The sequence below is a fragment of the Bombyx mandarina genome, chromosome 12 (genome assembly GCF_030267445.1).
Source record: "Bombyx mandarina strain Sakado chromosome 12, ASM3026744v2".
Classification (NCBI taxonomy): Eukaryota; Metazoa; Arthropoda; class Insecta; order Lepidoptera; family Bombycidae; genus Bombyx; species Bombyx mandarina.
In genome coordinates, this window is record NC_143219.1 from 10,515,896 (window position 1) to 10,576,843 (window position 60,948).

The 60,948-nt window shown below is 37.2% G+C and overlaps 2 protein-coding genes and 1 long non-coding RNA gene across 6 annotated transcripts in view; 1 reads left to right on the forward strand and 2 right to left on the reverse strand.

Moving 5' to 3' along the window:
- Positions 1-5,351, reverse strand: part of BmorPDSN (acyl-CoA Delta(11) desaturase-like) — a 7,050-nt gene extending 1,699 nt beyond the window's left edge. The window contains exons 1-4 of one of the 2 annotated variants that reach the window (XM_089731698.1): positions 5,333-5,351; positions 3,465-3,642; positions 2,446-2,576; positions 754-959 (exon numbers count right to left, since the gene is read on the reverse strand). In XM_089731698.1, the coding sequence (XP_089587824.1) occupies positions 754-959; positions 2,446-2,576; positions 3,465-3,642; positions 5,333-5,335 (518 nt within the window). In that variant the 5' untranslated portion in view covers positions 5,336-5,351. Of the gene's footprint in view, positions 1-753; positions 960-2,445; positions 2,577-3,464; positions 3,643-4,583; positions 4,822-5,332 lie in introns of those variants that run through there. The other variant, XM_028176581.2, reaches the window with a different exon arrangement.
- A 487-nt stretch (positions 5,352-5,838) lies between these two features.
- On the forward strand, positions 5,839-10,605 carry LOC149501814 (uncharacterized). Its single transcript, XR_016323953.1, has 2 exons — positions 5,839-6,598; positions 8,798-10,605. It is a non-coding gene; the product is annotated as an uncharacterized LOC149501814 (long non-coding RNA).
- Positions 10,606-18,941: 8,336 nt separating this feature from the next.
- Positions 18,942-53,531, reverse strand: Dhr-1 (diapause hormone receptor-1). Of its 3 annotated transcripts, XM_089731696.1 has the most exons (6): positions 53,392-53,531; positions 47,545-47,630; positions 26,657-27,535; positions 26,086-26,306; positions 25,270-25,378; positions 18,942-21,297 (listed from the first exon to the last, which is right to left on the reverse strand). In XM_089731696.1, exons 3-6 carry the CDS (start codon positions 27,438-27,440, stop codon positions 21,095-21,097), a joined length of 1,317 nt encoding a protein of 438 aa, XP_089587822.1. In that variant the 5' UTR covers positions 27,441-27,535; positions 47,545-47,630; positions 53,392-53,531; the 3' UTR covers positions 18,942-21,094. The 3 variants fall into 3 exon arrangements, with proteins under 3 accessions (XP_089587822.1, XP_028032473.2, XP_089587823.1); XM_028176672.2 differs by lacking the exon at positions 47,545-47,630; XM_089731697.1 differs by lacking the exons at positions 26,086-26,306; positions 47,545-47,630 and having other exon boundaries at positions 25,270-25,392.
- Between the last annotated feature and the right edge of the window lie 7,417 nt (positions 53,532-60,948).

Sequence of the window (60,948 nt, forward strand, 5' to 3'; positions counted from 1 at the left end):
CGAATGATAAATAATAATACAAATATATTACTGAAAAGTACAAGTACAAGTTTATTAAAAATATTACCGAAATAACTCTATCATAATTTTACTTGCTAGGACTGCGGATAAATTAATGAACTGTTTTCATGTAAATAGTAAATTTGTCAACGTTCACGGTCAGAATTCATTAGTAAGGAAATTATTACGACAGTTCATTAATTCTTTATTTTATGGCACTTTTACTTCGCCTCAGATACTAATGTCTTTTTGCCGGCCGCTCTACAATGTAATTATGGCTGCGACCTCATGTCTCAAGGTGCATAGCAGCTTTAAAGCTGTATTGTCTGTGGTTTCCCTTAACCTCTTAACAGTGGATGGCTTATCTGTTAATCTAGAGCAATAAAAAGTGTAGTAGTCTTAATATAATTTGTTCAATGTTTTTTTTTTTCGATGTAATTAAGTTTGGGATGGTATGGATAAGCGATTAGACGGAATGATAATGAGGTTGTTAAGAGAGTTTTAACTATGAATGTGGAAGGTTTAAAAAGAAGAGGTAGATCTAAGAAAAACATTATGGATTGCGTGAAAGACGATATGTGTGAAAAAGGAGTGAGCGAAGAAATGGTATATGGATAGAAGACTATGAAAAGAGAAAACATGTTACGCTGACCCCAGGTGACTGGGAGAAGGGCAGGAGAATTATGATGATGATGTCAAAGATTTTTGGTGTTAAGGATAATTTAAAAAATATTTAGGTAAATATATACTTACGTCTTTTGAAACATAACAACAGAATCATTTTCTAGATCCGACATGTCGATGGACTCTTTTAATTTTTCCTGATACGGACTGAGTTTCCTCATTCGCGTGAAGATGTGGGCGTATGCGAAACCTTGATTGTAGTCAAATGGATCATTCTCTGTAGCAAAGTGTGCGTGATGTAGTCTGTGATGTCTAACCCAGTTGTAAATAGGACCCTAAATGAAATAAACCATTTAAAAAATCTTATAATTTTAGTGCGGTATGTTCTGGGAAATCAAATCACACTTAACAATCCAAGTTTCAGTAACTCAATGCTTCAATACTGGATTAAGACTTTTATTCGATTTTAAATAGGGAACAGTTGTTCGGAATATCGAACATCTCTATATGACACGTTGTTTGGAACTTTTGGGACCTACTTAAAGATTTTTGTTTTTTTTTTACTTAGATAGTGGAAGAACTAACAGCCCACTTGGTGTTCAGTGGTTACCGAAGTCCAACAACAACAACGTAAATTCCGTCACTCACATAGAGACATGAGTTTGAAATTTCGGTTTTATAGTTTTATAGTGTTTCCTATGAAGCGTTCAAGACTAAATCCCTACTCAGTATCCGCTATAGCGAATGCAGCCCGAGCAGGTCCCTTCCTAAGCTTCCTATTAATTGTTGTTTTCACAATATAATCACTCTTCCCCTACATATCACTGCTGTCTTTACAGCGCAGGGAATTCAAATCCAATCCAGGGGACTTACCTTTCGGCGAGTGCGTGTAGTGCCCGGGGACGCCCTCCCGGGCACAATGTACGCAAACGCATCCTTTATCAATTTCCTTTGGGACAAATACCCGACCCTCGCGGCCGAATTCATGACCTATAGGGCCGAACGTGGCGATTATTCTCCCTCCGCATCTCTCGCCGCCGCCGCGCCGTCGCAAACCGTGCCTCTCAGGCACGCCCCGCGCATCCAGCTTACCGAGCTGTCGTCAGGCGCACGCGCACGCACCGCTGCCGTGGGGCCTATCGCCCCCACTGCCCCCGTACCCTTGTCAATCGCATCGTCTGTCGCAACCTCGAGTTCAGGCTCCGATAACGAATCGGAGATGGACTCTGCCATCGAGATCGAGTCCGCCGCCAGCGTACAACCCGGTACCTCGGATAGGTTCACGACCGTCGCGCTCGGCAAAAAACGCGCCCGCTCCGTGAAGTCCCGGAACTCCACGACGAAACAAGGTATACAAGGTAGGTTATCATACTTATGCTCTTCAGGAGGAGCGAGAACTCCGAGTAATAATACGGAGTCTCATGTCTCTGCATATCTTAATAGGACTGAATAGGCGGAAAAACATCCCGACTGGAGCCCTCTTCTTCGAAATCGTGATGGCGTTCGACAAAGGCTGGCACAACAGTTTGATCTACAAAGCGCTCTCCCCGTTATTGTTTAGTTTGTATATCAACCATATATCCCGATCACCAGAGACTCATCTAGCGTTTTTCGCTGATGATATGGCTACCTTCTACTTTTCGTTGTTTTCTAAGCTCTTGTCCTTCTTCAAATGAAATTTAAAAAGAGTACTCAAGGATGAGCAGCAGCTTGCCTGTACTCCTGATATTGCTTCTTGCATCCCCGCGAGTGACGGTGAACATAAGTAAATTAACGTAACTGATCGCACCGCCGGGTTTTGATTTTTTAAGACATACTTACAACACCAGCTAAAGTCTGAAGCAGCATTAGAACAATGCGCAATTCTGTGCTTGCTTTGTAAGTACGGTGCGCCCAAAGTCGATGAGCTCCGGTCGTCATTGCGAGTATGGCGGGAAAAGTCAATGTTATTACTGAAAAATATTTTAATCATATTTAACAACACTATATCTTAGCCGTTAGAGTTTAAGGTAGATAATTTCTTTGAGATAAAATTTGAGGACAGTTATTCTCAGATAAATTTATTAGGTACTACTATTGACCGTGCGTGTGACCCTCTGACCAGCTCGAGTTGGTTCACTCGTCCAGTCACAATGGTAGCATTGCAGCTATGCCAATAACGTTGTTAGTGTCATGGTTTTAAACCATGCTTCTGGCTTCAGTAATTACTTAACACCGGGTGGGACGAATGCATCTTTAAAAATAATATAATCTTAATACCATCGATTTCTATACTTAATGAACTTCATATAGCCGTAAAAATTACTAAAATATTATTTTTGTAGCACGTGTTGACAGATGAGCAAAGAGCTGAAGTTAATCGTAAGTAAAATACCGTGCTACCTCTAAAATATTTTATTAACAAATGCGTACGTGTTACTGTATTAATATTCCCGATCTTGCGGACAGAATGGAAAACAGTCGACGTCGCCCAAAACACGTCATTTCGGATCCTCCCCATCCATTAACGGTGCTTTTAGATACCTCAAGCATCGGTCATCGTTCTCGTCAAACCTATCGCTTGCGACGAAGGACTCGAAGATTAAATTAACCCACAGACACAGCCCACTGAGTTTCTCGCCGGATCTTCTCAGTGGGTCACGTTTCCGACCCGGTGGTAGATTCTGCGAAGCCCGCCTCTTGCTAGGGTTCGTGTTAGCAACGTCGTCAGGTTTGAGCCGCGTGAGCTCACCTAGTAGTTAAGGTTACGCTGATATAGCGTCTCAAAGCTCTCAGCTTAGGTAGGAAAAAAATAAAACTGTATTAAAAATGGATTGTATTAAAAAGTGGAGAAAACTTACAAAATATGACCGTCATCCATTTAACTTCATATATCAGAAGGTAAATTCCATAAAGAGAGAGCAGATGTATGTGAATGAAGAAAAGTACAGCGGGCCAGTTTGCTTCCCTCTTCTTACTGAGATTTATTTCCTCTCCAGGAGTCGCCGGTTGCTTTCCGTCTGCCATTTTGGTTTCTACCTAGATGCCACAAACAAAAAACAACTAAGTAAAGCATAATCATATTTATTACACAATTGTAAATGTACCAAAACATATGTACATAGTATTTTTTACCTGTTTCTTTTTAAAACATTCACTTAATATTTATTGATCGTAATTGAATTGAAACGAGAATACAGAAACATGACTAAATAAAAAGTAAATGAAATTGAAGACTGAATATTTATTTGTTGTCGATTCTGATTACAATTGCAAAACGCTTTCAAAAGGTGATTTGACCTGAGGCCTCATTTTAACGTAGTGTGTTTGTTACTCAGCATTTTTAGGCAGACAATATTAAGTATTTTTGTCATATTTTATAATGTTTGTGATTTAAATTAAAACAACTGTGATTGCAGAGCCTAAAATTGAGCAAAATTATGCGAAAAAAACACATTTAATGATCCCAAAAGTTTTTTATTTCCTTAGATGGCAGACAAGCATACGGCTCACTTGATGGTAAGCATTTATCGTCGCCCATGGATGTCAGTACTGCCAGAGGCATAGCCAAGCCGCCACTTACTAAACTCTCCAGAAGCCTAGTTTGAAAAAGGACAAAGATAAGGACATGTCATAGCGCTCGGGAAACACAGTGGCGGTGAGTTCATTCTAGATTGGGATGTTATGTGGCCAAAAATATTTCTGAAAACGCACTGTGAATGAACACACCGATTCCAGATAGTAAGTACAAAACAGAGAAAGCTAACGACCTTCTGTAGACACAATAATCGGCCAGAACAGGATTATCAACAATCCGTAGGGCCCTCTTCCGAGGTGGTATCCGAGAACACAGATCTCGAAGCGGGAGTAATCACCCACGTCAGGCCGGACAAAAGCATTGTGTAAAACTTTGTTGAGGCGTGGAGTACCGTTTCGTTCTGTTGAGGACTCCCAATATTTAAAAGTTAAATTGGCTTTACCTTCCATATGACTCCGACACTGAATAGAGCTCGAAATATCGATCCTAAGCCTGCTAATACTCTAGGAAGGTTGCAGGGATACTTCTTGGAATTGCGACACTATGATAAGGGGGTCCTTCTTCGCAATGAACGTGCAAAATGTTTTCAAAGTGTTGAATTTAACTGGTATTTAGAACCAATATGGTTGCAATAGATTATGTGGTCATTAAGTTAAGATTCTAATACTGAGCAAGATTAAGAGTCTGTGTCAAGGAAATGGTTCAATAAAAGCAGTGTCATTCTTAACAAGTAATCATATCTTACTATCTATTTGGTTGGCTTTTTATGGGTTCTGCACATTAAGAGCTGTAATATTGTTTTTATGTTATTTTATTCAAATGTTTATATTGAATAAAACTGACGCTTGTTTTTTAGCTAGTTACGTTAGAAAGTTCACACGGTACTCTGATGCATAAATAAACATTGTTGTATAAACACGCATACGAATATTCGCTCTATTATTAATTTAGAAAACTGTTATACGAATTTGGTCATAGCTAATAAATCTTTTTCAAATCGAAAATAAAAGGATAGTTATTTTAAAATATTGGTAACACTACAGACGAGAAAGGGCAATCCTGTGTGTTCGAAATTTAATTATTGATAACGGAATTTCAAAGATGCGGTTGCCCAGTGTCCTTTATAATTAAATATGTAACAAGAAAGAAGTAGTGCTATTCACCGGTTTATAAGACATAAAAACGACTTACCATTCCGACGACTGATCCTTCGTAGCGGTCATAGAACAATGACAGTTTGGAATAATTTCCCACCAAATAATTGTGGATTCATGACCTAAGACTTATGTTTGTTATAAATATTTATCAGATTCATTCGCAGACTTCAAACTATTCCCCTTAAACTTTAAATAGCTGTACAATAACAATGTGTTACTACGGACCTAGTATGATTGAACGGTTTTTGAATGGTTACTCATGAAACTATCGAGTTTGAGCATAACATTTTTGTAAATAACTATCATTTAGAAAACCTGTTTTTTTGATAAATGTTTTTTTAATCCTTTAGCCCATTGTTTGAGATATTGCGTGAAGCCATGAATTGTATTATAATAAATGGTCATAAAAACAATTTTTTTAATGAAACAACCATGTTTATTTTAATATTCTTTTACACTTTATAGTTTTAGAATTGCATATTATGATTTGGTTAACAGCTGTTGAATAAAATATTTTTATAGCTGATCTCTTTAATCTTATACCTTTAAACGAGCAATTCTTGTATATATATAATCTGAATCTAGGAAACGGCTCCAACGATGTTCATAAAATTTAGTATACAGAGGATTTCGGGGGCGATAAATCGATCTAGCTACAATTTATTTTCAGAAAATGTTGTTTTATTCGTGTTTTCAATAATCAACTGACTCTTCCCGACCAACATCTATTTGCGAATAATAATACTATTTTTCTTAATTGAGAGAAACTAACTGCTTTAAAGACACAACAAGATGGCGTTATAAAAATAAAGAAAAAAAAACAAGCAAAGCTCGGTCATCATCTAGTTGTAATATAAATTCAATAACTTTTTTAAAGTATCGCTGTACTGAGGATCCATAACAGAAAATTACGTAGACGTACGTCGTAATTACACGATAGGATTAGAAGATTATCAGTTGTCAAACAAATTACAACGTATTAGCTTCTAAGAGAAAACGCAGGTTGCGTTTAGCTCATACAAACGTACTCGTCTGTTTCCTCCGTGACATTACACTAAATATTGTTATACAATACGATCTACATCTATCGCTGCCGTATCCCGTATTGTTATTAATACAGTAATTATGATGAGAATTAGGATCCTTACAAAATTGCGAAAATTGATGATTTTTTTCACATTTTTCACAAACATTTAATATGAACTAATAACATAAAACAAAATCGGAGACCTAGTGACCGCGAATAAAAAAGTCCACTTTAGACAAAATCTTCGACGTGATTCTGCATTGGAATAAATCGGTACGTATGATGACTTTGTACCTGAAATTGGCTGGACGGGTGGTACTCGTACTCCGGTCACGTTTGAGCTTACAACATTCTCCTTTGATAAAATATTATCATCTTTTTTTATGATTGAGGGTTTTACTGGTAGCCCGGAGGCCTTTTCAGTTTTACAAGAACAGGTGGGCGAGCAAGAGCTCAGCCAGGAGTGGTGGGATTTACTAACAGCTTCCCGAGCACTTCCAAGAGTGACCTAACAACTCAAGACGAGATGCTTCGCGAATGAATCTACTACCGGATCGGAATCGCAACCCGCTGAGAAGATCCGGCGAGAACTCAATGGGCTGATGTTTAGGTTAGGTTACACCTCGAACTCTTTGCCGAGTTGGACGAGAGAGCTAAACGGTGACGACCATGACTGGTACCTGCGTGTTCGGGATTCGAAGAGTATTCAGCGGAGGCAACGATAAGGCGGTTATCATGAAGCATAGTTTTACCGAAGTACCGCTCCGACACTGAATTCATGTATTTTCGGATTGATGCTAGACCCAGGTCGTCGTGTAGGTCAACGTTCCTCACGAACCACGAAGTTCCGACGGCTAACCTGCAAAAGCGGGATTATAGAGATTGGAGGGTGTCAATGTGTGTGCGGGCCGTGTGAGCGAACACCACACTCCCGTAAGTCATGACGGGCCTTATGCAAGTTTTGTATAGCATCACCTTGTTTCGAAGGGACATTTTACTCCGCTTACAGATCATGGAGTAGAGTCTACCGAGAATAAACTTGGCACGGTCGCGGACTGATTTTATATGCGGGCGGAATGTCAAATTATCATTCGCAACTTCGAACTTTTTTGGCCTTATTTCACTATCGTGGAAGTTGTCCATTAACAGTATTATTTGATGATTTGACGTGTTAACGAGCTCACGGCCCACCTGGTCTTAAGTGATTAGGAGCTCATTAAAACACAAATGCGAATACCACCATCCACCCTGAAACACAACGTTCAAGTTTCAATTGAACTGTGTAACGGAAGTGTCCCACATTTGAAATAGAGGCGAGTTTAATTATTTCTTTGACTCCGTTTCCTCATTATTTAAAAAAAAGGTCTAATTTAATTAGATAAGGAGTATTTTAGGAAACAACAAAATTCTAAAAAAGACATAACGATGAATAGTAATAATTATACATATATTTATTCAAATAATAAGCAAACAGAGCTCAAGAAAAAACATAAAGTGTTTGATAATAATGGACAACATAATTGTTAATTTAATATCTCTGAGAAAAAATTTTTTTTAGTAAGTTAATTAAATTCTTCAAATTAATATTGTGACCACGTTTAGGCCTTTAATTTACCCTCCTAATACTATGGTAGGCTAATTATACTTTTTTGTATTGTACAATCGTGACAAGAAACCCTTCCCGATGTTTGAAACAGTATTAACAAAACATTAAAAAAAAAGAGTAAATCAAAATTAATTTACTAGAATTAGACGAACTCTTGGCATTTTAGTAAGTGACCTTACTACTTCATGAATAACCATATCCGATCATGCGACCAAACGAAAAAAGTAGCCGTCGCCCAAAACACGTCACTTCGGATCCTCCCGATCCACTATCGATGCTTTTAGGAATTTTCGGTATCGTTCTGGCCGAACCCATCGAATGCGATAAAGTGCTCGGCGATTAAATTAACCCCCAGACACATCCCCAGACTTTTATTCCGGATCTTCTCAGTGGATCGCGATTCCGATCTGGTGGCAGATTCTGCGAAGCACTGCTCTTGCTAGGGCTAGTGTTAGCAAATTCACCAGGCTAAGCACCTTCATGTTATCTGAAGCTAGCATAACCCCTCGAGGTTACCGTCATAGGTAGGCAATAAAAAAAAAGAATATACACTAATGAAGCGATGGTGGCTCGCGGACGCTCGCCGGTTTCGGTATAATCGCTTCTGTTGCTATTAATTGTATTACATTGCGTACTATGCGAAAAATATAATTAAATAAAACTTAGTTCACGGTTTTTTAAAATTATGGAATTCATAAAAAAATCAAATTATAAAATTATTAAAAATGTGAATGTCAATCTGTCACCAGTTCTACCGAAATAGCCATGAGGATATTTTTAATACATCTAATATAGTCATGTTATGGATTTGTAAATAAATTACCTATCGAAAAATATTAATATATAATAAATATATAATAACGCAGGTCGCAGCCGCCGACGCGTTGTCTCATTTTCCTGGTGCCTAGGGTGACGGTAGCGCGGGACGCAGCCTCAAACCCCTGAGGTCGCCCCGTGACCTCCTTCCACGAGGTGGTGAACTCGTAGAAGTCGAGCATCGCCTGCCAGGACTCGTCGCTGCCGAGAAGGACTTACGAGCAATATTGGTTGAAGAAAAAATTCCGGCTGCTTTTGGGTTATGTGTGTTTTCACATGGAATACGAGGGCGGCACTGAAAATTTCGGGAATTAACGAAGTGACACAACATTACTATTTAAAAATGTATTTACTGCTTTTCTAAGTATTCTCCGCGAAATTTGACACATTTTTCCATACGATGGAACCAATCATTGAAGCAACCATTCCATTCGGAAGTTGGGGTCTCCAAAATGGCCGTTTTGTAGGCGTCCACAGCTTCTTCAGGTGATGAAAATCTCTGTCCACGCAATTTATTCTTTATTTTAGGGAAAGTATAGAAATCATTAGGGCTTAGGTCAGGGCTGTACGGCGGATGGTCTAATAATTCTATGTTTTCTTGCTCTAAAAACCCTTTTGTTCTGTGCGCGGTGTGAGAACTCGCATTGTCGTGATGGAGGATGATGCGGCGGTTGCAGTTCTCTTTACGGAGTTCAGAAACGACCTGTGGCAAACAAATGCTAGCATACCATTCTGCATTAAACGTTCTTTGTCCCTCAAGAGGAATAGTCGTAACATGGCCGGTTTTGGAGACAAACGTGGCCACCATTTTTTTTGCAACACTCCGTGAACGAACAATTTTTGTTGGCTTTAACTTATTTTCGAACACCCAAACTCGTGACTGGTTTTTTGCTTCGGGTTCGTACGCATATATCCAGGATTCGTCACCTGATACAATGTTGTATACAGCATTTGAGGATCCTGCGTGGAATCTTTCGAGAGTTCTAAATATTTGAAATATTTGACTCATCTCCGCTTTGCAGACGACTTAGTAGTGCTGGCAGAATCAAGTTCAGAACTTCAATACATGGTTGAGTCTCTCCACAGAGCCAGCATTAAAGTAGGCTTAGAAATGAATACAACAAAAACTATGGTAATGACAAATAGTGCTAGAAAGAAAATAGCAGTCGGAAACGAACAATTGAAATACACAGACCACTATATTTACTTAGGAAAACAGATCAGCTTTGAAAGAAAAAGCAATGAGATGGAGATTGGAAGAAGAATCCAACACACCTGGAACAAGTACTGGAATTTACGTGAAGTATTTAAAAGTACGTTGCCAATATACTTAAAAACCAAGGTTCTAAATTCCTGCATTCTACCATGCTTGACTTATGGCTGCCAAACTTGGAAGTTTACATCAAAGGCCAATAATCTAATAGTAAGCTGCCAACGAGGAATGGAGCGAAGTCTGCTGAATATAAGAAAGATTCAAAAAATCAGACACACAAAAATCAGAGAAAAAACAAAATCTATAGATGCTCTTGAATATGCCAGAAACTTAAAGTGGAATTGGGCTGGTCATGTAGCCAGACTTAAGGACCAGAGATGGACTGCAAGAATAACTGCATGGGAAGGTCCACAAGGGAAAAGAAAAAAGGGTCGCCCGATATCAAAATGGGAGGATGATATAAAAGCTATCGCTGGCCCTCGATGGATACAGGCAGCCCAAAATAGAACCAAATGGAAGGACTTGGAGGAGGCCTTCACCATGTTTAATGGGTTCCTGCCAAACATAAGTGAAGAAAATTAAAATTATTATATGTATACCTATTTACTTTGTATTTTAGCAGGAAATAAAAGGCTTTTTATTTTATTTTATTTTTATTTATTATATTAAAAATATTTTTAAATAAATATTCAATTTAAGAAGATACTTACGGCTGACAGAGCGTAGTGGTAAATGTCATTATATTTTTATACTCTTGCTGTAATGTTAATGCCACTTAATGCTGAAATTGAGGCTAAATAAATGTAGCCTAAGAAAATTGATCTAAAACATGAATGAAATATAAAAAGAATGAGTAATGAGTGTACTTTTGTTGGTTGATACTTTAGGCCATTTAGGCCTAATAATGGGTGTTCCTTTTTTGAAGTAAACAAATAAATTGAATAGGAATAGCCAATATATTTGAAGACGGTTTCAATTTTTTAAGTTTACTCCGCTATAGGACAGGAACGTGTACACTAAACACTAACATACACTCGTATACACTCAAGTGAAGAGAAAACATAATTTCTGGAATCCCTTTACTTTCAAAAATATTGCATGGACGGGTGAACGAGCTTATAGTCCATCTAGTGATAAGTAGTTACATCACCTCATAGACATCGTCAGGTAAATGGCGCTATGCATCATGATACATCCAGACATCCAACTTAAATGTTTGGTATAAACGGTGTCAAGCCCCTCAAATCTGAACAGAATATTGTTTCGCGGTAGGTGTTGAAACAAGCGCGATATACCTTGCATCAGTAGAACTACAACGCTACTGCTCTTACGCATAAAACTACATCAGCTTACCGTCTGGACATAACTGGAATAGCCTCTTAGGCTACTAGCGAATAGGTAGGGAGAGCAAGACACCAGCAACTATAATAAACATAGCGTTTTCAAGCTAATAGTAACGCGCTTGTTTCAACAAAGACGAAAATTCTCATCCTCAGCGTCTCCTAATAATTTTGTTGTCTGATGCTTCCTTGAGTATACAATATATTATTTTAGCGTATGCGGAATGGCGCACAGTGGGTCGATACTATGATTTTAGTGACTTAGGGACCAACTTTGTTTTTTAAGATTTTTCTTCACGTAGATAGATAGAGCTCGTTAATCTCAATAATAATTGTTTTGGGCAAACATTAAAAAAACTTTATAGTTTGGTCAGAAAAATGTGTTTTATGATTTTTTTGTATGGAGCGGGTCACATTAAATTAAATTCCTGCTAAGTACCGTGAGGTCCCGCTTTGAAACTTTATTTTTCTTACACCTTGTCTAGTCTATTATCATTTGGTGCTATGAACATGTGCATAAAGTTGCAACTCTGCCAAATAAATGGATCGAAAAAAATGAATAAATACATAGAATAAAAACCTTTATTTTTATTTTCGTAAGTGCTTTTAAGTTAAATTTGATATGGATTAGTAAGTACAAGCACGCAACAATACCCATAATTACATAATACCTAACAAAAATACATTTAGTAGGTCTCTAATTAATCAATCTCTGTAATTATTAGGATAGTTAACATTAGTTACTGAGGATAATTAGTTAAGCAGCCATTACTGGGTAGTAGAAAATATAGTACACATTTGTGTCTCTCTGGAAGTATAAAGTGACCATATTTATTATATACTAACTAGTGTTCGTTTATTCGTACTACTACTAACATCTTGTGATTGTCGTCGTGATCTTCCTTTTTCCGTTATAATGGATAATTTTATTAACAATTTAGGATTATTTATGATTTTAAGAGAGCAACTACAGTCGCTGTCTGATAATAAAAAACTTTCAATTCCTACAAAATCAAATGAACGTGACCGAAGAGAAAAGTGTTGAGCCCCAAAAATTCTGTACGCACTTTTGTTCAAATATAAGTGCAATATGGAAACGAAGTAGTCGCATGTTAGCACAGTTTATAAGAAAAAAATGTGATTAGTTCGAATGTGCAATAAACTGGCCCGAAGGCATGATACCTGAAGATATCAACACTGTACACGAAAGGCTCGAGATTTCTAATACTGAAGATGTTGAAAATGTACCACGCTCTAATGTACTACAGAAGCCTCGACATCTACTTTTACACCTCGAAAACCTTTTGAAGAATTGGGATCCAGGCACATTGAACAAATTTACCAATCGCTTTCGTTAACCCCGGATTAAATGAAAGCTACTACAGTTGCTAGTTTGAGAAACACTGGAAATGAAGATGTAGGAGAAATAATGAACCATTTGTCAAATCACCCCGAAAGTCTAGAAAAAGTTAAGGAGTGTTTAAGTACAAGTAAAGTGAAAAGTAGTACATATTCTCCCGATAAGGCACTATTAGTTTCACTTAAATTAAGTAAGTGGCAGTATATAAATCTAAGAGAAGCAGCAAATGAAAATGGGTCCGATTTATACCCTTCTTAATATAAAATTAAGCAAGAAAAGACCAAATGTTATCCAGGGAAAGACGAGGTAGTTATTAATGAAGAAAGAGCTGCTATTAAAATGCAAGCATTACTAAGCTTGGCGGTATATAGGCTTTTAGATGTGATTACTTCGGATTTCGACTCGGCAAGAGAGCTACTGCTTATAAGCAAATAGGCTTTGATAGAGCCCCAGGTCAAAGTAATTATAAACAAAAGACTGAAACAGAGTTTGATGATTCATCTATTTTCTTGACCAGTCTAGTTCCTATAAGGCTTCAGAAATTTGATGGAACAATTGTTTGGGAAAACGACCTACCCTCATCAACTTTTTGTTGCCGTCCAATAATGTTTAAATTTATAAAAGAAACGCAGTCAACAGTGGCAATTATAAAAGCTAGCATAACAGAAGAAATAGAAAGACTTCAGCCATCAAAAATCAAACAAGTTGAAGTTAAGCATCAATTGCACATGACGATGATAGACGGCAAAATAACCTCATATTTGTCAGAAACATTTTCTGCTGTCTGTGATATTTGCAAAGCAAAACCGTCAGACTTTTTTGGAGTCACTTGCTTATCAAAGAGAAAATAATGAAGGAATATTCCAGTATGGAATGCCATCTTTACATGCCTGGATAAGACGCATGGAGTGCTCACTTCAAATCGGTAAATATAATTTTATTACTTCACAATTTTTTCATCCTATGTAGTTTCCTGTGAGATTATTTTTTAAATGACATTTTTTTGTTTGCATCTTTTCGTTTGGACTTCAAGAAATGGAGTTGCAAGGGGAGATGACTAAGAAAAAATATCAATCAGAAAGAGCGCTATACCTTAAGCGTTTAAAAAGGAATACGGTTTACTTATAGATGTTGTCAAGCAAGAAGCAGGAACAACCAATGATGGCAATACTGCCAGAAGATTTTTCAGGAATACAGATGGAACAGCCCGCATAACAGGAATACGTAAAGATTTAATAGAGAGGTTTCACGTGATTCTTCAGACTGTTGCATCTGGAGAGCGCGTGGACCTTTCCAATTTTTCCGAGTTTTGTAGATATACTGCAGAATTATATATTAATTTATATCCCTAGTATTATATGCCTTCCAGTATCCATAAATTGTTGGCACATGGTAGTGATATACAATAATAAAAAGCTTTGCCTTTCGTGCCATTCCTATAGGTAAACTGTCGGAAGAGGCAGCGGAAGCTCGCAATAAAGATTTTCGGAAATATACAGAGAGTTGTTATTTTAGAAAGATAAGTAGACTGCCGACTAATGAGGATATTTTACACAATCTTCTTTTGTCTTCTGATCTAAAGATCGAATGGTGAAACAAAATATATAATACTTAGAGAGATTGATTAATTAAGACCTACTAAATGTATTTTTGTTAGATATTATGTAATTATGGGTATTGTTGCGTGCTTGTACTTACTAATCCATATCAAATTTAACTTAAAAGGACTTACGAAAATAAAAATAAAGGTTTTTACTCTATGTATTTTTTCATTTTTTTCGATCCATTTATTTGGCAGAGTTGCAACTTTATGCACATGTTCATAGCATCAAATGATAGTAGACTAGACAAGGTGTAAGAAAAATAAAGTTTCAAAGCGGGACCTCACGGTACTTAGCAGGAATTTAATTTAATGTGACCCGCTCCATACAAAAAAAACACAAAACACATTTTTCTGACCAAACTATAAAGTTTTTGTAATTTTTGCCCAAAACAATTATTATTGAGATTAACGAGCTCTATCTATCTACGTAAATTTTTTTGTTAAAAAACAAAGTTGGTCCCTAAGTCACTCAAATCATAGTATCGACCCACTGTGTGGCGTAAGCGGGAGTTAGGTAATTTTCTCTTAATGCAAAAAAGCGAGGAATAGTTTGTATTGTTATTGTGATCCTACAGTTGATCTCGAAACCCGTGTTCTCTCGAAACCAGATTGCTAATCGTATGCGAGCGACATTGTGTGAAATGTGAATTGCAGTAAATTGTTTGGAATGTTTTTCTTTTTAACCTTATAATATATATATGAGATTGAAATGTTAAAATATATTTGTTTTCGTTTCCGTTTCCGTTTCCAATAGTGTATGCTGTCTGCTTGTCTTCGAACGGCAAATAGTTTTGACGTGAATACGTCTTTAAAATTACTTCCATAGGGACACAATCCAAAAAAACGAATGATAACAAAATCGGGGGATACAGTTTAGTGTTGTAGCTACATATCTGTCATCTCCATCCAAATTTCAGTTACACCACTGGATAGCTAAAGAATCAAAGAATTTATTAGGTATGCTAAGTAAGGACTGTAACACATCGTGCGCGGGGGAGGGGCAGCCCCGCCATTTTGAAGGTCATTTTGCTGCGTATCGAGATTGCCATTTAGTATAGCTTTCGACTCGGTGAAGCTTCGACGTTCATTCAAGTTTCAATCGTCAGCTCTCGTCAAAATCTATCGTTTATATATATAACATTAGTGTAAAATTGTAACTGTGAATATAATAAGGTGTTAAAATAAAAAAATAATATAAAAAAAAATATAATGTCGGCCTATACGCGTCGAAAAGCCAAATCGAAATACAGAAATCGTATACGGTTGGAAAGGGCTTCTCAACAGCAATCGAATGGTACCAATAAAACACCATATGATGGAGTCAAGCAGTGCCGGCAACGTAAAGTAATGAATGCGGCCGAGCGGATCAACGACGGTGCCAGTACATCTGCAGCTGGGACGGTTGAAATTACGCAGATGGATGATGAAATTTCTTCTGTATCGACATCGGGCTGTATTACCCGTTACGAGACGTATTCACGTACAACAAACGGCCGTGTCCATAACACAGCCACACCCCTTTTTTTTTCATAATAGTCAAAGAAAAAAAAAACCGTTTTATTGAGTGTTTTGAGCTTATTCGTTACTATAATCCCATTGCAATTTTTATAATTACTTAAATTTTTTTAACGCTATGTAACTTGTCCTTTACCCTGATTGCCTTGTCATTTAAACTCTGTAAGCATAAATACGATTTTAAGTACGTTTTACGAATGCATGCGGTAATCCATTAACGTTGATGAACAACAAAACTTGCAATCATTCATAACTGACTAACAAACAATTTTATGATAACTAACAAATAGAAGAACGGATAATATTTAATGGAATTGAATCTCCTTACGTGTTGAAGACTTAACTAATACAATTGTGTTTTTCATAAATATTAAACATGTAAATAATAGAAAATAATTTTATTTATAATAATAAAAGTTGTGTCGTATTGTTGTGTATTTTATTATGTTTCCTATTTATTCTGTTTCCTTCCTAGTCCTACCACACTTCGATGTGACAATAACTTTTTAATAATCATTATGATCTAAGTTAAAACTAATTATACTATTAAATCTTGTATTTTTAGTTGTCATTACATTACTTCTGACGTTTCAAATACTCTACAGTTTTCGTTTTCATGGGCCACTGATTCGTCACCAATAATAAACGTAATATTAAACCGTAAAAGTAGTGATAATAATGTCTACGACTGGCGGAAACGGGAAAAATGATATTATGGTCTTATTAAACCTATGATAAGAAGACTGTCGCCTAGTGTTATTTATATAATAAAAATTATTATGGCTACTAGAAAGACACTTTAACAGCCTCCTTATAACGGACTTATAAAGCTCCGCTACCTGATTTTAAATAAGACCGTCAAAGGGAACCGGACAACACTTAAAGTTACGCGTTAATAGAGTAAGATCCCAGGGCCCCCAGACGTCACGTATTTTCTGACGAACGAGATGTGGCCGATTGCGTAGTGTTAGTATGCACTAAGAACGCATGCCTACTTGCTACCTTGCTTAGACGGATGCCTACTTGCTACCTTGCTTAGACGGCCAATTTTCAGGTATCAGGTACTCAAGGTACATAAAATCATCATCTACTTCACGTATTTTCTGAAAGCTGATTTTTACGTATATTTTAGGCAATATCCTTAAGAGCTCCGAAAATAATGACCTAAGTTCACGTGAATTCTGAAAACTGATATTTATATATGTCCACCAGACAACTATTTTAAAACCTCTTACAAAAAGACAGACCGATCCAAGGGGCCATCATCCCCTAAATTCAAGTTAATACCTCTATGGGTAAGAGCACGAGGGCATTATCCACGCACATGAGACTAGTGAGACATGTATTAGGATATATTGACTTCTCTGTCTCTTTGTCTCTCTATCTTTTAAAATAGTTTTAAAATAGGTTTTAAAATAGTTGTCTGGTGGACATATATAAAAATCAGCTTTCAGAATTTACGTGAAGTTAGATCATTATTTTGGGAGCTTTAAAGCGTCTGCAAAGCAATTCGGCCGACGAAAAGTGTCTGGGAGTATTGGCGACTTATTCTTAAGGATATTGCCTAAAATACACGTAAAAATCAGCTTTCAGAAAATACGTGAAGTAGGTCATGATTTTATGTACCTTGAGTACCTGATACCTGAATATTGGCCGTCTAAGTAAGGTAGCAGGTAGGCATGCGTTCTTAGTACATACTAACACTACGCAATCGGCCACATTTTGTTCGTCAGAAAATACGTGACGTCTGGGGGCCCTGGGATCTTGGACTATAACTACAAAACGTGCGACTGCTATGGCGCATACACATGTTTGTGTATTCATCCAATAATTATCCACATACGAGACCATGCGCTGTGATTTGTGTTTAGCTTGGCATGAAAAAATGCTTAAATTATAATATTTTATTCAGTTGTATGAATGAAACTGATAATTTTACAAAATAAATTATCGAGTGAGTGTTCGTTTTAGCTTAATTAAAATCTCTGAAGACCACTATTCAGATAATGTTATTATTGTTGACCGGTTGCCTATTCATTAAAGATATTTTGCGCTTTGGAAGCAGGAATTTCATGCAAGCTACAATCAGAATAATACAACTTTCAATTAATCAAATCAATCAATATTTTCAATGAATTTATTTGTTTTAACGATAAGTGCTCGTTTTAAGGAGAACAAATGTACATATGTATGAGCTTATTTATGTTTTAATAGCATAAGTTACGGTTGTAACTTACAACCTGATTGAACATGGTATAATACGCTTTCACGTAATACTTAAAAAAAAAACAATTATGCCCGAACCGGATCTTAACTAAAAATCTTTAATAATCAGCTTTATTTACACTTAGGTCTACTATTTTAAGTACAATTTCCTAATAATTTATCGCTAAACTAAACCGAAGGGAAAAATCAAACAATAAAATAGAACAGTCTTACAAATTATACCGATTCTCCAAGACACAAGCAAGCTCCGCATGTTACCGAGTTGCCAAATGTAAGAGTCCCGAACTTTTTCAGCACTGCATGTTGTTTCTATGCAGCGACAATCTACCCGCACATAAAAATATTAAATATCCAACAAGTATGGTCATATTGTTTCAAAATAAAATAACATTTTAAGTTGGAATCTGTCATTATCATATTACTATGAATAGTCACAGTGCCTTCTCATTGTTACGTTAATATTCGTTAAATATTTTAATCATATTAAATTTAAAATGGGGTAACACTGGGAACCAAGTTGCTATGATAGCTTAACACAGATTAGGCATAGAGTAAAAATAAAATGTACGATCATAGAATGTTTATGCACCAATTGATAGGTTGCCAGTCGCAACCGCCATTCGAGCAGCTGAGGACCGGACGAGATGGAAACAGCTCACGAGACAGGCAACGGTCAAGTTTCAGGGACACGACCTTCAGCAATGAAGAAAGCGACGAAGAAGAAGATAGGTATTATGAAGCGCTCTCGGATTGCAGCAGAAACTGATAACCGTTCTAGGCGATTAAAGCGATGAAGAAATTAATAAAAAATATATTCTGATCATAAGAAAAAGATATCCAGTAGTAGGACGAATGAAAATCTTAGGTCTTGTATCTTGAGTATGCACTGGCAATTACTCGATAATTTGAAATTAAGGGGTGTTGGAATGAAACAACTTCTTAGGGGGTCGCAGAAAAATCATTCAACCAGAATGACCAAGCTCTACAGAAAATTCGCAATCATTTAGAAGGGTACAGCGAGCTAACTATCCGGCTATAGTAATTCTTTGCTGGGGTCGTTGCTTTGAAGGAGTGAGCTTAACATACTTTTGGTGAATAGGACAGGTAAGCCCAAATGTATCAAGAAGACAATTGTATGAAACATGGTTAAGTTTCTTAACAAAATAATTATATGTATATTCCACAACAATAGTTTTTTAACCAAGATTCAGCACTGAGTGACAAAGGTAGATTTATATAAACGTGGCTGGAACGTAACACTCACTGACTTCCTTATTATGGAAGAACCGCTTGATTTTGGTTTATTGCCTCTTACAGTTAGTAGGTGATGCTCTAAATGCCATGAAAATTTGGTGTTCCAAAACATTTTTCCTCTAGTATCGTTTGAAGGGTTATATTAAGGTAACATGAGATCATTTTGAATGTTCTTCAGATACTTTAAATGCTATGTCTTTAAATTAATGTATTAACTAACACACCCTTAAGTAATAAATGTTTTATGTAAATATAAAAAAAACGATATTGTCCTTGTAATAACTATATCACACAATTCATTTACCATGCCTACTAATAATTGAACTTTTTTATTTATTAATATTTTATTGCTTGGATGGGTGGACGAGCTCACAGCCCATCTGGTGTTAAGTGGTAACTGGAGCCCATATACATCATGCAAATGCGCCACCCATCTTGGGATATAAGTTCTAAGGTCTCAAGTATAGTTACAACGGCTGCCCCACCCTTCAAACCGAAACGCATTACTGCTTCACGGCAGAAATAGGCAGGGTGGTGGTACCCACCCGCGCGGACTCACAAGAGGTCCTACCACCAGTAAAAGTCCTTCATAAAAGTCTTTTGACTTTTATGAAGGTAAATATTCTAATTAGAGGACGATATAAATTTTACGTATTATACGCGTATTACGCGCGACATCGTTATATACACACAGACTTCGATTCTCAATTTAATTTTCTATTCGCATTGAACAAAAATTTGTACTTTATATAAATAAATGGGATGTTTCAGCACAATATTTGTATTGGCGTAAATATAAATTGAAAATTACATTAATTTAAAATTAATTTAAGCATATAAAATATGCTTAAATTGAATGGTTGGAAACTTTGCAACCGACATATGTTTATTGGATATTATTACATTACTGTTTAAAAATTATAATGAGACTTAAATTTTTCTATATTTTTTGGTAGTTAACGCTTTACTTGTGACTATTTAAAAATATATATATTTGTTGACTTGCGCGTCAAAAATCGTAATATGACCTTCCTTGAAGTTTTAACATACCCTGAACAAAGCTTCAATTTAAACACAAAAAATGCGAGGAAACTCAAGTTACAAATAGTTTTTTACTATAATATATACTTTACAATACACACAACACATACATACATACAATTGACATATTTAATTTAGAACAAACAATGATTTAAACATTCTTCATCGCCACAATTGTAAAAAACATAAATTCATTTTTAAATTGAAAGTTAGTCTGTACATTTTATTAATTATCTCATGATATACCAAAACAATAAGATAAAAATGGACGATATTACATAAAATTTTATTAAATCGTTGAAGTTAGCGCCTACACAATCTATCGCCACAATCACTTCTTCAATGAATTAAAATTGAACCATATTTGTCTCACAATACCTGTCTAACATAATAGTCATACGAATCGGACATTTTTTGTAATACCCTGTAATATAAAATCGATGTTTGGTTCAAATACAGTAACCCAATGTACTAATAGCAAGCCTACATGTAGTACTTACACATACACTATAGTACTTACGCCACAAAGAGGTTCTTATGTCAAAGCTAGGACGATCCACTTTTCCTCCAATAATCGTTTTTATTCATTCAAAAATCAATAAGTTCAATTTATTTATCGTACACTTATTTAATTACTTACTAAAACGGAATGTATTTGAATTTATCATACTAACTAATTGTAAAATAAGAGACGTAAAACATACGCACTAAAGGATATTCTGTTTGCTATTTGTGGTTATTATTAAAATTGATTGTCCTCTGAGTAGTTTTCGTGAAAACAATTTCTGATGGCGGTTAACAGTTCGTGTTGAAATAAGTTTCATTGATGAGGTTTCTATCTAAGGGGCGATCTCCGTTGGTTCGGCTGTCTGGTTTGCCGACGGCCGCCCTTGACAGGGTTCCATTACCGCACACGTGAGCGTCATTGAGGATTTTATCTCTACTGTTGGTTCTTCTTGTCTTGGATTGAAGGTTAGTCTCGTTTCTGATCGAGTTGCCTGAAAAAATCTCAGTAGTAAGTATTGATTGATTCAAAAGAAATTTTAGAATTTATTTTGGTGAAAATTCTGATTTCAGAATCACGAAGTCAGATCTGTTTCATTCCAAAAATTGCTTTAGAGCGTAGACAATAATATTTAAGTAAATACCACATAGAAATTTCAAAATGAACGCATCGATATGTATAATAAATTAGAACCAATTACTATTCAAACGTAAAATTGGAAAAGTAAAATGCCTCTGAAGCGGAAGAGCGTAAGCAACATATTTTGTATGGTGAAATATTTTTTGCCACGTTTTACTTAAGTACTCAAAGTATGAAGTGGGGAAAGTATACACTCGTCTGATTTACAAAAAAACATTGACAGACAGTTTTACACAATCGAATTAGTTAGATAATGTATGATTATCTTTATTAATTTAATCATATTTTCTATAAATATTGAAGTCGTTACATTGATTGTTAATAATTGCATTGCACGTCATGCTAGTCCGACACGACAGATACTCGGAGAAAAACATGCAACGAAAACTATTGGAAAGACTAGTTAGTGTACGTAACGTTATTATTGTAAGTTATTTATTAGGTCTTTACTTACGAAATTGCCGTTTAGTAGAAATAAAGTTAAACGAATTTTTATACAATTTTATTTTTCTTCTATTAAGCAAAATATGGCTTCATGATAGTGATGCATGTCTGCGAGCGCAGCGGTAATTTTTCAAACCACACTTTAAATAAGTCAGCTAACAAACTCTCCAATTGTTATATTGTATTGTGGATCATACAAAGCTTCAAACTCTACCTCTTGTGGCTTAGAGACCACAAGTTGTGCCGTATGAGGTGAACCGTTGTCATGTAAGCGCAGCTGGGACGAGCGATTAACCAAAACTAGCCGAAGATTTACCATTATTATGTACAACTCCTCACAGTACACATCCGCAATAATGCATTGGCATTTGGTAAGAAGCTGTGATGTCTTATACCGGCATTAGACGGCCAAACAGTGACCATGACTTTTTAGGGGTAAGTTTTAGTTTGAGGCATTGCCTAGGTGCTGAACTAAGGTCTAACCAACATGATGACTGCTGACGATTATCAAAAAGAATCTATTTTTCATACAGGTGACAATGCGTTTTCAAAATCTCTTCGTTTCTGTGTTTTTTAAGGAAGGCAAGGCATATCTTAACTCATTCATCGCACCGGCGATCGGCGGTTCGTGCAGCATCCACTTTTTTTTTTTTTTTACCTTGCCAATTCGATGTAAATTGATTAATATTGTTTTAATGCTAACGTCCAAAGCTGCTGCTAACTCAGCGGTAGATTGATTATGGTCAGCATCTATTATCGCTTTTAATTCGTTCTTGTTGATTTTAGTTTTCAGGCGACCACGGCGTTCATTTTTTAGATCAAAATTTTCATGTCGGAAGCGTTAAAACCAATAACGACCCGTGCGTTTGTTTGTAGTTTTTACTCCGTACATAATGTTGAGCCGTTTGTGCGGCATTCACCAATCAATAAACAAATGATTGAATTTGAAAATAGAATTTTTTTTTTTTTTTTTTTTTTTAATAAAATTGAATTGAATTTTAATTTGTTGCCAGTATTGTAGATGCTGGTCAGGGTGGGACCCGATCTGTCGGCGGAGCAATATGGCTTCCGAGAGGGCCGCTCAACGGTAGACGCGATCCTTCGCGTGCGGGCCCTCTCGGATGAGGCCGTTTCCGGGGGTGGGGTGGCTTTGGCGGTGTCACTCGATATCGCCAATGCGTTCAACACCCTGCCCTGGTCCGTGATAGGGGGGGCGCTGGAACGACACGGAGTGCCCCCCTACCTTCGCCGGCTGGTGGGTTCCTACTTGGAGGACAGATCGGTCACGTGTACCGGACACGGTGGGATCGTGCACCGGTTCCCGGTCGTGCGCGGTGTTCCACAAGGGTCGGTGCTCGGCCCTCTTTTGTGGAATATCGGGTATGACTGGGTGCTGAGGGGTGCCCTCCTCCCGGGCCTGAGCGTAATCTGTTACGCAGACGACACGTTGGTCGTGGCCCGGGGGGGGAGTTTTGCTGAGTCTGCCCGTCTTGCTACGGCTGGGGTGGCGCATGTCGTCGGCAAAATCAGGAGATTGGGCCTCGACGTGGCGCTCAGTAAATCCGAGGCCATGTGGTTCCACAGGCCCCGGAGAGTGCCACCTGTCGATGCCCATATCGTGGTTGGAGGCGTCCGTATCGGGGTCGGGGTGCAGTTGAAGTACCTCGGCCTCATTCTAGACAGTCGTTGGACCTTCCGTGCTCACTTTCAGAATCTGGTCCCTCGTTTGTTGGGGGTGGCCGGCGCGTTAAGCCGGCTCCTTCCCAATGTTGGGGGGCCTGACCAGGTGACGCGCCGTCTCTATACAGGGGTGGTGCGATCAATGGCCCTATACGGGGCGCCCGTGTGGGGCCAGTCCCTGGCCGTGGGGGTAGCGAAGCTGCTGCAACGGCCGCAACGCACCATCGCGGTCAGGGTCATCCGTGGTTATCGCACCATCTCCTTTGAGGCGGCGTGTGTACTGGCTGGGACGCCGCCTTGGGTCCTGGAGGCGGAGGCGCTCGCTGCTGACTATCAGTGGCGGGCTGACCTTCGTGTACGGGGCGTGGCGCGTCCCAGCCCCAGTGTGGTCAGAGCGCGGAGGGCCCAATCTCGGCGGTCCGTACTGGAGTCATGGTCTAGACGGCTGGCCGATCCTTCGGCTGGTCGTAGGACCGTCGAGGCGATTCGCCCGGTTCTTGTGAACTGGGTGAATCGTGACAGAGGACGCCTCACTTTCCGGCTCACGCAGGTGCTCACTGGGCATGGTTGCTTCGGTGAGTTCCTGCACCGGATCGGAGCCGAGCCGACGGCAGAGTGCCACCATTGTGGTTGCGACTTGGACACGGTGGAGCACACGCTCGTCGCCTGCCCCGCATGGGAGGGGTGGCGCCGTGTCCTCGTCGCAAAAATAGGAAACGACTTGTCGTTGCCGAGTGTTGTGGCATCGATGCTCGGTGACGACGAGTCGTGGAAGGCGATGCTCGACTTCTGCGAGTGCACCATCTCGCAGAAGGAGGCGGCGGGGCGCGTGAGAGACGCACAGGCCCGCCGCCGTCGAGCGGGGGCCAGGGAGGCGGATATCGCCCAAGCCCTGGCCCTCTAAGTGTTTCGGGTCCCCTCACATGTCGGCCTGGGGACCGGCGAAGGGGGCCTAAGAAGACGACGTGCAAGCTGCTCTGCACGCGTTTTATGCATGAGCATCCGGGTGATGGAAGGCCGGCTATCCTCAACCCACGCTGGTTCTGACCCAGCGGGGTATTCCGTAGGATAGACCATTCTAACCGGCGCCATCTAGGCGGGCTTCGGATAGCCTGCCGACCGAGAGGGCTGGTGGTCGTGGCGCCGACGACCGCCAGTCCGGCGTCCCGAGGGGGAGGGTGATGGGAGAGATGTGCTCCGCACTAAACGCTTCACTTTCCCCCCTTTGCCTTTTCATGAGTTTTGTCTCATGCGAGGTTTGGACGTTGGTTGTTGAGAGACAGGAGGTTTTAGTCGGTTCGACTCCGACATGCCCCGCCCTCCATCCCCAGTGAAGGGCGGAAGTCCGGCGATTTCCTCCTGACAAAAAAAAAAAAAAAAAAAAAAGTATTGTAGATGGCCAGTATTGTAAAACAGCAACTTCATGAGTAAAAACTTGTTTTTATTAGAGTACTAGCTGTACTCGTCCGCTTCGCTGGGCATTTAAAATTAACACTATTATTTCTCACAAAGATTCTCATCATTAACACCCCCGCAACTGGTGTAGAGAGTCCAACACTCATATAAATATTAGCCAATCCATTAAGTACATGCATTTTGTACATGGATACCAAGTTTCAAGTCAATCGGATGCATGGTTCAGTAGTTATAACGGAACATCCGTAAAAACCACTGTAGATTTATAATTAGTATATAGATATACCTGAATTGGAAGTGCCGCTGGACGTCGGATTCCGCACGAATGCCATGGCCGTGTACGAAGAGCGCTTGACGGCGGCATCATTGCGCGTCCCGCAGCAGCACAGGGTCATCTGAAAACAATCGTCTGCTAATTTTACTAACTTATACTTAGTTGATTAAGTGTTTAGTTTACAATGGGGCATGTTTTGCGATATCCAGATCTGCAATCTACTTATTCGGCATTGAATTGTGACAGACCGTGTAACTTTCAGATGAGGGACTAAATTTCAATTTCGAATCAAATGCCTTGAAAATGAAACAGTGCCAGTTAAATCTGGTGAAATGGTCTCAAATTTTTATTTAATAAACAACAATATAAACGTAAGCGCTTTACAAAACATTATTTGGCTTAAAAACAATAAAACTGGGTAAGTGCGCGTAGAGAAGTGCAAGTGAGAAGTGAAGTAAAAATTAAAAATAATAAATGACTACTAATTAAAAGCGTGTACAGACTACTAGGGTTTTTTCAAATTTAATGCATAGAGGGTTAGAAGTCTATGAACAAAAATACTGTGGCAAATAAAGACGAAGTGATGATGAAATTACACATTTATGGTTAGCCATACCGGCTATGGAATTCCATAAATTTATGAGCAAATGTTTTCTATTAATATCAGATTTTTATAATTTTTTTCAAGTTTGTCAGTGTTACAAATAGTAGTATTGTATTCAAACACAACATTATTTTGATATTTACTAAAATGCTGGCCAATGTTACTGTTATAATCATAATACTTCTAAGTAATGCTGAATTATTTAACCATTAAAAATGTACTACCTTGAAAGCATCTCTGAATTTGTTCGACATAATGTGGTACAAGATAGGATTGATGCACGTCGACATGTAGTAGAAGATTCCGGAGATGTAAGTCAAGAACAAGTATACTGAGAACAGGATCGGAGATTTTGCGAGGTGATTTTCGTTGGTGCCGTAGATAGCGACAAGACGTTGCGCGTGGAAAGGAGCCCAACAGACGAAAAAAGCGACGACAACTGCCACTGCGCAATAGACATAATGAAATTATATTTACATATGACAATTCGTTTTTTGAAAAGGAAAAGATATCCTAGGTTAGTGGTAGGAAAGGCTATCCTAACTGTCATATGAAATCTCACTGATATTTCTACCTCAAATTCAAAAAGGACGGGCAGTATATACTTTTTAAAATAAAAACTTCATGTTGATGGACGGTAATAAAAAAAACAAGTTTTCATTTATTGAAACTGCATATTGTAAATTGCTTTTTAATATTATATCACTATCTTACCTAAATGTATTGTTTGTAAGATATTACTTTGGGCCATCCATAATAAAACCATATTTTATATAAACGTAGATAGCAACTTACCCAACATTTTGATGACTCTCCGCGTTGATTGGCTTGGCTTCCGACACATCTTGTGACTATATCTAATACTTGATTCAAAATCATTCTGATTTTGTTCTTTCACATTACTTTTTTCTCTGAGTTTTAGTCCAATAAATGAATATAGCACTGTGATTAAAACCATTGGCGCTAAGAAAAAGACAAATGTCGAGATTTCGAACGAGTGCTCAATTATAACACGGGTTTGTAGACACATGATCACACCCTGGTATTGGCGTATTCCAAATTGAAGAGCCTGTGGTAATGCTAGCGCAAGGGCTGCGACCCACAATAAAACTACATGTTTCACTGCCCGGGAAAGTTTTGACATCTTATGTGAAACAAATGGATGGCATATAGCTAGGTATCTCTCGATCGTGAACAATGTTATCGTTAAGACGCTAGCGTTAGTCGAAGTTTCAGCAGCCAGGCCTCTGATGACGCAGAATGTGTGCCCAAAGACATATGGCCACTTGGACCATATAGAATACATTTCTTGTGGCATTCCACTCACTAATAGTAAGAGATCCGAAATCGCCAAACTGAACAAGTAATAATTGGTGGCAGTATGCAAATTTTTATTGCGTACAATTACGATACACGTGAATATGTTACCCAATAACCCTGATATAAATATAAATGTATAGATAATTGTAATAGGCAGTACTATATACAGTGTATCTCTTTGAGGGCCAAAAACACGAGTAGAGTCTACAGGCCTCGAAGCATTTGCGGTGTCGTTTAATGTTTCATTTAATGAGTTCATTTTCTCTTGTTAAGACTCTTTTCATACAGTTTGCTGCAGATTCCTTATTTAATTCCAGAATTTTCATTCGGCGTAATGGATTTTGAACACGTGAACTGAAAAGATAAAATTAAATACATTATTTCATAATTTATGCTTTTGTTGAAGTTGACAATAATAGTTTATTATTTTTTTCTTCAATACTCAACAAACAAAATTAGTTTTTATAGCATCACTTTTATATAATAATCTATCAGTTTTACTAACACGATATATGACAATAATAATGTTTGCAACATTTTGTTTGTTTATGGTTAACAAAAAGCTAATTATATTGGCAGGCGCATGCCTGTGTGTGTGGAAGTGACTTTCAAGTATTGAGACGAAAAGGTTTGTTCAATTCAAGATATTATCTGATTATCATAGGTTTCATACTGCTTGCATCAGAACTTTGAACAGCCACGCTAGCTGTTGTTAGTTTTACTAAGCTGAATAAAACTTAACTAATGCGTTTATTTAGAGAAATTAAACCGGGGAATTTGTTTGTGCACATGGGTATTGTTATGTGCGCGTTCAATTTCTTGTATTAACATACAAAATTCCACGAAGGCTACGAACGGATACGATCCAATTACAGCTTAGATTCGGATAAAATACATTAAAATTTATTCAAATGTAACCTGTAAACAAATTTACCGCTTTGTTTGTTTCGGTGTCTAATAGGGAGAAAAGCAATACAATTGTAATAATTTACCAATCTCCAAGACAAACAATCCATAATGAACCTTATTGGAAGTAAATTGCTTTTCTCTCGCTTATTTGGACTCAGTGGTGTGGAAATCTACAATTATTCAACCATAGATGTGACGAGTCTGAGAACAAGCTTGTGTTATGGCTTATAAGTAGGTAGGGCCCATCGTGAGCTTGTTGATTAGGAATCGCTATCTGTTTATTTATGCCTCTTGGATGAGCTGTCATACAATATAATTGAGACTTAAATGTATTTCTCAAGATGGCCGCATCCACGTTGTAATGAACAAAACAAAAACAGGAGGGCAGTGAGTACTGCCGAATAATTAAACGGGAAGCCAGCAGTTAATTAGTATTGGTAGCCTTTCATAAGACTATGAATTACTATAATAATTTACTCTGATTTTACTTTAAAGCATCTGTAGCCTTAGAAGGAACCTATAACGTTTTAACTTGTAGGGTAGAAGCCACTAGAGGGTTTTTAATAAACTTTTATGGAGTAATGCCAGCAAGCACATTCATTTTCCGTTAGTTTGGTTTGCCTTATTGAGGAATAACGATTTTTAACTAAATAATCCATCCGATTTACAATATAATTTATTGCAAGGCAAGTTAGTGCCGTGCATATTATTTTAATTACGCTTACGTTTGTCTTAATTTTCTTCGCCTTTGGGATTTTTATTTATTGCATTATCATTTTCAGCCATTTTGCAATTCGTATTGTAAGTTGATTCCTGACTGTTGTGTAGTATTAAACTTGAGTAAACCAATAGATGACTGCAGCGTTATATTATGTCCAAGATAAAAAATATACTTTTTTGGCGCTATTCAAAGTTTTCTTTACATAACTCTAATTGTTACTATTGCAATGTGACACTCTTGAATTTTTACATTTGCAGGCATAAAATGATGTTTATAGCTATTTTTTATTGCAGTTGTTGATTAATTAAACTTCTAATTATAATACTAACAATTACCCAATCGATTGTAATTTTTTTGTTCAATTATTTGTATAGTTTTTCATCCACAGTAAAGTTTTGGCCTAAAATTGTATTTCATCGTTTTTTTCGTTCCGGCGTTTAATAATTCATTTGTATTGGGTAAAATGTGGGATGTCGGGTCTCTGACAGGCAGGAAATGTTTTTGCTGTGCCTCTGGTATTGCTGATGTGTACTAATTTATTTATTTTTAAATAATACTAATTAGACTATATAATACTGATTATATAATCTATACTAATATTATAAAGCTGAAAAGTTTTTCGTTTGGTTGAACACGTTAAGCTCAGGAACTACTGATCGGACTTGAAAACTTCTTTTAGTGTTAGATAGCGCATTTATTGAGAAATGCTATATAAGCTATATAACAACACGCTAAGACTAATAAGAGCGGGGCACTAATAAAGAATGCTTCAAAATCGTTTTTTTTTCCGTTTGAGAGCTTCTGCTGCGTGCGCTGTGGAAACGGTTAAAAGTCCTAAAAAGTTCTAAAAAAGTCTAATTGTCTTTATTTTAAGGTTGGCTCACTATAACACTTTTTTCTAATTTTAAAATCAATCTTAATCTCAATCTAAAAACCAAATTTGTTTTAAAATAAAGCATTATTTGTGAAGGTGTTTTTATAAAGATGATATTAATTCTTATCCAAATAAATACGTTACAAGTATTTAATTTAAAAGTGATTTGCTCTTTACATCGTTTATATTTGGCTATGCTGACGTACATATTCTTCTGTAGATTGAGGAAAAACTAATAATTTATTTTATACTCTCATTCCACTCCGGCTACATACTGAAATTAATTAATGCAGCTCTAAAGCAATTAAGTACAAGCTGGACAACACACTGTTTTCAGTTCAGGCCATGTTTACAGACTATATCACGATTTGGTACTATACCGTGAGCTTTTTATGTTTCCCTCCAAAATAAATAACATCAATTTCGTAACAAACAGGCTCTGGTAGTCGAAGAGTACAGACTTGCGGATTTGTGTGGTACCTGATCTAAACGTTTACAACTTTATATAGATGCCGACAAAGAGTTCTTGGAAAAGAAGTAATTATATCTTGATATATACATTTATTTTCGCAGCTTAGCAAATTCATACTGTGGATCAGGAACGTTGTTCTATACAAGTGCTTACATTGAAATATGTAGCTTATTCAAACGTGTTAGCGACCTCGTTACCTGTCACTTGAGTAATCCTATCTCGGTCACCATCTTTCCATAATATTACAGTTTTACTTTTAATTACTCTTAAGGTTATCACTGAATTTGTGAAGAAAAATCAAATTGATTTACAAATGAACATTTACAAAAAAGGTATGATGGTGATGATGGTTTGGCCTAGTACGTGGTTCAGCTCGGTCTCTGTCGATAGCTGCTGTTGCGGCTGAGATCTCAAATGAGTGATCGCACATTGTGACTGTACTGTAGCAACCGTGGAGCACAGGACGAACTCCAATGCTTTTTAAAGTAAACAAAAGAGACTCATGTGATATTCATATAACAAGTTCCTTTTTTTTTCTTTTTTTTTCCACAGGAATCGCCGGATCTTCATCCGTGCGGCGGGTGGGGTATGTGGGAGTTGAACCTCACTCACCATCAGGTGGGCTATGTGCTCGTTCGTCTGCCTACAAGGGCAATAAAAAAAAGAAGACGATATAGATGAGCGGAAGCGTACGTCAATTCAGGGCGCACGTTTTTAGAGTTGACTGAAAGCCAACAACCACAGTAGATATGTGTGTTCACAAGTGAAATTTTCACTATTATTAAGTACGTAATTGAGAAGATTCCAAAATGAATTTTACTAAACTACGTACAAAGGTCATGGTGTCATTGTTCATTGTGTTTCGGTTTGCAGTTAGTTAATGTATTATTTCCTGAATAAAATTATTTGCTTATTCTACGTCGTGTATCCAAACAGTTTTATTTCTGACGTAATTTAAATTGAGTGAATGAATTTCATTTATTTAAGAATATACTTTGCATTCATATTAATTGTTTTATTACCATTATTACATGATGTTAGTATTTTAAAAACAGAACGCTGGCTTATAAAGGGATTTAAGTTACTTAAGAATGTTATTATTTAAATATCTAAAAACTAGAGGTCCCGCAGTAGTCGAAATTCGACTATAATTAATTGGAATTGTAAGTTTGTACACTATTATGATTGTATATTATACTTCTATAATAAAAAATTTCGCCAAGAATACACTATAAAAAATATTAACAAAGACAAACAATATAATAATATAATCTATTCTCAATTTGACAACAGACGTCAAGAACAAAAGTTTGACAATAAATAGTATGCATGCGTGTGTGCGTCAAATATATGGTATGTAGTGTGTGTAATGTTTTTTTTATTGATTTCATGTATCTTTTATGCATTATTTTAAAACAAAATAAGCATTGTGCACTTGTTCTCTATATTTTCTATGAGTGTGGAAAATTTCATACTCCTCCGTCCGCACAATTTTCGTAAAAAGGGTATACAAAGTATTTGCTTCAGGTTTTTTTTTTTTTTTTTTTTTTTTTTTTTTTTTTTTTTTTTTTATTGTATTACCTATTAATATATCTATTAAAATATGTTATTGTGTTTTAATTATGCAAATTGTATTGTCACATGAATAGAGTAACGAATGTTTCTGTTAGTGCATAATATGCGGAATTGTGAATTATGTGTAATTAAATAATATATAAAAAAAATGTTGCATCATAAGTGTGCCATTATAGCGATTGCTTTGTATTATGTATACAATAATGTGTTTTTCTATAAATAAATAAAAAAACGAAAAAAAACTCCAATATTGTTTTATAAAGAACAAAGACTTCGTATCTTAAGGTGGCAGCATTCACATTGATTTTTATCGGCCTCGGTAGTCACTTATTACCAGATAGATCCTATGCTCAGAGGCATATGTAGCGAGCTAAAAGAATTAAAAACTTTAGACATAAAATTTGCATTATATTTGTTTATAAGCTATCAGTGAATTCTGCGATGATTTACTGGTAATTGAACAAGAAATACCAACACAGGTAGAGCTCATAATCGACTAGAAAAAAAGGGTGCGTGTACTTATGTACGCGCGTAAAAAGTTATACTTTATTTTTATTAAATTTTTTTCTTTTTTATTTGGTTAAATTTTAATCAATTTGAAAAAAAATCGATTAAAGAACGTCCTCAAACACGCATATTAGACATCCCTTTTCTTGATATCGTATAAATTCGGTAATTCTCGGTACGGTTCGGAAAGTTCACCTGCGGCTATATTCAGACTCGCCAAGTTACGTCGGTCGTATTGTAATGAGCGATTTAGTGGGCAACTTCATTCTGTTAATTTTGTGTCACGGTGCGCGCGCATCGTAAAATTTCACTCTCATCAATTTTTCATAACGCGCCTAAAGAAGTATAACTTCAAAAAGAATGTTTTCTCGTTTGGTGTTGAAGTATTTCAAGTGTCTAATATTTATGTTGTTTGCGAAAAAGGAAACACTTGAAATGCACGTTTAATGATGACATGTTTTTAGTGTTAATTCGTGAGTGTTAATTCAGTCTATTTCATGCTTAAAGAAAACTTTATCGTCGGAATGAAAAGCTGTTGTTTAAATAATAATATAGGCAAAAAATAATTTTAAAATAATCTACTGTGAGCTTCCACTCTTGTATTAAAAACCATTACTATTGTATATTGTTCATACTTAGTTAAAATACAATGAGACTGTAATTATTTTTGCATTCGTAGAAGTCATAACAATATTAATTTATTTCATTTGAAATTTTAATAAGTAGTGAATACTAAAGTATTTCCTCTTGGCTAGTTGAGCGACTCCGAAAGTTGTTTCATCATTGGACCATCATCATACATTATGACCTTGAATAAAATAGCATTCATTGAAACTTAAAATAATTAATCATAAATATTTGTTTATAAAACGAACAGTGTTACTGGAACGAATAGAAACTAGAAGAATTAGCAGAGGATATGGAAAGGGCAGATTCTTAATTTTTTTTTGCGATCAATAACATAAATAATCTCTAAGTAAATAAAATGGTGAGCGCACTATCAACTGAGTAACAATAAAATGGCGTGCTGAAAATAGGTCTCGTGGTTCATTGAACCCAGAATAAAAAAAAACCGCTAAGAACAGCGTGTGCTGTGGGAAGTCAACTACTATTGGCTAATATCGATAATGTCGTAACAATTATAAAGATACTCGTGATATTGAGTAATTATAAAGGTACTTGAATTTTTGGGCTTATTAAAGAAAATGTAATAAATCACAATAGTGGGTTGCACGCGATTTTTGCAACTTGTATTCAACAAATGAACACGATTGACTTCCACGGTGAAGGAACGACATCGTGTAACAAAAATCAAACCCGCAAAATTATAATTTGCGTAATCACTGGTGGTAGGATCTCTTGTGAGTCCGCGCGGGTAGGTACCACCACCCTGCCTATTTCTGCCGTGAAGCAGTAATGCGTTTCGGATGAGGTAGATGTTTATGGGCTCCAGTAACCACTTAACACCAGGTGGGCTGTGAGCTCGTTCACTCTTTAAGTAATAAAAAAAAAAAAACAAAAAAAAAACATAGGCCGTGTTTACTACTTCTCTTTTTTATTAACATAGATGGTATTCACGTAGATAGCTTGGGACGTACCTGGTGTGAAGTGGTCAGCATAGCCCCTGAACAAAAACAAGTAGTCAATTAGGAGCAAGAGCCTTATGAGTTAAAGAAATGTAGTAGTAGCTAGCCCACTGAGAATCTCGCCGGACCCACTGAGAGTAGGTCGCGATTCCAATCTGGTGGTAGATTTCCCGAAGTACTGCTTTTGCTCGGGCTAATGATAGCAAACTCTCTTAGGTTGAACCCGTGAGCTCACCTACCCATTCGGGCGTAACTGGAATAGCCCCTTAGGCTACCAGCGAATGGGTAGGGAGAAGCAGTTACGAGGGGAGACCCGGGTCGTGTACTCTATCTATCTAAAGCATTTTGATAATTAAACCTTAAAGTTCTCTATGGTAAAACACCATCGAGTATAATGCACTTTTTGCTAAAAAAACAGCAAATTATCCTCGATGCATTAGCACCGTAAATGGATTAAAAATAAAGCACTCGTAAGCACCGTAAATGGATTAAGTTTAGGGTACAGCCCCTAAACTTTTAACGATTAGAACGTAGAAAAAATTTGACTAGCTGGGGAGCATTTTGAGTAAGCATGAGTACTTAATATTACTAGGATAGTCCACATCTTGAAGACTGAAAAACTGTCTCAAAATGTACGACGGTATTAGCTCTGATAGGTACTTAATATCAGATAGGTTGTGTGCTCGCGAGCCTGTCTATTCTGTCAGCCCACAGACGTCCACTGCTAGACATAGTGTTCCTCCAAGCCTCGACGCAAAGATCGGTCCTGCGCTGCTTTCATCCAGCCAATCCCCGCGAACCTCAATAGGTCGTCGATCTATCTTATGTGAAGACTACCTCACGCTACGTTTTCCGGTACGCGGTCGCCTCTCAAGAACTTTTCGGCTCTAACCGCCATCCGTTCTACGAGCAATGCGCCCTACCCACTACCACTTCTAGGTCGCAATCCTTTGAGCTATCGGTTACTATGGCTTTCCTGCGAATTTCCTCATTTCTGATTTGATATTGCAGGAAAATAGAGCCCATCTAGAGCAATAAATATTAAATTAAAACCATCTCTAAAATATATCAATTCTTACTTTGCTCACTATTCTTGACATCACGTAGATTTGAAAAGAGGCATCGACTGAATAATTTTAACGTTAGTCTCTCTTTTCATAAGTTTGTTAGTTTCCAGTATTAAGCATTCAGCGTTTAAATGGTGGTAGGACCTCTTGTGAGTCCGCACGGGTAGATACCACCGCCCCGCCTATTTCTGCCGTGAAGCAGTAATGCGTTTCGGTTTGAAGAGTGGGGCAGCCGTTGTGACTATACTGAGTCCTTAGAACTACATCTCAAGGTGTGTGGCGCATTTACGTTGTAGATGTCTATGGGCTCCAGTAACCACTTAACACCAGGTGGGCTGTGAGCTCGCCCACACATCTAGGCAATAAAAAAAATGTATAAAGTATAAATTGTGAATAATCAGGTCTCATTCGTTGTTCATCGACAAAAAATGGTTTACGAAATACTTGAAATTACATCGTGATTCAGAGAACCTTGTCTTTAGCGTCGTACATTTTATGGATACTAAAATATAATGGCTTTTAGAACAGCAGGCCGCGTAGGACATTTTTTTGTGGGGTGAACTTAGTCTTAGACGGCCTATTTGAATCGTAAAAGATTACGAGTACTAGTGTGAATCTATTCTGAGCGATCACACATTTACTTAATAATTTAGTGACATGGCATTGATGATTTTTTTACAAATAAAAAAATTAACTAATAAAAAATATCACCGAATTTGGTCTGATTACCGATGGGTCAAAATGGCTGATGTCCATAAGCATCAATGATCGCTCACCATGAGGTGGACGTCTGCCTTCGTGTCTGCCGTGGGTATGGTGGGGGCTCACAATACCCCTAACTACCACTCGACAACAACAGGCTATCTCGAAGAGATCTATGATCTATGTCTAAATAAATACCACTGAACAATCTTACTGAATCCGTTGTAACTATACCTGGGACATCTGAGACCTTAGAACTTATGTTTCAAGGTGGGTGGCGCATTTACGTTGTACATGTCTATGGGCTTCAGTAACCACTTAACACCAGGTGGGCTGTGAGCTCGTCCACCCATCTAAGAAAAAAAAAACATTCCCTATGCTTTAAATAAATTACATAATATCTCTTGCACTTTTACACACTTAGTTAAGTCACTAAAATCTGATGAATCTATAAGGACGTGTCTAGGGCGTCGAAGGTAACTTGCACCTGCGTGGGCAGGATTCGGGGAGTAATCAGCGCCGGCAACGATAAGATGACGCATAGCCTTGTCGAAGTACCGTTTCGACGCTGACTTCAGATGTTTCCGGATCGATACGAGTTCCAAGTTGTCGTGTAGGCCAACATTCCTCATGAACCACGGAGCTCCAACGGATAACCTGCAAAAGTGTATCGGGACGAGCCTTATGCAAGTTTAGTAAACTTTTTACTTTTTTCGTTTAGCTTACTTTATTCCGAAGGGACATTTTACTCCGCTTACAAATCATAGGATAAAGTCAGCCGATAATAAGCCGGGTGCGGTCGCGGACAGTTTTTATGTGCAGGCGGAATGTCGTCGACGCATCCAGGGTGACTCCCGGTACTCGACCTTCCTGGCCCAGGATACTGATTAGCCGAAGAGGGTGATCGGTGGTTTGAGGTTTATACGCCTAATACGGGAGGAAATATAGGTTGAGTTGAAAGAGCACCGCTGTGCTTTTCGCTGGGTAAATATCTTCTTTCTACACGAATAATAAACGGTCATGTTGTCGACGTATAAGGCTAAATGGGTCGCAGTAAAAAAGGAGCGCAGAAAGGATGGAGCCTTGTGATGCTTCAACCGTGAGCAGGAAGGAGTGAGTTTCCTCGACTCGATATCGAAAAGAGCGGTTCGATAAGAAGTCCCGTATGATGAGCACGAGACTGTCCGGCACACCAATGTTGAAAAGTTTGAAAATCAAACCGTTGTGCCAGACTTTGTCGAACGCCTTTGCGACGTCGAAGAAAAGGGCTCCCGTGTATAAAGGCTTAGGTCGGTTAAGCACTACGAGAATGTGCTCGGTGAGGCAGTGCACCTGTTGTACGCATGAGTGATTTGCGCGTAATCCGAATTTTTCTTCGATGAGGATGCCCTTGGATGAGACGAAGTCTCTGAGGCGTTTGTAGAGCAGACGCTCATACAGCTTGCCTAGAGACATGAGGCTAATCCGGCGGTAACTCGTCGAAGGATATTTTAGTTTATGCCGATAACGTCTGCTTCTTTCCACATCAGGGAAAAGATACACTTTGTCATAGCGGCCTTGAAATACATGCCAAAATCAGGATGAGTTGGGACGGGTAGATTTTGATAACGTGGTTAAACATTTCTATCGTAATAGTATACATCCCAAAAAAAAATATTGTAGTTGTTTAATATAAAAAGGGGGGCCTAGCGAAATACCCAGTACTTTGGCTAGATTTGCTAGTCATTCGAACGTGAATGTTTTCAGATTTCCAACAATGGCGACCGTTTTCAGCTTTCAAAAAAATTGATTTTAGATCGAATTTTACTCGATATTCTGAAGAAGAACAAAAAAATTAAATTAAAAACTGGTGCAAAACAGTAGTAAATAAATTATGCAACGCGTGTAGATTACGATAATTATTTACAACATATATTTTAAGTACTTCATGTATTCGCTGTTTTTATTATTCGAAATGACAGTAATTATGTTGTTCATGGATGTACGCAATAAACTAATCCATACGAATATTATAAAAGCGAAAGTGCGTTGTTTATTACAATTTCATTTATAAAGAACAAGCCCCTTTGTTTTGTTTCCTACTTTGCGAGCGAAGCAGCGTGTAATAGCTAGTGCAAAATAAGTAATTTAATTGGACGACAAGAAATACTGTAGGTGTGTTTTGTTTCCAGTAGGTTCCTAGTCAACCTAAAGTACTAGAAACTGATCCGCGGGAGAGAGCGTTAGTGTTAATTGATGTAAAGTTTTTATTGCAACCAACTTGAGATATGAGCTATAAGTGTCAATGTACTATTGAAATGTCAAGCTCTTATCCGAGAAATTAGACTCGTAAATAATTAATTATTGAGATTCATAGTATAAGTAATATCTACAGTCTAGCCACACAAGTCGTTAGTGTACATTAAAAGTTTTTAGATGCTGTCTATCGTTACAATAAAAGAAATATTTAATATTATCGAAACGCTAAAACATTGCCGTTCATGTACTTGTTTTACAAAACTTTGTCGCGTTTATTTTACTATTAACTTAGTTTGACCAAAATAATGTTTGGTTGTGAAATCAAGAATAAAGTATTTATGAGAGCTAGTAAAAAGGTTTTTTTTTTTTTTTTTTCTTTCTTATGATTGAAAGTTTACTGGTGGCCCGAAGGCCTTTCCAGTTTCACCAGGACAGGTGGGCGAGCAAAGGCTCAGCCAAGAGGGGCGGGATTTGCTAACAACTGCCCGAGCGCCTCCGAAGGAGACCTAACAACTCAAGAGCAATTGTTTCGCGAATGAATCTACTACCGGATCGGAATCGCGACCCGCTGAGAAGATCCGGCGAGAAACTCAGCGGGCTGATGCATGGGTTAGGTTGCACGTCGACCTCTTTGTCGAGTTCGACGAGTACGGTTACCGGGGTCCCTAAGCCTGCTTCTAGTATTAGAGCTGAAGGCATCTAATGCAAAGGTTATTGGATCTGATGGATCCGTAAGGACGTGTCTAGGGCGTCGACGGTGACTGGCTCCTGCATGATCAGGATTCGGGGAGTAGTCAACGGCGGCAACGATAAGGCAGTAAAAATGTTGTCTTTGGTGATAGTGATATTGTCTCTCTCTACTGTAACGATGGCAAGTGTCTTTTTTGTAAACTCAATATTTTTGAATGTGTTAGGCCAGTTTTTGAAGCTTCTCTAGCACCCTTATGATTTGAAGCTCGAAGAAACGGAAATGGCACTCGAAAAGAGATAAAGATAGGATTTAGCGTCCAAGAGAATGAGATAGAATGTTTTTGAAGATAGGGATACTAACGCGTCTACATTGGGCACTTGTTAAACATGTCAATTGCATTTCTGACGTGGGTGACGGTTTATGACTATAGGCCTCGGGAATCGCTTGCTACCAAGAGATTTGTGTGCTTTATATATATATGGTATATGAGAATGAGATAGAATGTTTTTGAAGATAGGGATACTAACGCGTCTACATTGGGCACTTGTTAAACATGTCAACTGCATTTCTGACGTGGGTGACGGTTTATGACTATGGGCCTCGGGAATCGCTTGCTACCAAGAGATTTGTGTGCTTTATATATATATGGTATATGGACGATTAAACGATCGCAAGACCCACCTGATGCTCAGGTGCTCAGTGGTTACGAGGGTGTACGAACCATACCCTCTGCGGTTATGGCACCGAAGACCACCAGCTCGACGTCTATTGGTTCGGTGGTAGGGAGACATGCGCTCCGAGTAAAAACCTGACTCGGATGGGGATTTTTGAACGACAGTGGGTTTTAGTCGATTCGAGTCCACTCTTCAAATCGGAACGCATTGCTGCTTCGCCACAGATATGTGAAGGGTGGTGTTGGTACGGACTCGCTAGCCCAATAATATTTCAATAAAAACCAACGAAAACAGTATCAACAGTACGAAATAGATAAATAAAGTTAGCGAATTAAGGACGCTGTCACAGTTTATTCGTGTGATAAATATTGGGTACCAAATTTTTTAGACTTGTCTGCTTCATAAGAAATGTTAAGAATAATTTTGATGAGTTCAGAGAGTGAGTACAAAGTGCTTTACAGTACCTGACGTTTTTCTAAACTTTCCAACAAAACTCCTTGATTTCTAAAATTATGGACTTACGTGTTTAATTTTTGAGTAAAATCTATTGTTTTACGATTCATGAACCCGAGTCAAGTATTCTATTCAAATTGTAATCTTTAGACGTTCAGGTGAAGGTCAAAGGTTACTTGAGGTTGTTGTGGTATTTAGAGACATTTTTGTATTTTACTATGTGAGTTTTGATTTCTGAAATAGTCTACAATAATGTATTTTTACGAGAATATTCCGTATACTTACCGTATTCTTTTATATCATTGTCGTCGCTTTAACTCACCAGAACCGACAGAATTTTTTGGCAGCGGCTTGGCTCTGCCCCTGGCATTGCTGACATCCATGAGCGACGGTGACCACTTACCATCAGGTGGGTCGTATGCTCGTCTGCCTACAAAGGCAATAAAAAAAAAAAAAAAAACTAGTCGATTGTAGGCTACTGAGGGATCAAATGTTTTTATATAAAATAATAAATGATGAGATCGATTCTAGCTATCTTCTTTCCAAAATTTCATTTAAATGTAGTCGTATTTCCGCGCGTCCTAAACAGACCTTCCACATGTCCACGGCTCGAACGAAATATGCCTCTAACGAAATTTGTCCGTAGATCTTGTAGGTTGTATGATGCTAAGTTCTCTGATGCTGATATTTTTTGCTTGTCACTTGTGGCATATAGAAGGGCTATTTTAGAGTACTTGGGTCATACACAAAAAGGGTAAAAAAAGTGTTATAGTAATGTATCATCTAAAAGAGCAAATTGGCGAATATTTGAAAGTATTTAAATCGTAAAGGTACTATATTACTACTCATTTTAATCGTATCTTGTAAAATATTACATTTCATAAATTCATTTTGATGGCGTTAAACATCAAAAAAATCTCTTCCTGTGGACTGTTACAAGGCGAAGGTATAATGTTTGAGCCATGTTTAAAAACAGTTAAAGTACCCTATGTATTAAAATTATTTACTTGTAACACAAACAATATAATAAAGATGATAATATTGAGAATAAAAAAAATATATGGTTACTATCTGTATACAATAAATCCAATAAACTTATGGTTACATGAAATGGAGTCTTTTCTGTGGACGCGATAAAACGACATCAAATTTTAATTTATTCGACCGCATTAAGTTTATGTTTTTAACTGTTGGCATCACTAAATAGTGGCCATTCCGGCGTTTGATATTTTGTTGTTTCGATTCCAGTGCGAGTGAAAATATATTTTTTATTCCAAAACACACATAAACGTAAAAGATCAAGTGTTCTTTCCTGTTCCAATTACGGACATGTAAATATTATCTATAAAAATGTATATTTATTGTTTTTATTTGAGCACTTGTACAAGTAAATGAAAAGCATGTTGCTTGATTTCTAACTTCAAAGTTAATTTCTTTACGCAAGAGTTTTTATAATACATCTTTTCTGTGGACCTCTTTCATGTGGTCCCGATGTCCACCGAAAAGACTATGTCCACGGAAAATGTGTAAGAAACATACCTTAGTAGGTCTAAGTAGAGAAAGTAGTTAGTAGAAAAATAGTTGAACCGAGGGCCTACTCCTTTTTTAAAGTTGGTTAGAAAGAGGTTTGATTTTGGCAACATTTGATATTCTAAGTTAGAGCCTCAAACTTTTTAGTACATTTTATATTCGCAATAAAAAAAATTATAAATCTAATCAATGTAAATAGAGGAAACGAAAACATTTTTTTTATTTCTATTGATTTCGTTCAGGGGGTTCAACCCTTGGGTCGTGGGTTGGTCCATATCTTGCTTCGTTTTAGTTCATGCTGATTCAGACGATTCTGATAGTTCTCTGGAAATATTTTGAAATAATCAAAGTCCTTAAATTTCATTACATTGCATATTAAAATTCATTAGCTATCTAAAGAATTATATACGAGTAATATACCATGGCTGTAAAATTATTATCATTCGAAATTTTGTTTTGTTTCATAAGTCCACCGAAGGGATTTTCCTTTCTGTACACATTATTATTATTAATTTTTTTCCAATTAATGTGATTATTTTGACATTTTATTTGCGTTTCGGTATTCGTTTATATCAGTGGCTACATATGTTTGATTATGTTGTCTTAATATATTTTAGCTTACGCTGCATCACAGCTTTTCCTCTCTCTTGTAGACTAAATCGTCTTTTCTGTGGTCCGCAAAAATATAAAAATTGCGATTATGCCAAAAATAAGACATATTGATCTCGGTTACAGTGATTAAAATATTGATAATCAATAGTTAAATAATAAATAGTTTGTTTCACACTGGTTATGAGATATTTTTTTTGCTGCACTTTTTTGTTCTCTATTTGTGTATGACCCACTTACAAGGTAATTTAGTCGATGATTATTATATTTTTAAAGTGTAAATTGATGGTCAAAATAATATGTGCGTATTGTGTTGCTTTTGTTTTTTTTTCTGTAATTTAAATTTCTAAATTTATCTTCTCTGTTCACTTTCTACTTAAATGTGATTTTGATTGTGGAAACATATTTGGTTATTGTTTTAGCTATGTTTTAAAATATTATATGTTTGTATGGTACTGTTTGTTTCCCAAATAAATAAATACTTTCGTGTGACTTTAAAATTTAAGAATAATTAGGACTCGGATAAAAATTAATCACACATAGTGGTTACACACATAGTTTTAAAAAAAACTAGAATAACCTAGCTACGTCACTCTCACTACATATTGTATGAAATACACACATGCATTTGTTGAATGTGTTCACACTATTCTCGGGCGATCGAGAAGTTAAAAAACTCGCACTAAGCACACGGATAAACGATACTGCCTATTTATTTCTGCTGTGAAGCAGTAATGCGTTTCGGTTTATAGGGTGGGTTAGTAGTAGTAGTTAGTAGTGGGTAGAGACTTAGAACTCATCTCTTAAGATGGATGGCGGCATTTACATACTTTGTTGAAGTCTATGGGCTCCGGTAACCACTTAACATCATGAGCTCATCCGTCCAACTAAGCTATAAAAAAAGCGCAAGAACGCAACGCAATGATTAATCAAACTGCCACTAACATTATTTTTATTATTGAAAATAAATTCTTTGTAAAAATAACAGTCGATATCATTATCTGTGATCAAAGAAATCGAATCTTTTCATTTAATGTCATCATTTAAATAATTTTTTAAATTTTTTTTTTCGCTCATCACACGCTTTCTATATCTATGACATTTAATATGTTTTTTAATTTCTTATCTAAATGGGTTTGAATTGTCAAACTCTATAAACGCTAGTCAATAATAAAAATGTAACTTTCAAGTTACATTTACCGCTTAGTCTCGTTTTTTTTTTATTGTGATTACATTATTTCAGACATATGTGTGTACTTTACTTTATATAATACTTTATGGTTTTCGTGGTCACGGATAACTAAGGTATTGTAAATAATCATTTGAATACTGTGTTTGAATAATGTCATTTTCTATGATTGTCGAGTCAGAGTTAGAGTCCGAAATGGCTGAACCGAATCTGAGGTCCTTTTGTCTACTTTAAAGTATTTTTTTAATTAAAATGAAAATTACAAAAAAAATACAAAATTTAATATTACATAATTTTATATTATAAATAAAATGACTACTTTGATTTATTTTTGAAATTAATTACTTTTTAAATTAAATTACCTTGTAGATAGTTTCGAGAAATTAAATTATTCATTAGGGATACCTATATATTTCATTTTCAAATATACAATTACAATTTTTTTTAGTAGACGTAAGCACGAACGTCCCGATTTAAAATTTAGGGAACTTGATCATTTATAACGATTTTCTTTAATGAAGCGTGCGGTGATATGGATCACCATCTAATCTTATGTCATCATCATGAGATCAATCTAGCCCATATCATTTCAGTAATTTTATGTTGAGCAAAGGCCTAGAACCTGTAATCTTCAAACTCCAGCATGAGGCTAGCGCCGTAAGTTACATGAAGTTACATAAGCATGTTATAATACTTTACGACCTGACTTCAGTAAGTGGGTCAAAATCGGTTTTATCACTAGCAAATACAGTTACATAATCAAATTCAGAATATTTACAAAATAACACAACTAACTGAATGATTTATGTGTTTTTACGTCACTGGATACGCATTTTCAATGATTTTGAAAAAGTACATAATATTATTATGTCGAAGCTACCTATGTCAAAATTAGCTTTGTTTAGAGGATAAAACAGAGGAGGAACAAACAGTTCTTCTCTACATAAAACTGTTCTGAAACTGTTTTGCTATTACAGAATTATATTGGTGGTAGGGCGTTTTGTAAATAAGGTAAGCAGTTTCGTCTAGCCGGTGTGGGGGAGCTCGATGGGGTTTAGTCAGTGGTTAGTTCTGCGGTACCTCGCGCTTCTTTCTCAAGGCGTATTCTCCTGGGACGAATTGGAGGAGGAGGAGGAAGACCGAGATCTTTCTCTTCTTCTCTAGGGGCGACGGAGTCCGATATAGCCCGGCCTGTTACTCCCTCGATCGGGTTTCCGTAAAGGGATTCCTAGCGTTAAAAAAACAGCGTTTTGTAAGCCCGCACGGATAGGTCCCACCATCCTGCCGATTTCTGTCGCGAAGTAGTCATGCATTTTGGACTGAAGGGTGGGACAGCCGTTATACAATTGAGACTTCAACCTTATATCTCAAGGTGGGTAACCGCATTCGCGTTGTAAAATCCTTCGGTAAGTATGCAAGAAAATTTCAGATACAAATTAAAAAAAAAATTGTCAACTTACTGGTCACCACTGCAATTAATTACAGAAAAATTGAAAGTCATGAAGGCACCAGGTTATTCATACGAAACAGCCTTTGGCAAAATCTTTCTTTTAATGCTTAGGGTGTACCTGTTATTGACGCATATGAAAGTGTGCCTATGGTTTGAAATTCCAATTTAGGGGATGTTGTATTTGAAATTACAACTATCTGTTACCCGCGGCTTCGCCCGCGTGGTCAAGGAATTCTTTTTTCAAATTCAAATTCAAATTCAAAATCATTTATTTCAACTTAGATGTCAGCATAACACACTTGTCGAATGTCAAAATATAAATAACAATGTTAACTCTACCACTGGTTCCAAAAAAAGCCACAGTTCTGAGAAGATCCGGCGAAACAAACTCAGCGGTGGTTTCTAAAGTGGCATGTTCTTTTGCCAAAGACAATAAAACGGTTTCCCGCGGGTATGTATATTTTTTCGGGACAAAATGTAGTTAGCCTATGGCACTCTTCTGATCGGAAACAATAACTTTTAAAAAAAAAAACATGTCAATCAGTCGCCGGATCGATTCGTTTCGACGTGAAAAAGAAAACCACAAACAAACACACTCCTACATTAAAATTTATAATATTAAAAATGATAATGTAAAATTATTTTCAATGTGTTTTTTATAATTGTTGTTAATCAATTAAAGTAATAATTATTTTTAAAACTTTATTTAAATTGTATGATATAATACATATTAATGGACACATGTAAACATATTTTAATAAAAAAATATTTTTAATGCAATCTTTCTTTATTTTTATTTGAAAAGATATTTTATGTGGCTTCGACTCTGCATCTGGTCACAAGGCACGAACTAACCAAGCTTGGTTTGAAACCAACGTTCCGGACTTTATAAGAGCTGAAGGCTGGCCCTCATCTAGCCCAGACCTCAACCTTTTCAAATTAAGGACAGTTTTAAAGGACATGGCCTGCTCTAAGTGACACAGCGACATTGAGTCTCTTAAAAATCTTTGGAGCAAGCAGTGAGGAAATTTCTCTTGGAAACAGTGCGTAAATCCATAGATTCGTGGCCAAACATATTATAGGCCTGTATAAAAGCTAAAGGCCATTTAGGAATAGAATATTTTCTTATTTTGTTGCTGAGATCTTAATGAATATGTAGGTATAAATTTTAATAATATTTATTACATTACTTCATGTAAAAAAAATTTTCATTTGTAACAGAACTTATGGCCGGACTAGGCATAAATTATTATATTAAGTGTATTATTATAATATTTATGATAGACATCAATTATTAAACATTTACTGGAAATCGACATATTAACCTCGTGTCTTAAGATGGACAGCATTTTTTTTCTACCTATACTGATGGCCTTGAGAGGCTATTTCAGCTTCTCCTTGACGTGTAGGTGAGATCACGGGGCTCAAGCCGGGAGTGTTGCTAACACTGGCTCTAGCAAGAGCAGTGCTTCGCAGAATCTACCACTGGGTTGGAAACGCGACCTACTGAGAAGATCTGGCGAGAAACTCAGTGAGCTATGTTAGGGGCATTTACGTTTTTATATATTGTAAATCGGTTCCGCTAACGACAACACAGTAGACCGCAGGCAAACTAGCTCATCTACAGCACTAGCGATTCGCCTGGTCCTTGTGGATTGGGTGAATCGTGGCAGAGGACGCCTCACTTTCCGGCTTACGCAGGTGCTCACTGGGCATGGTTGCTTCGGTGAGTTCCTGCACCGGATCACCGCCTAGCCGACGGCAGAGTGCCACCATTGTGGTTGCGACTTGGACACGACAGAGCATACGCTCGTCGCCTGCCCCGCATGGGAGGGGTGGCGCCGTGTCCTCGTCGCAAAAATAGGAAACGAGTTGTCGTTGCCGAGTGTTGTGGCATCGATGCTCGGCGACGATGAGTGGTGGAAGGCGATGCTCGACTTCTGCCAGTGCACCATCTGGCGGAATGAGGCGGCGGGGCACGTGAGAGACGCACAATCCCGCCGCCACCGAGCGGGGGCCAGGGAGGCGGATCTCGCCCAAGCCTTGATTGGGGACTGGCGAAGGGGCCTAAGAAGACGACGTGCAAGCTGCTCTGCACGTGTTTTACGTAAGAGCATCCGGGTGATGGAAGGCCGGCTATCCTCGACCGACGCTGGTTCTGGTCCAGCGGGGTATTCCGTAGGATAGCTCACTCTAACCGGCGCCATCTAGGCGGGCTTCGGATAGCCTGCCGACCGAGAGGGCTGGTGGTCCTGGCGCCGACGACCGCTGGTCCGGCGTCTCCGGTCTTTGCCTTTTCATGAGTTCTGTCTCATGCGCGGTTTGGACGTTGGTTGTTGAGCGATAGGAGGTTTTAGTTAGTTTGACTCTGACATGTCCCACCCTACATCCCCAGTGGAGGGCGGAAGACCGGCGATTTCCTCCTGACAAAAAAAATCTACAGCACTAAAAAAAGCATCGCCAAACATATGATTTGAATTGAACTACTTTTATGATTGTTTTCGCATTTAAAATCTTCGCTGTTCGCTAAGTGCTGCAATCCGATCGTAGAGGAAATAAGAAAATTAGATTTAATAGTACTGTGAGGATGTTTTTTTTGATTTGTCATTGCTGTGTGTTACCCAATTTAAAATCAGAACAACTTGGGGTCAAGCCCGGTCGATGAAAACAAGAAACAACTTAGTCAGTTTGGCAGAGAGATTGCGTTACAAATAGACAAAAAAGCAACGAGAAATATCTGTCCCGAATCTAGAACATTCTTCTTAAATTGTGTGTCGGTTATTAAGTAGGTACTAGTAACAGAAAATAGAGGTTATCGAGATATTTCAAACCAAGAAATGGTTTGGTTTGTTATTTCCGTTAGTTTTGAAATAATAATATGTGTGCCCGCGGCTCCACGAGCCTTGAAATAAATATATTTATTTAAATTTTAGAATGTTCATACTTGTTACGTGCGCTCACTTAATATTATTGGTTGCACATGCTTGTGAAGGAAATGTACTCTCAGGCTATGGTGACCACAATGAGAAGTTAGTATAATTGTGTTTGTACAAATCACACAACTAATTCGTATATTTTAGTAATTATTTTGTAGTATCGAAAGCAGATAAACTTACGTTTCAGGATTATTGGTCCACTGATTTTTTGCGCTTGAATAAACAATTCTGTGGTCCGAGGTCAATGTTATTTGGGGTCATTGTACCTATAGTGAAATGTTTTTTTTTTGTAAACTCTTGAATGTACTGATAAACTTTTGTTACAATAGTATAATTATGCATATATCAATAGAGCAATAATTTGTATTTTCTAAAAAAATCTTTATTAATTTTCCTTGTTAAGTTATACATATAGGTATATTATAAGTTGTTATACTCGTATAGTTGACCTAAATGAATCTTACTTTTAAATATCATTATTTTTTTATCGTATAAATGAGCAGACGGGCTACTGAGTATTGCAGTCGAGAGATATCACAACATACTAAAACACAATTGGATTGTAAAATATCTGCCTCAGCCTTCACATTAAAATGAATGCTCTGTTAGTGACAGGAATACCTTTTTTTTAACCTGCCTGCCTTGCCTGGGTCCGGTTGGAGATCGGACGAGAGTGCAAGTGCTTAGTTAGTGGGCTCTTTAATTCGGCCCGGATTTTAATAACTTCGGCCACCGAGTCTCACACGTCCATGCGAGGTTCAGTCTCAGGAAAGGAAAAGAAAAGAGAATAGTTGTTCGTACATGCTCCTAATAAATTTATAATTTGCTAACAGACTCGTATTTTTTTATGTAGTAAGAATTTCCAACGCTTAATTAAACGGTAGGCAGCGGCTTGGCTCTGCCCTTGGCATTGCTGAAGTCCATGGGCGACGGTAACCACTCACCATCATGTGGACCGTATGCTCATCTGCCTACAAGGGCAATAAAAAAAATCAGTACAGTAGATACTATTTAATCTAAGTACAGGTAGCCCTCCTATAACACATTATTTCTAAAATGTCCAGTGCTGAGAAATGAGAAGCCAGTACCAAAAGAAGAGATTTTTTCTGAATGACACATCATAACGCCTGTATGTATTTTTTTGCCCATCTATCTCTATATATAAAAATGAATTGCTGTTCGTTAGTCTCGCTAAAACTCGAGAACGGCTGAACCGATTTGGCTAATTTTGGTCTTGAATTATTCGTGGAAGTCCAGGGAAGGTTTAAAAGGTGAGAAAATATAGAAATTATATAAAAACAAACAATTTCGTTTTTCCTTTGATGTGTCCCCTTGATGTGTCTTTTATTTATCGATTGAAGCACTACGAAGTCTGCGGTTCAGCTAGTTATATTATAAATAAAAAATAAGCAGTAAAATTTCGATTATTCCGAAATATGTTCATGGTGCATAATGTAATTTTCTAAATAATTTTAAACCAAAATCTGTTATCGTGTTGTAGAAGTTATATAATAAGGTTTTGGGGAGTTTTTTTTTTCGTGTTAGAGTGGAATTGTGTTGTAAAGTACCTTGTTATGTAGGATCTCTTTTTAATTTTGAACGTTTCTAATTTGCTGTTCTATGCTGTAATATTATTTGCTGTGCTATTAGAAAACCGCGTTAACAACATCTTTAGATGTAACTATATATTTTTTTAGATACCAGTGAAAAGGAATTTGTATTAAAATTCAACAACATTTTGTCTCAAGGCTAACGATTCCAGACAAGAAATGCTTAAATGATGTTGCCGAACCGTTTTTGTTTTACAGAACTTTCTACGCACGTTAACTAATGTAAAGATAATGTGTATTTTTTCCTAACCATACGTGCTGTATTACACAGTGTACAGTGACACCCAGTGACGTTACGCTTTGACCATCGCTAATTGTATGAAAAACATCTATTTATTGTAAAACAACTATTGTACATTAATAGAAATCTTCCCTGGAGCTACAACAACAATTGTAGTTGATACTGTAGTTTCATTATATTTGAAACAATAATTCAGGAATGCATAAAGATAAACATGCAAACATTGATTTCAATCTAATTATATTAAACTGGAATTTAATCGAAATAACAAGTACGATGCAGCTTTTGTTTATTAATTTAGTCATAAATACTTTAGTCAAACTGATTGAGCATCTTATCTTTTTGAAAAATAAGCCACGAACTTGTAATACTTAATACTCAGTACACATACAGTTCTCTGAGTTCCATGTGCGTGGGAAATTTAGATTCCAAGTTGTTTTCCTATTTGAATCATGTCATTTCGTAGTTCAACCAGAAGCTACTTGCCTTTTCGCGTATTTCGAAAGAACCGTTCCAATAAAATCAGGCTTAGAAATTAAAAAAAATTTAATGCACATTTCCAGTTTTAGTCTCCAGTTATACTCATAATATCTGTGCAAAAGCTTTGAATTCGTTACAAAGTCGAAAAAAAGGAAACTTGTATTCAAATCGTAAGAAGCTTTTTTGTTAGTTTATGTCAACAATAGAACTCAGGAAAGGCTTTGAAAAGCTGATCCACTATTTGTGTGGAACTTATAACGCCCATCTTGACCTCCCAATGATTAGACATTAACTCACTATTTTATCTCATGTTTCTCATGCTCTGAGGAATTGTTCGGGATGATACCGGCATCTTGATTTTACCATCGCACTGCCCTCCGCCGGAGTAGAGTTCATCCATACTACCTGGAGCCTCTGCGGTCATCCACAGTGCGTTTCCAGAGGTCTTTTTTGCCACGTACCATCCGGCTATGGAATGAGCTTCCCTCCACGGTGTTTCCCGAGCGCTATGACATGTCCTTCTTCAGACGAGGCTTGTGGAGAGTATTAAGCGGTAGGCAGCGGGTTGGCTCTGCCCCGGGCATTGCTGAAGTCTATGGGTGACGGTAACCGCTCACCATCAGGTGGGCCGTATGGCTCGTCTGCCTAAAAAGGCAATAAAAAAATTGTAGCCTAAAGTTTTGGGGTAAGGTCCTTACTAGCTAGAATGGTTTTCTTCTAAATAAGTTTTATAATCCTTCCTTGAATCGGTCCTGTAGTGTAAACAAATTCTTTGTTGTATACAATTCATGCACTAGGTATGTTTTTTTGTAATTACTTAATTTGTTTTTCTCTTCAAACATGGTACAAGAAGTAAGCTTGATTGACAGCCACAATTTGATTGGCACATCAATAATTAATTTTGAAACGGTGATTTAGTGTATGGAGCTCATCTGGAAATAATGGGCGTAAGGTCAATGTGCATATTTCCTTTTGAATTCGAATAAGCCAAATTGTATTTAAGATTTAGGTTTTTAATAAAAGAATATGTGTGAATTTATAAAATACCTATTTTTGTTACCCTCTTCGTCGCAAATTCGACCCTGGATGAGAGAGTAACCACACTGCCGGACGTCTAATCACAGGTCTATCACGATAACCCATTTGCTTAGCAAAGTGATGAAGTGAGTTTTCAATGCCTAGCTCTTAAAGTACATTGGTCAGTGTCAGCCAGTTAGCGAACGAAGGTAGGGTTTTTTAATTAGAAAGTAGGATTTCGATTAGGATTGCTCAATTCTCTTCCTCATTCGCCAATTGTGAACTCAAGCTACCTGCCTCATCCACCGGTACCTTGGCTTCACTCAGACTACTCTATCCCGCCACTCCTAGCTGCTGCTATTACATTTCTTAATCTTTTCCTTCCCTAATAGTGAGGTTTATTGTATTTCTGAACGAACCGAATGCAATGAAAAAACTAAGAGAAATATCATTAGAAACAACAATTGAAATTATAACTTCGTAACAATATTAGATTTTTGATCTACAAACAATAAAACATGAAGTGTCCGTAATGTTGTTTATGTCCGTAATGTCCGTAATTTATGATAACTTGACAAAATCAAAATATAGTTTTAGAGTCTTTTGCAGCCAATTTGTTTTTGCCGGCTAATCTTTGAAGCCGTTGAATAGATTCTGGCGTGACTTCATTAAGGTTAAAATTTGCTTAAAATGTAAGAGGTAATTAAAACGCAAGTCGTTGTTAATTCAAAGCTTATTATTCCGAGAAGATGCGATTTACCGTGATCATTCAGATCGCTTAGTAAATAATAAAAACTAGCAGTTGTTACGAAAATAGCTTTTCTGAATTTTTTCATTGCGTTTACGTTCAAAGTGTTTTAAAATTTCGCGGCTATCTACAGTGTAAATAATATTATTTTACGGGGTCTGAATACGATTTTCACACGTAATGCTTTGCATTTAAGGTCGCTTCCATGAGCAGACTGTCTACTATCTACTGTATGCCATTCTATCCATTCCTAAAATATAAAAAATTATTACATGCAAAAATCGTGATAAAAATTAAACCTGAACGAACACTTTCGTTCGAACTCAGTCCATTGCTTTTCTCGCCAGATCTACTCCGTGGTTCACGATTTCGATTCGGGGGTAGATTCAGCGAAGCACTGCTTTTAGGCACTGCTGCTAGGGCAGATTTTACCATATTGTTTCAGATTGAGCCGTGAGTCAAGGTACAGCCAGAATAGCCCCTCAAGGCTACTGGCAGATAGGTAGGCAAAAAAGGTCATCCGAAGCCTCCATAAGTTGAGTGTGTTGTTTGTTAATTAAAATTTATGCCACAGAATAATTACAGATAACAAATTCTGTTCGGTTTTTCACTAAGACCTATTTAATCACAGTATATTTATGATGTGAAAAGCATCTTCTTAAAAAGGTTCTTCTTAAAAATATTTTTAAACTATTCGGAAACAGTTTTTTTTGTACTACATTAGACGAATATAAGCCTTGAATTAGATTACTGGAATAGTAGGAAATCATTTGTTCGACGAAATAGAGATTGATTCAGTATCAATTTTAAAGCAGTAAGAAATTACCTAGTTACTGATCTACGGAGATAGGTATCACGGACTGACACCCCAGGATAGCCATTGAGCCATTGCGACCTCAATTGCGGTGCAAAGCGAGTCAGCAACAAGTCAATATTTTCATGTGCGTTAACAGATTTTGCGATCTAAATTTTTTAAATTATCGTACTCATAATGATTCTTGTATTGAATCCTAATTAACAAGTTTTAGAATAAAATTATATTGTTATTTATTTATTTATATTAATAAAATAATTATGATTTACAACGAGACGAATGGGACGAAATTATAAGAGCTTCGTTTTTTGTCTTCATATCATATTTTACTTATTTAATTCATAAAAAAAGAAGCTAAGTAACATAATAATATGTTCCAGCGCCGGTGTGCCCAGAGAAATGTTAGAAATCGTAGGGTAAATTTAATTAGACTGAATTTTTGTTGACAAAAAGAGACTCAGTCTTGAAATAAAGGTTTTCGAATAATTGAATATTGAGCATTATTATATTTTTATCAAAGGATTAAAGAGATCATATCGAATACTTTGCTTCCATTTAACGTTCAACAGAATATTTTGTGCATCATCAACGCAAGAAGTTACTATGTGAAATATTATATCAGATTGTAAACAACTCAGTAATTGAAAACTTTTTGAATAAGAAACAGAAAAACTTGTTTTACCATTAATTCTGTAATAGTCTTATTATAAACAGTTAAAGTATTTAATGAATATTTTATTATAATATGAAAAATTTCGTAATTTTAATATGAAAATTTTCGATTTAAGCGGAGAAAAAAACATAAAACTATTTGGTTTGATGTATAGCTTTTTTCATATGAAAACCAAGCTGTACTTATAAGTTGTTAATATTACTAAATATTCTTATTTTAAGGATCCAATGAAGGTTAATCGAAACTTTCCAAATCGTCTATCATCTAGATAGATAAGGTTTCATTGTTGTTAATCGCCGAGGGATTTATACCCTTGTAACGTTTTCCCATTAAAAACGGAATGAGACAGTACGAGATAATGCTAGGATGAATTCGCAATCGAAGCCTAATGGTAACATTTTGACATTAACAACGAAACAAATATTTTATAGAAAAAGCACTCACCTCTAACATTGTTTTAAATAAATAATTAATGAAAATTGGCAAAAGCACTGAAACTCGTTCACAGATAAAAATAATTCTACGAAGTTTCGCTATCATGCGTACCGCGAATGTTGACGTTACGTGACGACCAGCCTTCTCGAGTACATTCAAGGAACTGGCAAGCTCTCCGCGGAAAACTACCGGAGACTTCCCTTAGCACGACTATCTATTGGTCTCGAAGCTTACAGTTTTCGGGCTAAAAGCTCATCTTAAATTTTCACCCAAATAATCTTTAGTATATTATTTTGTGTAAAATGAGATGTCACTTTCAAAATAACAAGATTAAAATACAAAAGTCTGGAGCGGATGAAGTATCACCATGTTTTATCGTGATTTTAACTAAATATTAATTTACATGAATATATAATCTTTACGAAAAATAAGTTTCTTTGCAGTTTTCCATTAGTTTGAAGTTCAGTTAAAAGGTTTTCGTGGTATTCAAGGAATATTTTGATTTCATGTTATATTAAAAATTACAGTATTAGTTTTTGTTGACTCTATCGATTGGATATCGTTTTATTCGGAGTTTGTTGTTGGATATATTGTTTTCATTGGTTGATCATGGGGTGGTTTATTTCAGTACAGCTAAAAGAAAACCAATTCACTCATGCTCAACCACGAGATATATCACATACTCGGTATTTTTTTCTTTCAAACCACTGAAACCTATTTTTTTCAGTGAATGATTGCTGGGGTGGAATGCGTGGAGCTGGAGCATCACTGGTGCACGCCGAGTGTAAAAACTACGTTTGATTGAAAATATTATAGAAACGGTAGGCAGCGGCTTGGCACTGCCCCTGGCTTTGCTGAAGTTCATGGGCGACGGTAACCACTCACCATCACGTGGGCCGTACGCTCGGGCAATAAAAAATAATAAAAAAACTAAGCCGACTTAATCTATTCATTAGTGGAGTCGCGACATCGTTTCGATTGCAGGGCTTATGGCTGTTAGCTTCCGGAATAAGCAAGCAATGTGGTGGAGAGACTGCAACCGAAGGTGATACACCTCTAGGTAAGCCGACTACGTGGTCTGTAAGTTCTTCGAAATTCAGGGGTGCGAGGTTCCTTTAATTTTTTTAATATAGTGTGACGTTATTAGCGCATTTACATTGGCCTGATGAAATTGTTGGTTACTTAGATCCGACAAGTCCGACGATTTGAACGAAAATTAATTACAAAGCGGCAGACGGGCAAAAAATATTTTTTTTTTTTTTTTTTATAATAAGCTTAGTCGCGTAACACTCGTAATAAATACTTTTTTACAACATCACACGAAGCGATTTTGATTATCAAACACTTTGAATTTTTTTAATGTGATGAATTTAATTTATTGAACCAGAATTTTAATTGAAGTTCGACGCAATATATTTAAATGCTATAAATATATAGTGCTACGATTATTATTATTTTTCCTAAGACGGCATTATTTGTCTACCTGCATGTCATTGTGTCTATCCCTCGACTACAGTACCTGCAGCGTAGGGATATTGAGCTACGCTCAGGTTCGGAGCCGTTAGTTAGCATGTTATTGGGATTATTTAATTAACAGCTAGTATTACTCCTCCCTATCCCACCGATCATCTGCTGTAGCAGTCAAGTTACGCTGTCACGGGAGCATGTGTAACGTGCGCTGAGGGCGACGCTTTCGACACATTTGTGCTTCCCAGCAAGCTACGCGTGTTTTGGTGAACCCATCAAAGCCACGAATCTATGATACCCCGCTGGGTCATAAACAACTGCTGTGATGGAACGCGATACACCAATGACCGGGAACCATCTTCTCTATTAAAGTTAGTTATTTATTTATTTATTTCCTATTCATTTATTTTTCGCTAAACATACATGTAATTAGCTTGTTTCCTTTAGCGACTGTTTAGATTTTGCAAATGTGTAACAAAATGGTTGGAATAATTGTCCAAAGCATGTTGACAAACTGCAGACTTGAGTAGCCGGCTATCCTTGACGACCTTAATATGCTTCTTAACTCTGACCGATATACATATACCTCTTAGTTTGTCCTAGTTTGTAGGTACCAAGATCCTGCAAAAGTATGTATGATACACTTGGCAGTTCTAAAGGTCTGGCTCAGTTTCTTGTGTGGATTTTTTTTTCCTATTGCTTTGATGGGTGGACGAGCTCATAGCCCACCTGGTCTTAAGTGGTTACTGGAGCCCATAGACATCTACAACGTAAATGCGCCACCCACCTTGAGATGTAAGTTCTAAGGTCTCAAGTATAGTTACAACGGCTGCCCCACCCTAGAACCGAAACGCATTCATGGCAGAAATAGGCAGGGTGGTGGTACCTACCCGCGCGGACTCTCAAGAGGTCCTACCACCAGTAAAACCACCACCACCGGGGTTTGCGGTTTCCCTCATTTTTTAAATATACTGCGACGTTATTAGTACATTTGCATTGGCCTGATGAAATTGTTGGTTACTTAGATCCGACAAGTCCGACGATTTGAACGAAAAGTAATTGCTAAGCGGTAGACGGGCAAAAAATAAAAATAAATGTTTTTTTTTTATAATAAGCTTAGTCGCGTAACACTCGTAATAAATACTTTTTTACAACATCACACGAAGCGATTTTTATTATCAAACACTTTGAATTCTTTTAATGTGATGAATTTAATTTAATGAAACAGAATTTTAATTGAAGTTCGACGCAATATATTTAAATGCTATAAATATATAGTACTACGATTATATTTTTTTCCTAAGACGGCATTATTTGTCTACCTGCATCTCATTGTGTCTATCCCTCGACTGCAGTACCTGCAGCGTAGGGATATTGAGCTACGCTCAGGTTCGGAGCCGTTAGTTAGCATGTTATTGGGATTATTTCATTAATAGCTAGTATTACTCCTCCCCATCCCTCCGATCATCTGCTGTAGCAGTCAAGTTACGCTGTCACGGGAGCATGTGTAAAGTGCGCTGTGGGCGACGCATTCGACACATTTATGCTTCCCAGCAAGCTACGCGTGTTTTGATGAACCCATCAAAGCCACGAATCTATGATACCCCGCTGGGTCATAAACAACTGCTGTGATGGAATGCGATACACCAATGACCGGGAACCATCTTCTCTATTAAAATTATTTATTTATTTCCTATTTATTTATTTCTCGCTCAACACACATAGAATTAGTTTTTTTTTTTTTAGCGACTGATTAGATTTTGCAAATGTGTAACAAAATCGTTGAAATAATTGTCCAAAGCATGTTAACAAACTGCAGACTTGAGTAGCCGGCTATTCTTGACGACCTTAATATGCTTCTTAACTCTGACCGATATACATATGCCTCTTAGTTTATCCTAGTTTGTAGATACCAAAATCCTGCAAAAGTATGAAACACTTGACAGTTTTAAAGGTCTGGCTCAGTTTCTTGTGTGGTCTACAAGTTTTATAGACTCATCATACTCAAATATACTAACGTTGTCTCTCACTTCCTTGATATATGACAGAAACACTGGGGCTCGTTCCACGGAGATTGGCTTGGTCTGAGGTGACGACGACGGGGGAACTTCCGATTGTTCTCGCTTAACCAGTGCTGTACATGTTGAAACTCATTCCTCGTGTGTTGATTATCATTATTGCCTTGAACTATCTGCAACAAAGATTAAGCAACGGCAGACAACTGACCTGGATGATGATAGGATTTAAGTACCTATTAACTATTATTTAGGTATTACAGCCTTCACAGTATCTGCTATACTTAGTCTGGCCATAAATACTGTTACAATTAAAAATAAAAATAAATCTATTGCAAATAACATTTATTACTTTTACAGTGTGTTAGTTTAATACATAAATATAAAACAATTTAAAGTATAAAAGGCTTATTCAAAGTGGTCTCCATTACATTCTCCATTACAGTCCTCCATTACAGTCCTTTAAACGTTGAGGCCAGTTATCAATAGAAGCACGCACTCTTTCCATGGGAAATTTTTTCACTGCCAATCGTACGGATTCTTTTAGGGACTCCAAATTATCATGGCGTTTAGAGCAAGCCGTACTCTCTAAAACTGACCATAAATCATAATCCAGCGGATTAAGATCGGGACTAGACGACGGCCAGTCTTTAGCTCTGATGAAGTCGGAAACGTTCGTTTCCAACCAAGACTGCGTAGACCGAGCTTTATGACCTGGCGCCGAGTCCGCACGGGTAGGTACCACCGCCCCGCCTATTTCTGCCGTGAAGCAGTAATGCGTTTCGGTTTGAAGGGTGGGGCAGCCGTTGTGACTATACTGAGACCATAGAACTATATCTCAAGGTGTGTGGCGCATTTACGTTGTAGATGTCTATGGGCTCCAGTAACCACTTAACACCAGGTGGGCTGTGAGCTCGTCCACACATCTAAGCAATAAAAAAAAAAAAAAAAAAAAAAAGTCTTGCTGGAAGGACCATTCTTGATTATTGAACATGGTGTTGTTAAGGGGCTTCACTACCTTCTCAAGAATGGTATCTTGATACACTTGTGCCGATGTTTTGATACCTTTTTCACAAAAGTATGGCTCAGTCACTCCTTCATAGCTAATACCCCACCAAACCATCACTGAAGTCGGATAGTGCCCACGTTGCACTCTGTCGACTAATTGGGAAGCTTCCTTAGAGCTTTGAGCATAAATACGGTCATTTTGTTTGTTAACATGTTGCTCAATTGTAAAATAATTCTCATCCGTAAACAAATTTTTTCTACGACCTCCCTTTGCGTACCGCTTCAGTAGTTGTTTCGATTTTACCACCCTATTCTCTTTTAAATTATCAGTTAAGAAAAGACCAGTACGTCTCTTATAGGCTGCAAGTCCTAAGTCATCTTTTAAAATACGCGACAAGGCTCTGGGTGCTATCTTCATCTCCCGAGATAAAATCTTTTGCTTTCGGACAGGATTTCTTCGAATTCTTTCCCTTACTGCTTTGACCACCTTTTTCGTACGAACACTACGTGGACGGCCAGATCTTTTTCTGTCACAAACAGAGGAGGTCTCATTGCACCTATTAATAGCCCGGTACACAAACATTTTACTAATACCAAGCGTATGAGAGTTTTAAAAATTGCATTTGGCTCCATACCTACTTTGTGTAATGCAATCACAGCGATTCGGTTCTCTTTATCACCCCACACCATTTTAATATCGCAAAATATTGTACAATGTATTGGCGCCAAAATGAGAAAACTCAATGAGCAATCATATAAAAATGACAGATTCCAAATTGAAATGTAATATTTTGTTTATTTTTAATTGTAACAGTATTTATGGCCAGACTAAATATAAAGGGATCAACCGAAACACAAAGATCAATCTCATGCGCACCTTGATCTATTATTTCATTTACATCAGAGAGATCTGGGCGCTTAAAGCGCTAATACTATCTAAGATAGACGCATTTAAAGTGAAGTGTCGACGCAAAATGTTGGAAATTTGTATAAGGGCGCATCTCATCAGTACGTCTATCGTGAAAGACACTCGGCTGTCAGTGTTTACGTATATATTCCACCATACTTCACTCCACCATACTTCGGAAAAGAGGCCAGAAGAGACTGTAACAACTTGGCTAAAGCTTAAAGCTCCTTGTTTTTGAGGCACATGAAAGGAAAGAGGAGTCGAGGAAAATCCACAAACAAGTCAACTGACGTTATCAAGAAGACTACTTACTAAGGCTAATGTATCTACTGCCATCACTAGTCAGAAAGCCGTTCATGCCGATGGCATCAACCAGTCGCTAAGAATCGTCTTCTAAGAATTCTCACTTCGTCTTCTTCAAAGCCAGATTTGAAGTGTCCTGTATGGTAGGTAGCAGCATAGTATTACTAATGTCTGTATGCGATAGTAACTACCTAGCCCCTTGCCTAAAGGATAAGACGTCCGGTGCATTCGTTGTTGCGATGCACCGGTGTTCGAATCTCGCAGGCGGGTACCAATTTTTCGAATGAAATACGTACTTAACAAATGTTCACGATTGACTTCCACGGTGAAGGAATAACATCGTGTAATAAAAATCAAACCCGCAAAATTATAATTTGCGTAATCACTGGTGGTAGGACCTATTGTGAGTCCGCACGGGTAGGTACCACCGCCCTGCCTATTTCTGCCGTGAAGCAGTAATGCGTTTCGGTTTGAAGGGTGGGGTAGCCGTTGTAACTATACTGAGACCTTAGAACTTATATCTCAAGGTGGGTGGCGCATTTACGTTGTAGATGTCTATGGGCTCCAGTAACCACTTAACACCAGGTGGGCTGTGAGCTCGTCCACCCACCTAAGCAATAAAAAAAAAAAAAAAAAAAATAAGGTGTACAGTAAGTTCGTCTGCCTTTGGTAGCCATAAAATGTAATTGTATTTAAACAAAAAACACGTTTTCTTTTTGAAATTAAAAGTTATTTGCAAAACATAAATCACATCTAAATTTTATTTATTCTTGGTAATCTCAAGAGCTCTTAACGTATTTGCTTAGATTCAGTTTCTCGATGCCCTTAATTTTTCGGCAGCATCTAGACATTCAAGGCTACATAGTTAATCACACAAATTATATTCAATCAATTTGCCACACTCATTCGATTAATAAAGAAACATATAGTAATTTGCTTCCAAGAGGGCGAAGCTGGCCTTACCATATGCGCAGTAATCTACCTAGAAGCTAAATTAAGGATCTATTATTTCATCATTATCATTAAATTTGTTGTTAAATATTATATAGCTATAATATGTAGAATTCAAGAAGATTAAATCTAATTGTACCACCTGGGCTATTCTCAGTGATGTTCCGATGCTATTAGATCTGACGCTAACTGCAGCCACCCTAACTCTTCGTTACACTACAGCAGCCTGCGTAGTTTCTCCTAAGATCTTTTCGGCAAATTGTTATTTCGATCTGGCAGTAGAAATACTGTTGAAGCATCTGCCCTTGTGCTGTTAGACTTTTCGGAGGTCCTCGGGTGTTTTTTAGCTAATTCCGCTCCTCCTGGTTTAATCCATGCTGATCCTCGTGAAGCTAGAAAGGCTTCAAAACAAGGCGCTATCTTTTAAACAAAACAAAAATCGGTCCGTTGCCTAATTATAATTAACAATAAAAGATTTTCAATTGAAGATCTCAATTGCTATGGTGCATCAGATGTACTTATCCTTTAATTGTGATCACGTGACAGCGTCGCGGTTGAAATAGGCCGCGAAGTAACCATGCAATACCCAGCAGAATCTTTCAAATGAAAATAGTCAGTACTTTCTGTGTTAGAAATAATAACTACGTGGATGTATGTATTATGGCCATCACTGACGATTTACCCGTGGACAAAACAAAAAATGCACAAAACATTATAATTTTCTGACCTTGTTTTTTATTTCTAATTATTAACTGATTAGGTACTGTTTCATAAAAAGTTGAAGCAAAAAGTGAAGCTGTGAACTTTTATACTCGCTAAAACAGAGACGGTATATAAATGGAAATATGCCACAGGGCAGCAATCTTTCGTCTATTTTATTTTTTCTGTGGATGGATAGAGCGAGCTCATTGTCAA

Coding starts and splice junctions, on each gene's coding strand:
- Dhr-1 (XM_028176672.2), bottom strand. CDS start 27,440: ATGAACTCATTAAATGAAACATTAAACGACACCGCAAATGCTTCGAGG. Junction 25,379..26,085: donor AATTCAGAGATGCTTTCAAG/GTAGTACATTTT, acceptor GATTGTTTTCAG/ATGACCCTGTGCTGCTGCGG. Junction 21,298..25,269: donor CAGCGGCACTTCCAATTCAG/GTATATCTATAT, acceptor AGATTTTTTCAG/GCAACTCGATCAGAAACGAG.